Raw genomic sequence first — 72,089 nt, 5'->3', positions numbered from 1 at the left:
TCCCAAACCTGCTAATAGTAGCTAACAGCATTTTGTTATTCTGTCACTGGTATTAAAAAAAAAACAAACCAAAAAACAAAAAACAATGATAACAAAAAAACCCACAAAGCCAAATCAAAAAAAAAAAACCAAAACCAGAAACCAAACCAACACAAAACAACCAAAAAAACCAATCAACCAACCAAAAAACAACACCCCCCCCCCACCCCCTAAAGTTTAGGCGGGGTTGGAGAATCAGTGTGGTCATGGTCCCCATCATTACCTCCCGTACACAAACCATTGGTCTAATCCATTCCTTCCTTTTTATGCCCTGAGAAAAATACACTTCCTGAAATTGCATTGTCTCTCTAGAAAGTTTTCATTTTTAAAAAAAATTAAAACCCAACCAAACAAAAAGCTTTGTTCAGAAAAACAGCCCATACAATTTTTTAAATCACATAGAAAATAAAACAGATGCCCTTTTATAAGTAAGGGCAAAAGATTTTTTTTAATATATTGTTTATTTACTTATTTCTATTCTAGGCATTGCAATTAGTGGAGTAAATTAGCATTTTGAAGCAGTCTGACTGTTTGCCAAGTTAAAGTGATTGATAGAGATGTTCTTCCTCTTTTACCTCTATATGTGTCTCCTCCAATGATCCTGTAAGATCTCTGGCATTTAAATCTATATACATTTAGTAATGCTTCTACAGCTGTGCACTGGATTTACATGATATCATAATGTAAACAGCAAGTTATAGAGAATTCTGAGATTTCCCACAGAAATTTCTGTGATTTTTCCTACTTTTTGTGGCCCAGAAGTAGTAGAAGCATTAATAATCTGTGCTCAGCCACAGATCATTAACAAAATGTAGTTAGTGAGATATTGTGCCCCAAAACACTTACATCCATCAAATGTAATTTGAAATTCTGTAATGTTTATTTCTATACTTGAGAGGAAACATTGGAAATGCTATCTGCATATGATCCATGATTCAAGTCATTCTCATCTGTTATCTGCCAACAAGGCACCCATGAAAGCAGAGGGCAAACTGTCTGAAGCTAGTGTGTGTGTTCCTAGAATAGCTGAAGGTTTCAAGGCCTTCGAAAAGCAGAGGGTGAGTAGCTCCCAAGCTGTTATTTTATTTCTGAAATTCTCTCCACTGCTGAATTTTGACGAGATTTTGCAAAGTATCTTAGTATTTAGTTATCAGAATGCATATCAGAAATAGTCATTATGACTAAACTCCATAAGGTATATTTGATCATTTCCTGTGTTACCAAGATTCCATTTGTGCTGTAGCTTGACTGCAGACAACTTACCATGATATTACATTAACAGTATTATAACACCTAAATGTCCCATTAGTGACTGCAAGCGAAAAAAGAGTATTTTGAGAATAATTATTATAGCTACAAAGACTCAGATTAGGCATACAAAAATATTGCAGAAGTGAATTCATTCATTTGAAGAATGAAGGATTTTTCTTAACACACCATATTTGAAGAACTGACTTTGTCCCTCATTAATAAAAATATATTTCTTCATTCTTAACAATGGGAAAAAGGTAAACTTTGTTCTGCCTTATATTTTATTCAGTGCCCATGTAAAAGAGGAAGGATATTCATGCACAACTAAAATCACTGATATGCAGAATTTTCTTGAAAGCCATCATTTTTTGTCCATTACCACATCATTAGTTCAAGTAGGGTCAAGGCTTACACAGAAGAGATTATGTAATTACTTAGGCAGGGTTTGATACGTCCATTATAATCCACTCTTAATTGATATTTACCCACATTTTTATGCTACTGAACAAATTTTTAAGAAGGACTTGAATTAATAGATGATGGTGGCTTGAAAGCAGATACCGTGGAGGTGTTAATATTCTTCTCAACTGTGAGCATTAGCAACAGGAGCCATTTGAAGGGTGCTGTGTCTTAAAAGGAGATATCTCTTGGAAGATCAGAGAATAACACCACAACCAACTGTGGCCAAGATTCTTCTCAAGCAAAACTGGAAAACAATTTATGTTTGGGAAGTGAAAAAAATACAATCTGAATTATTCATTATATTATTAAAATTATATTATATTAATTAAAAGCACAGGTATTAATTATATATATTGCAAGACAATAAGCTCTTTCTCTTTGGAAGGTAACAGAAAATCTTATTGAGTTGTACTTGGCTAGCTTTTATTATAATACTTTGTTACCTCTTTATGGTATCTAAGGAAAAGCTAAACAAGACAGAAAATGCATAGAGCATCAGAATCTTGAGCCCACTTATTTCAGCTCGTCACTTGTGTATAACAAATTCCAATTAGCTCTGAGTTATCTATGAAGGCATAAGGAACTGACTTATTTTTACATCACCTACAAATTTCATTTTTCCAGCTGAGCTGAAAGATGGACAGACAGATATAGTGAAATGGAGAAATGGCAGGATCACATATCATTTTGAAGGCCTAAGGGTCTTAGAAAGATGTTTCTTTCTTAGAAGCCCTTCAAAATCTGAAATCCTCATGACTATAGAAGCATATAGAAAAAGAAATATCAGGATTCTTTTGGGGTTTTTATCTTTTCTTCAGAATAAAGCTCAAAGCATTGCTAAGGATTTTCTAATTCCTGCTGATTTTGTTTCTCTAAAAATGTATATAGAGTCCTTCTACCTGAGAGATTCATAAATGTTATTAAAAATGAATGGCAAGGCTGATTTAAATTGAAATGTCAGATGGTTGGTTTCCTAGTAGTTAAAAAGTAATGACAACTGCATAAGAAGCAAGATAAATTAAGAAAATAAAAAGGTCTGGGTTAGTTATAATATAAGTAACAAACTATAAGAGTTGAAGTATTATATCTATGAAACATGTATTTACACACATGTATGAATTTAATGAGGTTGTCTAATTCTGCAGCCCATTTTGCTCATTAATCACAGCATACTCTTGCTTTGCCACTCCTGTTCCAGCACCACACATCCAGGGGAGGGATGTTCATTATCCCAGCTCTGCTCCGGCTGCTGCCTTTGCTGGGCTGAGCAGGGGTGCTGAGCACCAACCAGAACTCCCCCGGGCTTCAGATTGCCTCCTCACTGCTCATGGTAAGGGCAGGAATCAGACATCACAGCATCAGATCCTGGCAGGAAGGGTCCCTGTGCAGAGCCCCGAGGGCAGAACAGACCTTCTCCATGTCCCTTCACACTTAGAGAATTTGTGCTAAGGGGAACTAGGTTACCTGTGTCCATCTGTATCTGAATTCTGCATTTTAATGAAGTGATGCAATCTTCTGTACTGATATGTTCTAAGGTGAAATTTGTAACAGCTTGAATCTTTAAAATCTTGGGTACAATGTTTTTTGCTTTTAAAATTAATTAGAGCTGTCACTGCTGTAGAGCCCTCTTTCAGAAGTGAAAACACCTCTACGTAGTATAATTTAAAACCAAGACCCTCAGTGCACCTCCTCCTCACCACCCTCCATTAACCCAAGCGACCCTGCATATGTTCCTTAAGGGCAACTCACATGCAGAATTCTAGAAAAGGGGAAATCTGAGCACAGACTACTCATAGAAAAACTCCTCCAGTATTTGTAGAGGACTAACAGAGAGCAAGGGAGTGGGATTTTGCAGAAAGTCATACTATGAGTCTTCATCAGGTTTCCAAGTTTGAAAGGTGTGAAACACCACATGCTCCAGGACCTGATTTTTCCCTTTGCAAGAGAAACGATTCTGGACACTCCAAAGACCTTAAATGCATGGTGGGAAAAATGTCTTCTAGTTATTTCTATTGTTCCATGGATGACAGTTAATAATTTGCCCCAACATGATTTCTGCAGGTATTTCACATATATCTCACCAGTAATATGTAATTTGTGTACATTTTAAAAGCATTTACAAACTGAAAATGAGATATCTATTAAAAATATTTATGTAAGAATAAAGAGTATATCCTACCACTTCATAAAGCGTACAGTAAGAATAGCCTTTAATAACACAGGTGCACTGTAGGAAGTTGTTTTATACACATGAAGAAAAAGAAAAAAATCTGAGAGATGCTAGCAAATACCTTTATAAACTTACACTTCTATTTCAATTTTTTTCTGAACTAGAACAGGATTAAAGGGCTTGAATTATAAGTGACAATTGCTGAGTTCTGAGTATTAATACAAACTATATAATATTCTACTAGAATCTGAGCTACAATTTCTGCTTATATATCATGTATCACTATCTTAGAAAAATAACCCCATAAATGAGAAGTTTCAATAAAGAAAGACACTACAATATTCCTTTCTATTTAAAATGTAGAATTAAGGCTAAAAGAGCAAAACCCTGAATGACCTCCTAACACCTTTGAAACCAAAAGATCTGTGCCTTACTGAGCTCAGTTTTATGAAGTATTCTGTTGAGACTAATTGAGGATAGAGGAATGAAACAGCTCAGGTCAGCTGTGAGTTGTATGTGAGGCTAGAAAAAAAAATCATCCCTTTATTTTGAAGGATTTTTTCCTTTATTATTTATGAAAATAATGACAATTTTTAGACAACTTCTGGTAATCTAAGGTTTATTCCTCTACGGCAAGTCTAAATGCTTGTTATTGAAGCTGAAGACTTGTAATGCATACATCAGGAGAGAATACATAAATTGCTGTCTGCTCATATTCTCTCTGTTCTCCACCATGAGTTATAAATGACTAATTCTTCCATTTTCCTCATGAGGTCCATGAGGTGAGAGTTCTCCTCTCTAATGGATCATGCTAGACTTTGACATTTTCTTATGAGAGATAGAACTATTTTAATGGGGTCAGGTGTCCAGATCTTTCTCTGATCTTTACTAGCTATAAATAAACATTTTTTTTAATCTTAAGGTCTAACTTCACTTTTTTTTTTGTCATAGAATGAGTTATTTACAACCAGATTAAGTAATATCTTCTATGAAAAAAGAGATACTGTACAATCTGCTAAAATTACTTCGGGGATTTTTTTTTTAATCATTTTCTTAAAAACTTCACTACTATGAAAACTAAAATTTTATGAGTACCTGTTTATCTGTTCCTCCAGGAAAAGTTTAGCTGAAAAGGAATCTGCATTTTTGAAGCCCCAGTGTTTCAGTGCATTTCTCATTACTTTACTGTGTTTTCATTCTTTCATGGAGGTGGGAAACCAGTTGATACCTAACACAAGATACCTTTGTGGTAAATATGTTGGTAAATAATGCTGTAAATCTCCCTCCTCCAGGTCTTGGCTGCATTATGAAGACTGCACAAATTAATATCACACTGTAGACCCTACGAGAATTGCGACTTGCCTCTGCCGGCTGGTATAAAAAATGGAAGGGTAACCTGATACCAGAAAAATATTTTAAAATTAACCAGAGCTTTAAATCTCAACTGATAGAGCTGGACTTCCTCATTTGGACTATGGGAACAGAAGAATGGAGTTATTTCTGTATTTTCAAACCAGAGACAAGAAGGGAAAACATTTTGCATTCTGCAGTTTCCTACAGCTAAACTGTACAATATAATGTACTAAAATATTCTGAAAAACTAAGCAAATAGAGTTGAAATTGCTTATGAATATAATGCAGGTTTGTGGTATTTCAGGCCTGTTATTCACTGTGTATTTGCTGACCTGTTTTTTTCATAGAACTACATATTCAGGTATATAATAGTGGTGACACTCAGACTGCATTCAGGTTACATCAGCATATCCACTGAAAAAGACTTTTAAGGGAAGAAGTACATTATTTCACAGTAAAGATTGTGAATCCTCCTCTTGATACATAAGTATTAATTTAAGACTGTGAACTTGCACTCTCTTCAAGGCCTGCGGTGGATGGCAGACTGTGCAGTGGAACAAATTGTGTAATACCTTCACAGGGCTCCTATCCCTGAGGAGCACTGATAATAGGGATATATATACCTTGCTTTTCAATTAGTGAAACTGAAACAGGATCTTCAGAAAGTGGAGAACAAAAAAAAAACAAAAAAAAAACAGGAAGGAGGAGTGAACAGGGAAATCATAACTGACATCGCTGGGCAGAGAGGTCAGCTCTTAATTGCCTTACTTTATCACTCCAAACAATTGGAAATTGAATGTATATCTTTATTCAACAGAACAGTATATTCATAATATCAATACTCAGAGAACTACAGTATGCACATTACTGATGTCATGGAAGAGACATGAATATTCTATCAGATCAATTCAGACTAATTCCTATATACTGTATTTGGGTGAGCTTGTGAATGACAAAAAACTCAACTGGAAATTTTCTAGCTGATATCTGTATTAGAAAACATCCTAGACAGTGGCAGTTTCCAATTTTCATTTGTAACTGTTCAAACATTATACCTGGTTTACCTAATTGACCCCTTCATTGTTAGCATGAATTTTTATTGTATTGCTTCCTTTTTCAACCACACAGTTTGCTGGAAATGTAAAAAATTGCTTTCTTTCATTGGGGTTATTTCTTGTTATAGCTGAGACTGTACTTTTTAAGGGAAGGTGATCAAAGTTGTCATACAGTAGTTCAAGAAAATCTGGATAATTAAGGGAGAATCTTGTGAAAAGTGACCACCTTGGCTGTTGGTCTGCTCCTGGTCCACCCTTTATGTATGTGGGCTTAGCCATCCTTCACACCAGTTACCCTGGACAGTCTTTGACAAGAAGCCCCACATTCCTCTCTCTCAGTTTTTCCCTGTGAAACAACAAAAAAATAATTTTACCATGACCATCTGCAGAGATAACAGTGCTGAATAAGTGATCTAATTCTTTCATGACTTGCTTGCTATCTCTACTCTTCTTTGTGGAGAACTAAGAGGAACTTAATCCACTAGAATAACAGACTCATATAACTGTGTAAAAGTTTTCTATGGTGTGCTATAAGAACAATTTCCTTTTGAATGCTATATTGATTCTTCAGAGGAAAAAAATTGCATTGGCAGTAAAATGCTTGACTGTACAAGTACCTTATTTTCAGATAGTGATGTAGTGATGGTGCACAAACAAAGTAGATGTTTGGCTGATTTCAAGGAGTTATCAGAAAAACCCTTATTTCCTGTTTTTTCACCATGAACATTAGAAACTGTGCAGCCATGAGGTAAGAAAATGTGAAGAATCTTAGAATGTGAGCAAAAAGAAAGAAAAGCTGTTCTCGTGCCAATTTCACAGGTAGAAAACAGGAAAATACAGTTCTTGTGAGTTGAACACCTGACCCAAAAGATTAAACTCTTCCTTGGCTTTCTCCCTCAGTGACCTCACTTATTTGCTGTAGAAACTGGTCAGAACACTTCCTGCCTCAGTGTCTGTTCTCTGCCAGATTCACCACTTCTATTAGCTAGCTGGTGTTCAGGAAGGGAATTTTGATCTCCAGGGCTCTTTGAAGAACAAAACAAACTGAAACCATGACTGACATCCTGTCACCCAGTGGTAATTCTGTTTGATTTGCAAAATAACTCGATAGAAATTGCCTGTCTCTAGATGTGGGACTTTTTACATAGTGGTGATTTAGTATATGAGTTCTACCTCACTGGTCCAACACCATCTCTTGAAGGGGTAGTTCTGACCTGTCTCACTAAGTAACCAAGTCTGAGTGGAACTTTTTTGGTTGATTTGTCTCCTGACTCTTTTAAAGAAAATCCCTCTTTTACTGAAACACAGGTCTTTTTCTCCATAGATGACTTTTTCTATCACAATGTGTTCATTTAATGTCCCTTAGTATGACACTGACTAGTAATTTTTTCCCTTCTCAGTGTTACTTAAGTGATTTTCAGTTTTCTTCAGCAACAGTTTTATAATTGTTTCTGGCAGGACAGTTATCCATGTATAAAACTTATAAACTCAAAACCTTAAGGTACTATGGATAAAAATGAAGAGATTGTTTCATAATACATATGTAAATTTTTATTCTATTTTGCTAATTTTGAATGTGTTATTGGTTTGTATTTATAACTTTAGTCAACAGTGCTCTATTGAATCTTTCTACAAGAAACTGTATCTGTACTCAAAAAAAAAGGCTCTAAACAACATTGTCATGAGATTTTCTGCCCTAGTCATTCCCTAACAATAAAAGGAGTTTTACCACCTTTGCTGTTTAAACCTAGTTAGCTTGTAAGTGTTTCAGTGTTGTAACTTACAGCTTGTCATAATTAATCTACTTCAGTTTGGAGTTCTTGTTCTCTGATTTTTTTTTCAAGGAGAGAACACATAACCACTTCTCACTTTTGTTTGTGTTTGTAACATATATCAAGAATCCTACTCAAACACTTCTTTTCCTCTTGAGAGGAAACAGACTTAACCTCAACAATATTTCTAACTGCTCCCTTATGCATCACAGCAACCTTCATATCTCTGTGTTCTCAGAAAGGAGGTTGGCATCAGCACTGATTTCCCTTGGTTTATGTTCAGGGGGAAGACTTGTGCTTTTAGCTTTTAATAATTATTGGAAACCTTATGACTATAAAATGTCCCTGTCAGTTAAGAATAGGATGAAAATGTCAAGTCAGAAGCACTTGATAATGCAGTGTTGGTTTCCCAAGCCTGAAAATGGCCTAAAATAATGACTCTGAGATTTTAGCTCTTCCAGTCAGGTCAGCCAGGTTAGGTCAGAACCCTGAAGACAGCAAAACTATTCACATTACCAAGATTACAGCAAAATAGTCTGTCTTGGTATACATCTGAGTAAATGAGAGATATGTTCTTTACCCCAGAAGCCCAGGCTGACAGCATCAGCCTTACGGCTGGGTTAGAGGATGCTGTAATGTAGCCACAGAGACTCTGTCAATATTCATGTCCTTGTATGAAACTTGCTAGTGTACCATGGGAGGAATGTGACTAATTAAATATTTTCATGCTAAAGTATCAATAATTGCTTTTCACCTCCCCTTCTCACCACCTCATGCATTCACTGAAGTGACTGGCTCAACCAGTAGCCTTTTAGATATTTTGAACAACAGTGTTATATGATTACAACTTGGCTACTCACAAACAAAAAATAAATTAAATTTTAAATTTTCTTTTTTCTTTTTTCTTTTCTCCTTTTTTTTTTTTTTTTTATTTTTTTTTTATTTTTTTTTATTTTTTTATTTCTTGTTTCCTTCTTTTTTTTCTGGGCATTAATTTCAAGTTCCCAAAGTTCAGGTTGGGCAAGTGAAGCCTGAAAGCCTGACTAATTCACATCAGTTTCCTGCTGCCACAAGTTGTGGAGCTTCAGATTGGTTGTTCAAGATGTTAGAAGGCTAGGATTGTCATTTCAATTTTTCTGCATTTCATTTTAAATTCTTTTTAATGGTGTGGCTACACTGGCACAGCATAAATAAGAAAACAGGATTTGCATTTAGAATGCTGTAAAATACTGTATTCCTTTGGGTATACTCACAAATATACCCATTCGTATAAATCAAGATAAGAATAGGGAAAGCAATTTGGTTAGGTACTAAATTCAAAATCTTACAAGAATATGGTCTAACAGTCACCAGGAACTTAAGTCAGGTTACTTATGCAGCAATGTCTAGAGTGGAAAATTAAAATGACAGGTTTAAGAGATAAAGACAATCTTGTTCTTATTCAGCTTCAGGGTTCCTGCCAGTTTCTGTTATGAGGTGTAATGTAATATTACATACATATCTACTATAAACAGTGAGACTTTTATAGCTATGTCCAAAGGATACTGTTTGATGGGAAATAAAATAAATTACAACCTTGTAAAAGTTCTTTAATTTATTCTTATAGGCATTTCCTCCGAGAGACATGGAGCAAAAAGTAAAGCCTGTATATTTTACTTAGTGTCTAATCAAGGTAATAAACTATAGTTTTCAATTATGGGAGAGAAAAAATTCTGCCCTTAGCTAAACTAATAAACAGTGTCATTAAAGCTTATGCAATTTTAATTAATGAATATCGAGAGTTTTTAGAGCATTTCATTTCTGGTTAATAGGTCTCAGTGACACACATGAGTGTGGGACTCTCTTCTTCCTGGTTTTTGGATTGCTTTCACCTTTTGATCTCAAAGTTGTTGTAAAAGGTTTCTCTTTGTTTTCCATTTCTTTGTCATCTGGCTCAGTCATTACTTGATTTTCTTAGAACTATGTAAAAATATCACTTGAGGCTACAATAGATGTTTTCAGACTTCCTCTAAAACAACAGAGCCTCCTCCCATCTCCTTCTGATAATGACATCAAAAAAACATTTATGGTTTAGAGATACTTGGCAAGTTACTACATTCCTTTCCTATCAAGTTTTACAGCTTTTATACAGCCAGCATAACCCATTTAATCTCGTACTCATTCTATACATACTTTTTTACTGATATTTTCCTGCATACCCTCTTATAATTAGGAACTAGGCCCCTGAGGGCCCAATTAGCCAACATATGAATGTAATTATAATCCTTGAAATGTTCTTTTCCATGTGTGTCTGTGATATGACTTTGACCATGCATAATGTGAACCTACTCACAAGGAAAGTTAATCCCCTAATCATTTGTAGAGAGAGCTTTTCTCAGATTTATAGGAGGAATACAAATGGTTATAGAATATCATACTCCAGGTAGTGTAGTAAATATGTAATGCTCCTGTGGCAGTGTTCAAGAAATAATCCAAGTTTCAGAGTGTTTTAGTACCTCTCTATTTCCACTGAATTGTAAATTCTGTGACCTTGCTAATGTGTCAATAATATCTGGATTTACTTTACTTCTGGGATTTTAAAACTTTATTTAAATATTTGAGACATTACCTACACATTATTCCAGAGCTTTGCTGAGGCAAGCAATTAAAGAAACTCCCATTCTCAGCCTCTAGAATGTGAGGAAAATAAACCACAAATTTTTGAAACAGTATTTTCTGGAGTCTATTATCTTAACATTATTTTTGTTACAGTCTGAATTGATTTTGACAAATCTCTCAAGCATCTGGATATTTTTCTTTTACTTCCTGGGTAAATTTTTATTTTACTTCCTTGTGCCTGGGTAAAACCTTTATTGAGAAAAAACTTCCCAGATTTTTTAAGAACTGTTACTGAAATGAATAGCAAATATTAACTTTCATAGACAAGTTAAGTATGATACAAAATTAGACATCATCTGGGCCAATACCTACTTATTTTATGCTGGCTTCCCTACTGCATGTCTGCAAGATATAAAACTCCACAAGAAAATAAATCCATTCAAAATTAATATCTAGCACTATGTTGGTGACATCCTTATTGGGTTTGATTTGGTTTAGGAAAAAAAATTCATGCTCCAACTGAGAAGTGAGATAAAGTTTCTTTGGAAAGAGGTTTATTTCCGAATACAAATCTTGTACAAAATACGTGTGGAAAACAAAATAAACAAAACCAGTGAGACTATATTGAAGCTAACAATCTTACACTGACAGCTTAATTGTCAAAATGGTCTTTTTGAGTCTTTTTTTTTTTACTTCATCTCTAAAGACAGTTAATCATAAACTTACAAACAAGTCCTGGGAATATGTGTGTGTTTAAATTGACTCCTCTGAGATGCAGCAGGCTGGCATGATGGGAGAGACTTGGCGTATCAAAACTGCTTATGGTTGGCACCTTCCATTTTCATTAAAAATGAAGCACTACAGCAGATGGGATTCCAAGATATTTTTAAGATTTACGTGCCAGCCCATGGGAGGGCTCCAGTGCAAACAGCTCCCTTACAGGGAGGCAGAGCATCCTAGGTCAGGGGAGGGGACCAGGCAGCCTGTTTGTCACAAATTAGGATCCTTTCATGCATTTGGTGTTGTTAAATTTTGTTCTGCCTGTACAAACAAGTCATTTTAATAGGGGGAGCTTAACGTCTCTCAAGTGCTTGTCCTGCAGCAAGTGTAGAGGTTTTAAAGACATAATAAAATAAAATGAACTGAAATAAGCAACACTCTACAAAAAAAGGCTTTTAGTCATGTGACATCCTGGCTGCAAATGGCATGTTTGGTCTCAGGATTAATTTCTCAGCTTGGCTCTGTGCTGAAGCCACTGAAGAGGATGGGAATATTGCCACTGACTTCAGTTGGTGTTAGAAAAATTAGTCTCCTCAGTAATGAGAACTTCTTTTCAAGCCAGTCTACCAGTACATGTCATAATATATAAACATGGGAAGGACGGAGCCATTTAAGGATAATTTTTGTCTAAAACCACAGTGAAAAGGCACAGTCCTTTATAAATTTCTCTTTATGTTACTATTTAAAGATGTTGTTTCTTTCCTTGCTTTAATTTATACCAGCTGCAGTACTTCTGTATTCAAATACTAAAGCTATTGGGAATCCTTAAAGGGTTTAAAAAGATCAGCAAATTTCACTGTTAATTCTAGAAGTTCTGTTAAGCTTTCACATGAAATATCAGACTGCTGCAACAGGCTGAATCTTCTTGCTGTCTTAAGGGTCTGACAAAAACATCCCTGTGGCACGCCACTGAGTCTCCAAATGTCCTCTTTGCTCATCTCTGATGGTATAAGCCTTCTGCTTTAACTCTTAAAATTTCAAGTTCAGTTGGTCTTTACATAGTGTTTCTGAGAAAATCATTGGCTTTCACTGTATATCTGGATGTAAAACTCAAAAAAAAAAAAAAAAAAGAAAAAAAAAAGAAAAGAAATCTGTCATTTTCTGATCATTCAAGAATATTCTTCGGGACCTCATGGACATAAGACCTTTTTGTGCACATTAGGCTGCATTTTTGAACCTCACAGTTTTGGATTTCTGGCCCTCATTCCACATCTAAACAACATTCCTCTGTCCTGCTGTGAAATCAAAATTATATTTTCCACTCTACTGTCCTAAAAGTCTAAATCCCCCCATGAGTATTTTTCTCAAAGTTTTCAGAGTTGTTTTTCTTTTTCCTCACCAAAACTTCAAGTGTCATTTTTTCTGTTTTTTGGAAAGCAGAGTGTGGAAAGATACCAACCTCTTGCAGACAGGCATGAGACAATTAGCTCTCTTGAGAAGAAAATGTTTAGTTCGAAGATTCTTCCATCTCTTTACTTCTACTGAGCCTTAGCAGCAGATCTGTGCTCACATCTGTGAAGGGTTTAGAGCCTTATCTGTAAGGCCAAATACCTGGTTGCACATGCTTACAGAAATACAGTGGTGTTCTACCTCTGTGTCATTAGTTCATTAATTCTATATAAGTTCCCTAAATTATGAAAATATCAGCTAATGACAGGAGCTTTTGTGCTGCAGGACAAGGTTATTAAGAAATTAATAGAAGACGGTATCTTGCTAGTCATTAGATCTTTATGATATTAGGCCGCCAGTAAATGAGATACTCTATGTCCTAGATTAAACTGCTGATATCTTTTTAGGCTCCAAAGCTGATTTGAAAGACCATTTGTTGATTTTTGTAGCACTTGAAGGTTTTTAGCTACTGGCTGTAGATCAAAAATGTTCGCTTATTTTTTGCCATTCTTTTTAAAATGCTCCTTTATCTTAGATTTACTTTGTTCTCAGGGTGTTTTAGGGTAGCCCTGTTCATTAAACAGAACCATACATGATAAGTGCTATAAAGCATGTGAGGAAAGGAGCTGACAATTTACGAAAGAGTTGTAATCTAAATATGTCTGGGAATCACTTACCAGGAGATAATACCAACAGTCGTGTCCCCAGTTGGCTCTGACAGTGGCCATTTGTGCTGCCAATATCTGTTACATCTGAGCCAATGATGTCAATAAAGCACAGATCCTGCCTTGAGAGGTTTGGGGATTTTTTTAATACATGGCTGCTCCAATTAATTTAAAGAAAAAATAAAACAATGTTTGAAAGCCTAAGGCCCCAAGTTTCTTTAAGCATTGTGATCCAGAACCACTTCCAGTTCTTGCTTGGGACTTTCTCTGTGACACACGTCCTGCTCTGTTTGGTGATCACTCACAATTTTGCTTCTTCCTGTTTGTAAAATTACAGGTTTCATCACTTGGCTGCTAAAGAGCGTGTTTTTGTCTCTGTGGATTCTGCTCACATTATGCAGTTGGACAACCAGCAATAACCGTAGCAGCAATACTTCTATCAAGAACTGAGGAATCAGCAGAAAAAGCAACAGCAAAAACCAGTTATCCATCATAATCATCATCATTAGCAGAAACATGAGATCCAGAATGAATTCCTACAGGACACATTTGTTGTAAATAGCCAGTGCTTTGGACAGGCAGTGTGTTGTTTTTGTAAGGCTTCCACATGCACTCAGAGGAAGTAAAACCAGTCTGTTTTGAGATTTTTTTATTTCAGTGGTGGGGATGTGTGTTGGGATGGGTGGGTGGGTGGGGTGGATGGTGTTGCTGTTGTTTTAAATCAGAATAATAATTTTCATCCTTTTTATTCAAATATCATCAACTCTCCATGGAAAAAGACTGGTACTTAAGCTGGCACTTGTATAATAGCAGTTTTGTGTAAGAAAATACTAATTTTAAGGAATGGAAGGAATTGATTTGTTGACACTGAACTTTAAGTGGCTTACGTAATGAGGGGTAAAAAGTGGGATCCTGAGTGCCTTCAGTCACTGTCTGGGGAAGTTGTTCTGTGTCCTTTGGCTATGAAGAGATCTTCCCCTGTCAGATGCTACTAATAATAGCAGAAGTGTCCCCCTCTGCATTTATGGTGTTCTAGCTATGAATTCAAGGACAAATTTTATGGGTGGAACTGCACCAACAACGTACACAGATTATGATGCAAGAATAAGGCTCAGCATACTAAAATCTAGGGTATGCTAAGACAAAACAAAAGAAAGTGTCAATAGAGCTGAAAAACCTACAACATTGACATTAGGTGGGGAAAATGACATCTTAATTGAGGTTTCAGTTGCTCAAAAGGTGGAACAGTAAGGAAGGAAAAAATCTCTGAAGATTTACTTCTAATCAAGAAACACCTATGTTACTAAGGTTATAGTATAATGAACAAGAAAACAGGTTATTCTGTATGAACTAAGTGAAGGATTCCTCCCTAGACTGCTGGATTGCAACAACCCTCAAAACACAGATGAAACAAACAGCAGCTAGCAGGGAAGAACCTGACTAGAAAACAGAAACCCATGCTGGGATTCACACTCCTGTCACTGGCTCAGCTCCCTGTGCATGACAGTGCAAGTGCTAAAATGAAGCTCTCTGTTCTTTGGAATTTGGCTTTGTCTGACATGGTGTTGCTTTTTTCTTATTTTATGTAGGGGATGGTTTTATATTTGGAGCTGACTTGGATTTAGAATTCTCATCTCTTCTGAAGGACTGCATTTTTGCCTACAGGTTTTATTTCCAGTCTGAAAATTCATAGATGCAGAAAATATACAAATATTTGCTGCTACAAATACAATGTGTAATCTCACAAAGTTTTCTTTGGAGTTTATTGTGGACCTCTTGGTGGTTATAATAAAAAATCGCTGGACTTAATAGCAGACCAAAAGTCTGGTCAACTTCCTTTTCTACTGCTGAGAAAGGGTTTGGAGTACATTAATCCCAGGATGTGCAAGCACAGCATAAGACTTTGTTAAAGCATTAGCATTAACATTCTAATTACTAAGGAATACCTAGGACCAATAAATATTTATTAAACTATGTTTACCCATCTTCAGTGTTCTGTGTTCTCACTGGGCCACAGATTGACCAAGGGGGCCTAGTGAACAAGAGTGTCCCAGGTGTGGATACCATTCTTGGCTCAAAAAGGACAGAATTTTAAGTGCTAGATGTCACATCCCTATAGAGTCATGACATCACTCTTTTCTAGATAAGTCTATTGAAATAAAAGACAAATTACCTTAGAAAGAATGTTCTGGAGGGGTATTTTAAAATTCTAAGAGAAAAACATATCTGATAAATTCTATCAGCTTCTTTAATAATAGCTACTCTTATAATTTAAAATTAAATAATTTAGCAGCCTTCATATAGTGTGATTCACTAAGTATCTTGTGTGATCTTATTTACACAATTTTCAAAGAATGACATTTGAAGAAAACTTCAATCTATTTTAACATATTATACAAACTTAAATATTTGGGGAAAAAACCCAACAGACACAAACAATTGGTCATTCTCAAGCTCTAATATCTGAATATTAGAGAGAATTCAGTTGTTGAAAGTGAAGAGAATAAGGGACATGATATAAGTGTTTTCAGAAATAGTGAAAGATGTAGAGAACAGTGATGAGTTGTGCTTTATTCTCTGGTCAAGTATTTTGCTAGAGTAAGGGGATTTTTCTTGATGTAAGTTCATAGCAAAATTAGAACGGATATTTTCTATATGAGTCAAGAGTAGCTGTCCAAAGTAGCCTCTCTTTAGTTTTATAGAATTTAAAAGTGGTTTAATGGCTGCATGAATTCATATAGCATGGACAGCTGAACTGAAACAAGAAAGTAATATAAACAAATGTCAGTAAAAAATGAACCACTTGTCAAGTTATTTAACTGCTAGTTTATACAGACGTGGATATCATTTAAAGCAACTGTATCTTAGTTATCTAACATGGAGAAAAGTGTCCTTTCACTTTGTTATAATTTGGCCTAGTCATGGTTTCACACAGTACAGCTCTATAAATAGTTTTCATTATCATGTTTTAATATATTCTCTTTCATTTCATGTGTCTGAACTTTCCATCAGCATTGTCTGGTTTTAGAAATATACAGGTAAAAATTGAGGTAAAAGAATCACTGACCCTCTAACATATATTTCATACTCAAATTTTCTTTTTTATGTTCCTTAAATATGTTAACATAATATTGAAACTGAAGTTTGTTGTGAAATTCATCCTTAGTAAATGCAAACTTAAGTAGTACTTGAGAACTGTATTTCTAGTGAGATCTCAACTATGAGCATATAAAAACAGTGATGAGGGGCATCAATCACTTTTAGCATCATAGGAATTTCTTTTCTGCTTGATTTCTTTTCATTTAACTGGCTCAGAAAATAACACCAACTGTTGAAATTGGCACACCATTGAGATCAAAGGCGCCTTTCTCACATTTGTAGGACAAAAAAATCTGAAGCATGGCCCTTTAAAACACAGGGATGGCATACATTAAAAGCTCCTGTTTGCCTTTAACAGTTCTTGAATTATACCATAGAGATGTAAGTGGGCTGAGTGAAATGAAGTGAATTATTATGATCAATCACGTTTCATATGCTAGTGGCCAAGTAACAACAATTGTGGTAGATGAGGTACAGAGGCAGAGGAGCAAACGCTTTTCCTAAGCTGCTTATGATCTAAATGGTTGGGATGGAAATATGGGTGAGGGAAAAGATTTAGCACAAATGAATGTACACAGAGATGGTAAGAAGTGGATACAATTTGCTAAATATTTTTATATGAGAGGAAAGATTTATCAGGAGGAGATCAACTGATTGGAATGTGCAGGAACAGTGAGTGAGCTCTGTAAGGCTGAAGTAGGAGAGGGGAAAATGGAAGATGGAGGCAACATGGCAGGGATCTAAAACACGGGATGGAAAGGAGACTTCTGGCATTTATTTGTATTTGCTTGAGTCCATCCAGCTACATTTTCTCATTCTGGCCTTTGTGTGAAACTGTAGGGAGAAAGTTGTAAAAGATGCAGGGAATGGAGGAGGCATCACCTGGACTCTAGTCAAAAGGGGGGTTTTGGCATGCTGACAGGCACAGGCTGTGGGGAAAAAAGAAGGTCTTACACAAACATTGATATACCTCTAATTTATGCATTTTCTAAGAACACCAGCTCATTAAGTGGTCTGCATACACAAATGGTAAGTGTGGCTCAGCTGTCTCTCCAGAATAATACAGGCACTTTTCACTGGAGAAGCTTAAGTGCTTGCAAAATATATTCCTCAGAAATTGTGGAATTTTTTTTAGCTAAAGCCCAATAACGTCTTATTTCAGAAGCTGAAAAAGAAGCATAAATAATAAATAAAATAGTGATCTATCTATAGGTATTTGACCAGAAAGTAGATTAAAATCTTAAAATACTGCTGAAGTTATCAGGGCAAAAAAGAGTCAAATGTAAGGGCTGAAACCAATCAAAGCTTTCAGTGTCAGGTAGCACTATTTTGTCTGAGCTAATCTATGCACATTGCATTTATCATCTAAACAGCTCTAGCACTACAAACAGTGATGATATTATATAGCCAAAAGAAAGGGAGGGGGGAAATTCTTACAGCTGATCATTTATCTACCTTCTCACTTCTCCTTTTCTTCTTGGAATGCCATTTACATTTAGCTCACGTTTTACAAGAAAGGGAATGCAAAAAGGGGACAAGGATTCAAATTTGGCTTCAGTTTTTCTATCTCCTCCTTTTTTCTCTTTGTTTTCCAGAACACTGTTTTAATTTTAGAAAGAAAGTCTAAATTGACATTTAAACGGTGGCAGGGCAATTCTCATTCTCTGCCTTGTGAAACGGTCTCTGAAATGTACAATTATGCTGTCATCTTTAGCACTCCACATTGGACAGAGTTTAATTATTAATGTGTTTCCCTCAGAGAATGACTCGATCATGTCACAACTCTAGACAAATACAGCTAATGCAAAATCATAAAATATTCACTTGAATACTGCTGAACTGACAGGAAATTAATTCTATGAACACTTTTGATATTACCAGAAAATTAGTTTCAAACGCATAAGACTGAAATAAATGTGTTCATAATTTGCTCAAGGGTAACGCTCATCTTGCAATCAGTTGGTGTCTTTTTATAAATGTTACAAGTATTCAACATGGCTTTATGATAAAGAGGACAGTTAATGTAATGTATTATTTGTAGACAATATTTCCCTTGTAAACAGCAGGGAGTGAAGAATTGCTCTCTCAGAAATATTTAAACTCTAGAAATATTCTGCAATTTATCATTTTGTGGCACCAAAAATACACCTATTTTTGAATAGTCCCAGGAGGGGGCAGGAGTTCAGGAATTTTGTAATAATCACACGATAGTCTTTCATATCTAAATTATTGGGTTGAGTTTTATCAGCCAGATTGGGAGTGACTGAAAATTGTTATCACTCTGAAAGTTGCAACCAACATAGTGAGTGGAAAAGGATGAGGCTCTCCTTACAGGGAAATGTCTTTGCAGCAAATGTCACTATCATAGTGTACTCTCCAGCTGCAGGAATAAACATACACATGAATTGTGACAGTTTGAATGAACAGAAACAGCAAGTTCTGTTGTTGCTACTTGCTGCATATTATTTACTGGAATTTAGAAAGCCTGAAAAATAAAGAAAACCATTTCCAACAAAAGTAATTATGGTGTAAAACACTGACACGCATGAGTGTTACGTTCTTTAACCAGTTCCTATGTATCTGCTCCAAAATGCTTGTTCCTAGGCTGGCTTTGTGTCTGGCTGCTCTTGCTGGCAGCACGTGTGCAGTCACCTGCAGTGGGTTACCAGGAGGAGCAGGCAAATGCCTGAGTGGACCACTTGTCCCTGAACCAGGGACAGAGGCTTTATTCCTGAGGCTACTTGGCAGATAATCCTGAACAAATACAAGGCCGGTTTGTCAAACAGAAAGAAGTATTTGGAATAAATATTATTCAAAATGAATAATTTATCAGCTCTCATGGGCACCTTTGGAAAGTTTCCTCAGAAAGGCCTAGAATTAAATCACCATGAAGATTGAATTGTTTTTCAGGGCTAATGGTGTATTCCTTTTTGCAGTGCTGACCAAAGTTATATAAAATGTGGAGCCACATTAACTGGGAGAGCTGGTGTAATTACTATTGACAGCTCAAGGACCATCAGGATCCAGTCTGTTGTTCTTAAAGAACATGAGGGAACAATATATTCAAGAGCAGCTGATCACAAGGGTATCAAAGATGGTTGTCAAGCCAATCACTCCAGTATTTTGTAGATGGAAGCACAGGGGTTGTTTCTGTGCACTGTTTTGCAGAGCTACAGCAGAGGATGAGACAGAGAACTGACTCCCAATGAAACAGCATTCTGCCAAAAGAAAGCCCAAATATCTGTTTATCCATGTTTTTGGAAGACATTTTAACAGAGAAAAAAGAGGCACCTTCAGTTTTCCAAAGTAGTTCATCTGGGAATTTCCAGATGCATCTACGTACAAGAGAAGATCTTTTTACATTTTACCTGCAACATTTGAAACTGGAAACTAAAAAAAATCCTCAGAACATATTTTAAACTCTGTCTGTATGGCTGCATAATAAATACACCATTAGAATATGCAGTGTCATTAATGAACACCAGTGGATTGCACAGTTTAACTGCTTAAACTTTTTATTAAAAATTAGAGGAAATGAGAGTATTCATTATGCTATAATGCTCCTTCCTATCATGACAAATAGCCCTAGTTCTTAGAATTAAGATATCTGTATAATAAGGAAGGCACAGTACTGAGAGAATTTATAATATGTGGGAAGGAAAATCCAGGAGATTACATGATAATAAAGGAGGAAAGAGACAATACCTTTCTCCGTCCATAATTTGGTTTATCAGGTGTTTTAGCTGAAACTGACATAAAGTTAAATTTAATATCATGCACACATCATGCATAAACTAGAAGTTTACATGCTTAAACACACTCCTAATAAATAGTAACTTCTCTTGAGGTTTGGGGTTTTTTTCTGTTTCCAAATAAGTACTTTTTGTACATGGTATTAGACATGAGCAGTACATGCTGGCACTTTCAGTTAGCAGCTCTCAAACAGGGTATCAAAATATTAGAACTAAGTTTCACAGAAGCAGCAAGTTATTCAACATCAGTCTATGGATGTCAGTGAAGACTGGGTACTTAAGAATATTGAACTAATCACAGACAATTTGTTCTGTGGAACAATTATTTAAGAAGAAAAATAAAAATAAATGAATAAATAAAAACACAAAAAAACACAGACACTCATACTACCCCCCCCGCCCCAAATACTAGAAAACCACCAAACATATCTCTTACTTTTAAAAGGAAAAGAAAGCAAAATCTCTGGTGGCTGATATGCTCTATGTTTGAAGCAAAACTGCTGCAAAATGAGAAAAAGAGATGGCATTGGAGGGTGACTGTACAGGACAACAAGCAATAAAGGAATAAACTGATATTCACTGAGCTAGAAAAGGAGTCTCTTATTCACTTCAGCCACCACTGATTCATTGCCCCAACCTCACAGGTGAGTGTGGATTTCCAGACAAAGGACAGAGACAGAAACAATGCCTTGGGCTTCATGTTCTTGAGGCCTGACATTTAATCTCCAAAACATTCCTCAAATACTTAAATTACTTAATTTTAAGAACTTTTTTTTTTTTAAGAAGTGAGGAAAATTTCCAGTTCAGGATTTCATAAAGCTCTGTGTGGAGACTTTTTTTACACCAGTGAGTATCTAATTTTCAATGAGTAAACTCAATATTATGAAAAATAGGAGTTCAAGAGATTAAATTTGAAAATTATATGCTATATTCAGCAAACACTCTCAGTGATAGAAATACTTGAAGGAACTTTAAGGTATTCTTTTGCTCTCATGTCATCCAAGTTTAGGAAATTAAATGTCTATCACAATTCTCCTTAAAGGAGAGAAGAAATAAGTAATTGTGAAAACTTCCCTCAGATTTAGAACAATACTGTATTGATGTGGAAGTGGGAAAAGAAAAAAAAAAAAAAAACAAGAATCACCAGTTAGGATTGTATTTAGCTGTCTTTAGGGAGATGAAATCCTCAAGTGGGATGAATTTCCACGTTACTACTTGAAGTAGATTCAAGCTGGCTGCTCTCAGTAGAGGCAACATTTCTAATTTCATTTTACTACAAATCTGGAAAACTCATTCTGTCTTTCTCAATGCTTTCAAATTCATAGCACTACTAGTGATGTAAAATTATTTTATATCATAATGCAAATGATTTTTTTATAGTGTGGATATCTTCCTAACAGAAATAGGGATTGTGTCTTGGCCTGAAGAGATAATATGTATGTAACCTGTGCCTCCTGCAAATCTGTCTAAATGAAACTCTCAGGATCTCAGTGCTTGCTTTTGACTGCTTTTTTTCCCCTCCTTAACATTGCTGTGCACATCCACACACCATAACCTGCCCCTCAGCTCTTTTCAGATCTTGTTTTCTTTTAACCTCTTTGGATTTCACTGAGAATAAACTTACTGGAACAAATGAGAGGAAGCTGTGAATCACTGCCAAGCAGAAAAAAAACAAGTTACAGTCTGTGCACTTCAAGTTGCAGTGGCATCTCCAGATAGGTATTAGCTGAGGCTGAGGGAGCTTTGACCATGTCTTCAGTAACTCACTAGTCTGCCCTGTTAAATAGCCTTAAAAGCATCAGCTGGAACACAGTCAGGAAAGTAGAAGTTTGGGAAAATCCTATCCAGTGGTTCTGACAGAGGATGATATATACTGAAAGTAGGGAACAGCACATCATTAGACTACTACCAGAACAAAACATTAAAAATAGCATATTATTAATTGAATTGGGAACTCTGAACAGCTCCTTCTGATCTTTTGGAGAAATTAGCCTGTTTATGAGTTTTTAAACAACTTCATTTAGCAGACTTTCACCATAGGCATCTGCAAACTTCATTTCCCATTGATAAGATCTGCATAAACATCCTTCCAAATTATGCTTTTAATTACTTTCATTTGTTGAGCCTGTGTGCCATAAAATCAGTGCTGGTTGGCTTGCATTAGCATCTCGTGAAGTACTGAGGATGAGGATGGACAGCAGAAATGTTTTGGCCCTTCCATGACTTGGCCAGGGCAGGAGGGAGCAGAGCTCAGGGTGAGGGGCTGTGAGGCTGCACTGCCTCAGAAACACCAGCCTTTCTATCCTTCTCTCTCCCAATAAATCCAAAGCTAAAGCCTAAACTGGCCACTAAACTTAGTATTACACCAAGACTTCTAGAAAAAAAAAAAAGAAAAAAAATAAAGTGTCTTATTGAGAGAGGTTTTAATTCCTTAGCCCATTTCTGTTTCCTTATTTCTCTACTGCCTCCTGTCATCTTTTGGCAATTTGCTCTCTTACAGTAGCATGACTTTGTGGTCTGTTCATCAATTTAGCTACACAGTTTAAAAATCCATGTAGCAAAAATAAAATCTTTACAGATTACTGAGCAGTGGTGCCAGTGTCTGCTGGAGCCCTCTGATGTAAGAACCAGATGGGACTTCAGTGTAATGGTTTCAGCAGAGGGCCAGGGAATATGACATGGGTAGCATTAGTGGAACAGTCATTACAGGGTTTATTTCCATGTAAGTGATATGTCATAACTTTTGGATACTGCCAAAATGTGGGATTTTAATATACCAAAGGAAGTTTTTTATTCCAGAAAAAGAAATTGCTCATTCTAACAATTTTTTATAGGATTTTCACACCTACATGGTTGAATTTGTAGATTTCTGTGGTCATAAAAGTAATATCTATGTGTTTTTATTTTGCAGCATGGCACATGGTCTAATAATGTGCACTTTTTTGTGAAGAATGAAAAAACTTAAGACTTTCTCCAGAAAGGTTCTCCCTGAGCAGCTGAATATTTTTCAGCTAATATAGTGGTTTGGTTTTTACCCTGTTGTTTCTACAAAGTAACTTAAATTGATTACTTGCAAATATAAGGAGAACATTCCCATCCTGATCTTTCATTTTTAATACTGGAGAGAACTATAGCAAAGTGTAATAAAAACAAGGGTCTACATAGAACATTTTCATTATGTATGTACATATTTCTTCTTATAATGGCTGAATCTGAACAAAAAAGACCTGTCTTCAATTGGTGGAAATCTCTACTGCCTTATTATAGGGCCAGCTGGGAATATTTTGACAGAACATTTTATCAGAGATTATAAATGCCAATGTGTCCAAGTAAAATGTTTTACAGAAACCTGACAATTTCGACAATTTTATTTCAGGAAGATAAGACATTCTGTTAAGGTCAGAAAATTTTGTTTTGACACTTTCAAAGTGAAATGTTTGGCAAGCTTTTTTAATGATTTTCATTTGAAAATTTGTTTCGTATTGGAACTCAGCCTTCAAATCAGAGTAAAAAGAGAACAAAAAATTTATTGCATGAAAAGTTTTGAAGGAATCATCATTATGCTCAGTACGATATGTGATGAAAAACACTGGACTTCTAGACAGAATTGCTTCTTGGAGTGTTCCATATCAACTTCAAAATACCTGGATTATTACAGCTGAAGTTTTAATTCTCTTAGAATTTACTTTATACCAACGAGAAAAAATTTCCTGTGTCACTAGGGAGTAGTAAATAGGTAACAGCCAAAAAAAGATACTAATCAAGATTGCTACAAAAAGAGGTGTATGCTTGAGCCCATGAGCAGATCAATATTTTCTGTTGAACTTTAAGAGTAGGAAATTGCCTTTGGATGTCTTGGTGTAAGGAAAATTTGAAAGCGTGGATAATATTGAGCCTGTTTTGACTACAATTTAGACCTTCTTCACCTGTTGGGAAGAAAGACTTGACTTCACTCTTTTGTTAAATCCTGTTTTATGTGAGGCTGGGAGGTTGTGCCCACATCTCATTTCAATGGTGAGTGTTGCCAGTGCTGCCTCACTCGCACAGCAAACAATGGGAACGCCCTGTCCTGCCAGAGCACTGCAGTCACTCTGCTCCAGAAAGCTACAGCAAAAGGAGAAGTTGTTTGAAAAGTTGTCTACAGTTTTCAGAGCTGCATTAGACTCTAATGTTGCATGCATTTAAAATATTTTCCTCTCTGCTCTTCCTGTCCAAAAAGCCTTTGCAATGAATGTGTTGAGAGGGAAATGAGCTGAATATCGCAACAAATGCAGGATGGAGCTGATAAAAGCAGAAAGCATGGTTTGTATTAAAGAATGAAACACTAAATTCCAGTCATGTGTGTTATCTGAAAAGACAGTTTTGGAGGCAGTAAAAATCCAGCACCATGCATTAAAATATGTCTGTGAGATATGATTCTCCCTTTCCCTAGATGAGTCTGCTGATCCCTCCTTCCGTTCTACAGCGTGCCCTTTCGTTTGGAACTATTGAGAGGACAAGGATCACTTTATTGTTTGTTTCAGAATGAGTGGTTTTGTGCTTCCTTTATATAGATTTCCAGACCACAAGTTCTGATCCTGTCACCTTTTACCTCAAGCCTCCCTTTCACTTTTTCACCTTAGCTTGCTTCCTTGCTTTGTTGTTTAGGCCTGTCTTTTCTTTCACTTCTCACAGATCTTCCTTCTCTCTTCCTCATACCACTCCTCCATCTCGTAATGTTTTCCCACCTCTTTTAATGCAAACGTGCCTTGTTTTGACACACTTCTCCCATCTCTCACATTGGTGATGTATGTGTAAAAAACTGTTCTTGATAAGTACCATCTATAATAAAAGCCCATTTATATAAATTACTACTTATCTGAAACCAGTTTTTGGGCAAAACAATGGAAAATGTGTTTCCTGAGTAAACGAAGCAGGAGTTGCCCTATTCTTTTCATAGCTGGCATTAAAAATAGAAAAAGCTCTGATTTGGCTGGAAGACAGGTGTATCACAGGGAAACATCCTAAGTGTCTTTATAACATCCTAAGTCTTAGAGTCTGGCAATTACATTCTTCAGCAAATTGTCCTTACAAATCTGAAAAGAGAAAAGATCCACAATCTAGCTCAAATTTTACTGTAAACTACTCTTTTCCCCTTTCCCACTCAGAAAGGGTTGTATCATCCGTGTAAGTATTTAGGAAGTCTGCATTGTAATTAAATAGACCTCAAAAGAAACTCAGGGTCATTCCTGTTAGAGAAACAAATGTATATGTGCACATTTATGTGTGTATATTGCTGTGAAATTGTATCCTTATGAGGACCTACTCCATACTTCTGATTACCCAACTTTTAATGACCTTATTTTAAAATAAAAGACAATCATATGAATGGTCCCTGTTAACCAGTAAGAAACAAAGAGGCTAGCATATTTGTTAAGAATAGCAAGTTCCATAATTAATTTATAAATCAATGCTTGGAGGTAGCCATTATGCACCTTACTATAAAAATATGCACTGTTCCTTAGACCTGCTGGTCTTCACATTCCTGAAATGATTGAGATTGCAATGAACCATCATTTAACTCTGGTCTTTGGAGAGCTGGGGATGCTGCAGCAAATTAATAGACTGTTTTCCCTATTCATGTATCTGCAGTGAAGTCATTATCTAAAGGCTCAAAATTCCATTCTGTTTAAAATTAGGCAAGCTGGAGCTACTTTGGAAATGAAATTGCAGCAACAGTTTTGAAGCATAGAATCATAGAAGAACCTGGGTTGGAAGGGACCTCGAAGATCTTTTGGTTCCAGCGCCCATGGCACAGGCAGGGACACTTTCCTCTAGAGAAGGTTGCTCCATCTGACCTGGCCTTAAACACTTCCAGGGATGGGTCATCCACGACATCTCACATAGCACAACAGTTTCAGTAATTGGGTGCTTTTTACGCCTCTTTTTTTAACACTAGAGATACCAGGATGGTGTTAATGTCCACTAAGTGTTACTTTCTTTGCATGTTTATGGAACCAGATGGTTGGTGCCTTACGCTGGATTACCTATAGTACCATTTGCTACCCTTGTGGATCCTGTGTGAAAACGACTCTTAACTTCTGGTAATACAACAGGATCACAGCATGAACCCCTGTAGCTGTAAGACATTATTTGAATGGATATTTTTGCTATATTTATAACATAGTTTAAAAACCAGCACTATCTTTCTTTAACTGTCATTATTGGAGAACAGTAGTCATTAGGAAAACTAGTTTACAAAGCATCAGAAAGTCATAACTAATGTTCCAACTTTCAATATATTTTAGGAACACTTTATCTAGGACTACTGTGGTTATCTCAATAAAAAATCTAAATGGATTTGGTGATGACTTCAGCCTCCTCATGGAGGTAGATGTTCAAATCTGTCCTAGACTTAGTCTCTATAAATAACTTACTCTGTCTTCTGAAGGGAGGAAAACCCTGAAGTAATTTAAGAACCCAACCACTTTTCCAGCACAAGCACAATTATGAAAGAAAAAGTAGCTGGGGGAAAGGAAACTGATTAATACACTAGTTCATGGAATAAAATCATTATTGCTAGATAAGAAATAACCAGGTTTTCATTGTTCTGTTTTATCCACTAATTTATGATTACTTCTGACATAATTGGAGAGAATAACAAATTAAATGAAGAAATGGTGCCTAATGAGTGAAGCAAAGGAACGTGAGTCACCTCAGCAAAGAAACGTGAGCTGCAATACCCCAGAACTCTGCTTTGTCCTGCCACCCCTTAATGAACAACCTTCTGAGAATTGTTCAGCTTGTGTCACTTCACAGAGTTGATGGTATCCCTCAGACATTGTAAAGTGAATATTCTGTTATAAAACTCTATACACACAATTTTTTTTCTTATATAATGATAATGCCACTTCTTGTCTGTTAATCCTTCTGATATTAATGAAACTGATTGTTTTCATGTAAAGAAACTCTAAATGGTGTTGTTAATGAGACAGATATATAGCTCTACTCAGAGAAAAAAATGACATAATAACTGTGTTCTGAGCCAGGTAAGTCCCCCAAATAAGCTGGATTATGGTTCATATTATGTTGACAAAGAACTCTATTCAGGTTATTTTTGCACTGAAATAACTGATGATGGAATACATGTAAGAAATGGTTGTGCCAAATTATTGCATAAGGGGGTTATAACTGGAAGAAAAATCTTTGAATGTTTGGATAAAACAAGCTGAGATGGCTATATTTGCTTTGATTAAAGTGTAAAGGAGAGTGATTAGAGAATCACAGTGCATGGCTCTGCAGAGTGGTTGGATGTTTTGAAACTACCATACAGCTTTTTCTATAATTGGGTAGGTTTACTTGCCATCAGCTGGGCTGTTCCTCACTCCTTTTAGTGCAATAAAATTATGTTATTTTTTGGACAAAGACCTGGAGGCATTTTTCGTACTGATATGTACACTATTTGTTTGACATACTCATACAAATGTTGAGAAAATAAAAGTCTATTATAGCTCTATATACTTTTTATCCAAGGAGATTGTACTTTCCCCTGATCAATGGGTGGTGTTTTTAGTGATTCCCAGCACCCATCCTACAAATGCCTCCTGGGGAGGAGGGTGGCAACAGGCAGAACCACCCTGGCTTTGCAGGCAGAGCAGGTGGCTCTGACACAGCTCAGAGAAACAAATACTGCTCAGACTTACCCGGTTAGGGGCACAGTGATTCATCCCTCAGGCCAGAGGTTAGGTAAAAAACACTCTTTGGCTCTGAATAGACTGCAAGATCACACCGTGCAAACCTGGTCTCTGAGTGAATGAGGTCCTTACAACATATTCTAGGTTTAATACAGGTTCAAAGAATATTGCCTTTTGTGTCTGTGTGTGTTTGCTCTGTTCCTTCAGTTCCTGGTGATCTGACAAATTCCTGGCACTGTCCAGAAATTTGCTCACTTCCAATATCTTTAACAATCCTCACTTCCAAGTTTTCTTAGCGATTGCTCTTTTCACTCTTAGCTGTTTCAACATTTATCTTCAATTTCAAATGTCACTTCTCATGCGGATTTTCAGTGGCTAAAATTTCCATATTTTCTCTTTCTGCTGGAAATCAATTGCCATCTTTTAAAATGACAATATCTTTGTGGCATGTGTGTGCTCCTTCTTGATCCACTTTTCCCCTGTATGTGTGGGATCTTTTCTTGTGACAGTCTCAATCCTTCCAAAGACCCTTTCTTTCAAGACCACTTTTGATTTCCTTCTGTAACCTCAATGACTGCCACAGTCTCAATAGAAAACCCTGTTGAGAGGAGTCCACTTGACCAGAGCCCAGGAATAGCAGGTACCTTGCCAGTTTAGCATCTCTGTTGTCAATAGACAAACAATATTTATTCCTTGGAATGAGAATCAGAGTGTGCAACCTCTTACTGATTTACTAGGGTGCAACAAATTCCTATTTTCCTTGAATTGAGCTACCAAGCATCAGACTGAACTATGTTTTCTTACCTTTTTCACTGATCAGCTAAGCAAGGAGAAAACCTTTCGATCAAAAGTGAAAACTAACCCCATTCATTGTCTTCTTTCATATTAAGCCCAAAATCTTTTAAATAATTGGGAACTGGGGAACTGAAACATAAATTCAGATAGGGACATTTATGTTCCAAGTTTGTGTTCCCTTCTTTTGTCTTCCCTCTTTTTATTATATGACTTTCTAGTTCCCCTTGTAGTAAGTCTTGCTGTTGTACATATAAAGTGACTTTAAACAGAACATATTCAATTACTGCATAAAACTTTACAACTTACACATTCCCATTTATATCTAAAATTTATTTCCTTCAGACTGGATGTACTGAACCTCTTGACACGTTTTACAAGGAATATCAGCTTTGGCATTAAATATATCACCTGTGATAGGGTCAAAGATAAATATAAAGAAAATAGGAGAGTATGTCCTATGGACTCAAGGATCTTAAAGCATTAAATGATTCCATGTGAGGAAGAGGAAGTTTGGAAGAAAAGAATGTCCTCTCTGATAAATTATGCCTATTTTTTCATGGCATTGTATGCCTTCTAAGCCAGGAAGGTCATTCCCAAGAAATCAATGTCAAAAAAGCCCCAGTCCAGAGATCCAAAACACAATAAAAATTGCTTGCAAAGACAGAGTTTATTAGGGCATTATATTCCACTATGAGTAAAGGAAGAAGCTAAGTTTCTAGTATTGGTTTCTAGAGGTGCACTTCTCACTCTGCACTGTTCTCATGTTATACCAGATGACTGGGATTCTCATTGAGTTGCCCATTAAAAATTCTATTGGCACTGTAGCCTGGAGTCTGAAAAAAGGAGCTCTTTTGAAGATTGAGTAAGAATTTCATACTAAATGACATATAATATCTTTAGAGGCCTTATTTTATCATATAATGATATTCCATCCAACATCAATCCAGAGTCACCTGTAATGTATTTCAAAGAATGAAACTGAAATGACATTGCAGAGGGGAGCTATAATTTGCTCTTGTAGACAGGGAACTCATGTCTGGTCTGTAGTTGCTGCCTGCTGGGGATTTTTACAGACCAGATTGAAAATAGGGCTACATGGAAAACCAGAAAGATTTGATTTAAAGTCTAACAAGTGATTATTCATAGCGTGCACTTGTCTTCTCAGACAGGCAGAACACAACATGGTCTTGGGTACCCCATGTTGGTTCTACCCATTTCTAGTTCTTTAATTCACTCATCTGAAATAAAAATTTACAAGCAGACATTGATGGATTCTTGTGAATTAGAGAGGTTCTGTTTATCTGGGTATAATCAAATAGGAATGTTATTCTTTTAAATTTGGACTGGAAGACTGAACAGAAATGTTTTAACTTATATTTTAACTTATATTTAACTTATATTTTGATTTACTTAATTTTTTGGACTAAGCAAGATTAACCATGTGTGCAAGGTTTTAATCTTGGTGGGATTGTGTTTGCTTGCAACGTGTTTACATAACACATTTTGAATCTCATCCTGATATACCTGCCACAAATAAAACACTGCTACTATTGTTATAGTGGTGTATTTGTAAAATTCCTTAAAAATTGATAATTCCTGAAAAAAAAACCAGTCCTTTTGTATCCCCTCATTTTGTTATGTTTTTGTTATGGGGTAAACCACTCAGGAATTTACCAGTGCAGTGGGAACACCTGTTAGAAAACAGTTTAACTGCAAGCTTTTCTATTGCTCAGTTCAACTAACAAGCTGCTTTTAAATGGCCTTCAGACAGCAGTGAACAGTAGTGGGTTTTTCAGTTTGTTCTCTTGGGACGTATAGTGGAGAGCTATTCATCAGTTATTAGGATTTCACCCTGTTGCTGCCTGCTGTGAAAGCCAGGGGAACTTAGAGCAATGTATCTTATGGTTTCTCTTTGGAAAAAAAATTCAGTGCAATTACCAGAGACATGCATCCGCAGAGAAGTAAATAATGAACTTGCCATGACATAAATCTCAATTTTAACTCTCAGATTTGTCAGTTTTCAATGTTAATATCTTGGAGGTTTTTACACAGTGCACATCAGAACATTGTAGTTAGACAAGATTATTTAAAACACACTTAATTACAAGACATAAATCCCTAATTTTTTTCTTCTTTTAAAAATCTATTTGTTGAGCATGAAACTTGTCTTAAACTTTTCTGTACTTTTTTACAGTGTTGAATAAACACGCAGAAGACACAAAAGTTGAAGCCAGTAATAAACCATTTATTTACAACAAAATTCTGAAATGTAAACTCTGTTTCTGAACTTTAACGATAACTTAGATAACTTAGACATATATAAGTGTGATTCACGCTTCAAGACTGCTCACCTCACACAGAGTGATGAACTGTCACTATTTCATTCATTCTAAATGCAGTATCCATAAGGGTTTAGAGAGTAGACATCACCATAAATCAATGTTATTGAACTATATTTTCAAACAAAACATTTTACAGACATAGACAGCCCACATTCCATACTGATCATGGAACACTTGCATGAAGGTCAGCTAAAGTCAGCAACAACTTATGGATTCATTTTCTGCAGGAATAAAATGTGCCCATGTATTTTTGTAGTGCATTAAAAGTATCTTAAATCTATGGAAGGTTTCTGTGTACAATTTCTCATAAGAGAAGACCTGTAAAAGAAATAGTATTAAGGAAATGTGTAAGCACTTCAGCTTGTCTCTTCTGATGAAGCTCAGAGTGGACTCAGTCACATGCAGGATTATATCACTGCCTTGAAAAGCACTCAGAAATAGCAGTAAAACTTACTTCACTGTGAACTTTGGTTCATTTAAAAACGTATGAAATATTTTGCTTGGAAACCTAATGAAAATCCAGTTACCTTAGATATGTGGCACTCTACCTGTCAGTAAAGGATTGGAACTTTTCCTCTGTGTGGCCTAATGTAGAAATTTGCCTGACAATAACACAATTGCTTTTATGTTTTTATGTTTAGGATTAAAAATCCTTTTTGATGTACTCAGATACACCTGAGGTCATCCTGGAGCAGTAAGTGTGCATATTTCTATGGCTTGAACTTAAAGACCTACTCTTATGGGGAGGGAAAGTGTTGTTCCTGTCGTTTCAGTCTGCAGAAGATTATACAATGATCAGAGTTTGTAGAACTTTGGGCTTGTATGAGAGAAGCAAGGAAAACCAAGCTTATGTCTTTAAAAAGGGCAAAGATTCACCTGTGTAAAAACTTCACATTTTACAGAGCCATTAATACAGGAAATTTAAAAAATACACTGACCACTCTTTTTTTTTTTTTTTTTTTTTTTTTTTTTTGAGTCCTACCTTAAAGGCAATTCATGAATGATCCTCTTCATATCCATTGAAAGTTTGTTAAAGGAATAAACTAGGATAATATTAAATGACACTGCTAAGGACCAGACCTTGGCAAATCAGTAAATACACTGTTTTAACAATGTTTACTATGTAGTTAATGCATTTTTAAATCTACACTCACAGTCTGGAAACATTGCAGAACACAGAGTCTGCTTTGCTTCTGCTAAACTTTGATCCATCTTTACAGAGTCGACTGCAGATATTTGTGCCAGAACAGCTCTTAGGAGCAACCTTGGGTTATAAAAGCTGCTTCATTGGGAGAATCCTCAGCTGTGTACTTAATTTGGTCTTCCCAGAGCAGAGGTCAAGATCTGTCCTTCACCATTAGGCAAAAAAGAAAGGTCTACTAGTGTGCAACAATTAATAGTAAAACCTCTTGAAAAGCTTTTAGGCCAAACAGACATCTCTGAGCCACAAATCATGAAAAGTCTAATAATATCTTCACTAGCCTTGCATTTTTAACTGAAAATTATTTGCTAGGTTATCTTTTGACATTAAAAAAAAACCAACAAAACTGCATCATTATAATAAAAGAATAATTAATGTAAGATGAAAAAACTCTTCTGTATAATCAAATGCATAAGCTGTAATTTAACAAAAGTTCTCACTAGAACAATACATTATTTCTGCAAAGAATATTGCAGTACACTGGAGGTACAGAAATTTATCATATAGTGGAATTTATATGTTACATAGTGATGAAATCCATCTGTTAGGTGCTCACTTATACCACATAAAGCAATGAAAGCAGCCATCATCAATCACACATTACTCTAATCCTACCTCCATATTCTACTACTCCTGGGTCATTGAAGAAAGGCAATGGTAATGATCAGACCTGTAATTATGGAGCAAAGTAAGTATACTGCATTCCAGTGAGGATAATGATGTTTACTTTTCATCTCAAGATAAATTTGGTGCAATCAAAATGCTAATAATGGAGTGCCAGCCACAGAATTTCTACTGTGGACAACATTGCTACACCCAGGTATTGCAATTATTCTAAAAAATACTAGTCAACATCATTTTCTGAAGTGCTGCTTTTAAGGGAAGTTAGAGACAGGCATCTAAGAACGTATTATTCCTGACACTTATCCTACTCCTGACACTTATGCTACCTAGAGAAGCTATACCAAAAACAAAGGAGCTACACAAGGATAGAAAACACATAGATTTTCTGTGAATCTATCATCATTTTGCATGTTTAAGCCGATGTGTTATATCACTAAACATATCCTAGCAATTTGTAACTACTATATGTATTTTGGTGGGAGAAATTCAAGTAAAAGGATGCAATTTTAGAACAACTTCAAACAAACAAACAAAAAAAACCCCTTTGATGAATCAACATTTTAAGCCCAAGTACTGAAGCAAAAACCTTTCTGGACTAAATTTTAAAAACAAATTTGGAGGATGCAGTGAAGTGAAGGGGAGGAGATAAAACTCAATTTTCATTTTAAATTAAATTTATTTTTACTGCATATATGTGCTTTAGTTTTAACTCCTTTTATTTTTTTTTTTTTTCTTTTTAAATCTGAGCTAGTTAATAACAAAGGTATTGATTTTAATGGAAACCAGTGAGGCTTTAGGTCTTTTTTTAAAGATGTATTTGAACTCTCTTTATGTTTCAGGAGGGGAGGAAAAAGCACCAATTGAATGAAAAATAGTGCCCCTCCTGAAAGTCAATGGCCAGGATCAGGAAGACACATTCAGGACTACCAGGTGAACTTGGTTGTTTTGACTTTCTGCAGTACCTAGGCCGGTGTCCTGTAAGAGCATGCATTTCATTCATGTTCTGTGAAACTCTGCTTCAATCAACAAAAGTAAAAGTTAAAAAAAAAATTAAAACAAATAAGACAAAATTTTCAAACTGGAAAGGCAGATAGGGGAAAGAATTAAAAATTCTTGGCACAGAGAAAGAAGACAGTGTAGAAGTCTGGGGACAATTATTTAAAGCCCTTGTAGCTGGGATTTGGCTGGGAAGGAGCACACAAATACATGCTTTTATTTCCTCTAAAGAAGCTCAGATTGAGATCTCAGTGATGTGTGACAGGACGCAGGCCAAGCAGAGAATTTCACTGAGGTCGTGTCAGATGTGCAGGATGTCTGCAGGGCGTTCTCCAGACCAGACCCACGGTCTGTACAGCAGGACAGCCTCCAGGCAGAGCTCTGCCCCACAGGGGGCTGCTGGAGACTCAGCAAATGTGGCAGCAGGTGGGGAAAAGTCCAAAACAGGCTGGGCTCCACTGCAGGGGTTTCTGACAGAGCCCACAGGTCTGGAAATAGGGCTGGAAGTCATCTGAAAAAAAGGCAGCCTAGTGAGATTCCCCTACTTCCTCTCTGATTCAAGTGGGAAACAGCCCTTAAGCTGATTATTTGTGCTGTAAGTCCTTATCTAGGCCAGGAGCCAAAAATTCAGAGGGTCTGGACATAAGTTACCAGAAAGTGTTGTAACCTTGAGAGAGGTTCAGCCCAAGTTCAGTTCTAAAAATACAGGGATGGTCAATGGGGGGTTATTACTCTATACAAGCAGCCTTTCCCATCATATGGACAGAATCTTCCCTGTTGCATTAGCTTTACATGCATGGAACTGCACTCATTGGAAGGTAATTACTCATGCTTAATATGAGGGTAAATGTGAACACATTCAGGCTTTTAGCCTCAGCATTATGCGGATTTATTGGCAGAATGCCCAATCCCCACAGACCTTTTCCAGCCCCAGCCCCTGCCACCACTGTCAGTACCTCTGCCCAGCACAGGATCTTGTGCTGTGGCTGTATCAAGGCTGACAATGTTGTGAAAAGTTTTGTCTCACCTTTTCTGAAGTTTGCAGCTTTATTACAAACTCCTGTAGTGATACATCCTGCAAAATTCAGCCTTTTCTCATAACTGTTCTGTCAGCCGTGCTGGGGAATGTCTGGTTTTATTTTGTTGGTTCAGAGTGAAAAAGCAGGAGGTAGATTCAAAAGCTAAACTAAAATGCTGCTCTAAGTCTTCAGGTTGTAGAGATTTTTTTGCTCTTGTAATTTCTACATGTTGGCGTTTTATTGCAAAGGCATCACTTAGAGTAGCCAAATCTCTGTTATCCTCTGAAGAGGACAATACTCGCTAGATTGAGCATATCCTCACTGAAGGTGCATAATTCTAAACCAAAGATACCTGCTTCAAGCTTTGTTATTGGAAGACATCCTGTACAATTTGCACTCAGATGTGTTTTCTGTGATATTGCAGTAAAAAATTCAAAGTATATGGAAACTCTGAAACATGTTGAACTTAAACAGCTACTGCAATGGTATATTATACTGAAGAAATTATTTGAAAGCTGTATTTGCTCTGTCAGTCAATTCCAAGTAATTAATTTCTATGTCCAAATGGGATGCACAGCTGCGCTGACATAATGTTCTCTGTTTCCAAACCTGTGCAGATATTACTCCTCTTATTACTTGTACAAGCTTAGTGTTTGCTCCCAAAAAAGATTAAGGCCTCCATGCTGCTTTGGTATAAATTCCAGGTCATGACAGTCAAATCATGGTGGTTGCACCGTGCAGAACTGTTGTGGAGACTGTGAGCTTTGAGAGTTCACAATTTGCACCATCAGCTTTCTTTATGTCACTTTGCAAAACTGAACTGGTTTCAAAACTGTTAGGTGCATTCTCAGTGTGTATTCATACTAGAAACCACTTGCATACGTTCATAAAAGTGTGAATGTTTTGTGTTAAAATAGGCTTTTTTCTCTGGTCTAAACTCCCTGCAGATGCCAACAGTTTAGATTTGGTGAAATTGAAATCTGATCATGTCAGTCTAATGAACCGACCAGGCATCAGCTTTGACAGCTGCCTGGCATCGTACAAGAGGGAAATAAAAGACTTAGGGCAAAACTGTGACCCCAGACAAGTCAATGGCAAAACTCCTCTCACCTTTAATGGGTCCAGGATTTCATCTAGGGCTCCCTGCCTCATATTTCATTCCCAGAGACAAACAGCAAGCAGAGTATAGAAGGGACTACAGACACTAGACTTTCTCCAGTATATAATGAGGCATAAACTGAGTGAAGTCAGAACTTCTGGATCTCAGCAAAGTGTCTGTTTTCAAAGAGGGGGAATGAAGAAAATATAAACACATAACTGGCTGGAAGGAAAAGCCACTCCTGTACATACCAGGAGAAAGTGAGAGATTGCTTAGGTTTTCTTTTCATTTTGTTTTCCTCCAGCTTCCTGAAGTCACTTGACAGCCTGATAGAACTGACTCACCACCATTCATAGGCAAAACACAAAATAATATCATGACTGAAAAATACTGCCTTCAATGAAACTCCCACATGCAGAATTCAGACGGTGACATAAAGGAATTTAAAGCAGGTCTCCTCTCCCCCTGGTGATGATCACTTCATTCCAGGAGGACTCTTTTTAATTACAGGGACTTCAGAGGGCAAAGGTGGGTTTGTAACTTGCTTTGTTTTTATGGTACATATCTATCACAGTGCTACAAAATATTTCCTCCTGGCCCATTAGTCTGTTGAGAGCTTTGGTGCTAAATAACAGTGAGCTACAGATCTGCTTTCCCCTCCAGCTCTCTGAGGCACCTCCTGAACCAGCACCAAGCCCCAGCGCAGAGCAGCCCGGCTGCTGCTGAGCTCAAGGTATTCCAGAGCATCTCTAATCTGGAGCTGTCCTTGTCCTGGTGGCTTCACAGGGCCCCTGCAGTCATCTCTTGTGTGTGTGGGGTGGTTTGCTGGGCACAGCACGGGTGGCAGGAGCAGAGGGTGGGGAGGATGCTGCCTGCCCCAGGCTGCTCTCTGCTTCCTCTGGCCACACACCAGGGTGGCAAGGGAGGGCTGGGGCAGCAGCAGGGGACCCTCCCAAGAGGGAGGTCAAATCTGCATCTCCTGCTGATGATGCCTTTGCTCATTGCTGGTTTTTCCATAAAGACTGAACACCTTTACTCATATCTCCTGAGTTAAAGCTCCCTGACTGAGGACGGACCCATTCCAGGCTCCAGTACCTGGGTCTGTAGTAACCTGATAAAGAGTTCAGCTCTGTTTACACATCAGGTTTTTAAATCAATTTGAATGAAAGAAAATAGATGAGGTAGTACCTTTTGCCTCCTGGTCCCTTCTGGGAGGGGACCTTTCATGGCAGGGTTTTCCCACTCCTGTGGGGTGGGAAAGGATGAAAGGAATGGGGTGGCCGGGAAAGGCAAAACCCACAGTCCCCTGCCCCCAGCTTATTCCTGAAGGGACACCACAAGGAAAACATCTCCTGGCGTGCATGCAGAGGCTGGGCTCAGCCAAACCCTGAAGATGTGGGTGCAGAGACACAGCTGGTCAAATATTTACAGTCTTCCTTCTGCCCGGACACCCTGCCACCCCTCAGCCTCAAAAACACACAGAGAGATCTCCACAGAAATCTACCAGCTTTTGTCTCTCCATTCCAGCCCATCCCAGCCCCACTCAATTAAACAAACACGTGCTATTCCACTGAAAAACTTCTGGAAAAATGCAGGTACAAGTAGTGGTACACTAAGCTGGAAGGTTAAATCTTTCTTCATTCCCCTCATGGAAGAGTAAAATAAGAAGTTACAGAAGAACCTAGACAAATCTGCCAGAAGATGAAATATGGAATTTCTTGACACAGTTTTCCTTGCTGCTTTTTAAGAAATTCCCTATCAGCTCTAGGACAATAGGAGTTCAACCCCGGAGTAAAACAGAAAACACATGATGAGTCTTAACTTTGCCCAGGCTGAGTAACTTTGATTTCAATTGAGTTATTCTCAGTCTAGGCCAGAATATCCAAAGTCAGAACACAGCCCTGAGCAATGAGGCTGTGAAATGGAGAAGGTCATGCCTTTAGGTGTTATTAATCTAAGATCAGCTGGTCTCTGCCCACTCTAATCTGTTGTTTCATTTCACAGTGTTTCATTTTTGGCATAGAAATGGTTAATTCTGAATGAGAGTTTTCATTTCCCTTTATCTGGCCCAGGAACTAAAAAGGAATGTTTTAAAAACTAAACTGGAGAGTTAGTTAAGGCCAGAATTAGGAGGATATTTTCTGTCAGTGCCTCTCTAAGACAGCAGTGTGACTTCTGAGGCACCTATGTTTGCAGACTTTTAAAATATTGGAACATATGGTCTTAGCAGAAGCACAAAAGCCTTTTTTTTAGCTTCATGTCATATCTCATCACATTATGGAGGCCAGTGCTGCATAATGTAATGAGATGCACATTTTAACACACAGAGCTTTTCTTGTGATATCAAACAGGAGAGAGGCTTAGGGAGCAAATTAGGTCATTCACTGCCGAACTAACTGGTCAGCAAACCGATGTAATGACTATTTTCAAGTTTGCTCTTAAATTTGCCACTTTCCTGCCTCCCATTAAATCAGGCAGAAAATAGAGCTGTGTCAAAAATTAGGTACTTCCAAAGAAATTGTTCCCCTTTTTGTTCAATTTTCTTTGGCATTCATCATAAGGAAAGGAAAGGAAAAAAAAAGTCCTTTTACCTAGGATATTTTCACCACTTTGAGCGTAAGTGAAAAGCAGCTTTTGTCAGCAAAGTGCTTTTTGCTGCCTGATGGGTAATGTAATGTGTGAGTCAGTGTGGAAGAGGAGTTGAAGGTCAAAGCTGTAAGAGTACTTGCAGTGTCACTTGGTGTCCTGATCTGAATGTTATGCTTGTCATTCCTGTAGCTCACTGCCAAAGAAGGGAAATCATACCACGGCTGGAAGTTTGCATGATATTGAAGAACAAGTCAAGAAAAATTACTCTTTCAAAATGTGCCAAAAATATGGAAAAGATTAATTTCTTGATTCTGTTTCTCATAGGGTGTGTAGAAGTTTGCACATTTCCCTCTCTGAACACCAGCACCCATTTTCTCCATTTGTAAAATCTTGCAACAAACTTTGAAGGAATGAAATACAGATGAGTTTTGCCACTGACTTGGTGCGGTTGGGATTTATCCAGAAAGAGCTCACAGAGGAAAGAAAAGTTTGCAAGAGAGTAACAAAAAGTTTAAAGCACTTGAAAAATCCTTGTGAGTTCCTTTAACAGACATAGTCATTATGAAAGCATTTTCAGATGAGATTCTCCCTTGGAAAATATTGCTGAAAATACCCTGTTTGTTTTTCAGAAACATTAACCTTTTAAAAATCTCACTTATGCTCTAAAATGAAGTGTGCCTCTGCACACTGACTTTCTTGTTTTCAGCAGAAAGGCTCTGGGGTTTTTTTTAACATCAAAAAGATAGAATGAAAGGTTCCTTTAAAGGACCTTAGCTTATTTACCCTGCACAACTGGACATTAGTAATTTTGCCCAATCTTTTCACTGACTTGTTTTGTAGATTGGCTTAAAAATATTGTTTTTGACATTTAAAGCCTTTAATTGACAAGTTCTCAACAAAGTCTCTTACTGAGCTTCTGGCACTCTGCATACCACTTCCTTCTTTGGGTCAAAAGGGGCAAAACTCTTGTATTTGAAGATCTGCAGAAGCAGAAAGGGCAGTGTTAACATTTCTGCATGTTCAGCTAAAGATCACAGACCAGTCACCTAGATGACTTCTCCCAGCATTGTGTATTTCTGTTTAAGGAGGAATTGCAATCCCTTTTATTTCTGGGGGCTCTGAAAGGACATTATTTAACCTAGTATCTCCAAATCTTTTTGCAATTTTTGATAAATTGCAATAATTATTTTTTTACTTTTCAGAATGTGAAAACCTGTAATCAAAGGAAAACAGCATACATTTACCTCGCCTCCTAGTGTGGTTTCACTTGATTGATTCCACAGCTCCTAAATGCTTTTCCTCAGAAATGGATCCAGCATCACTTTTTCAGGCTTCCTGTCTTGTAGAGTTTTCCTCATCTGGGACCTGCCCTTGTAACTGTCTCAGCATGTGACTAAATCAACGGGATTTCTTGTGTAGAAGCTCTTCATGCTTCTGAATCCAAATAGGCAGAACCCACAAATATTGATAGGGTCCATTTTACAAGTAATTGATGTAAACTATACACTTTAGAGATTTATTTTCAAGTACCTTGTTCAGCAGAAATTTGGATAAATTGTTAAACTCATCAAAGCTTTGATTATGCCTTGATGTTTCAGCCTACTTTGTTATTATCAGTTTATGATTTTGTGTTGTAGTGAGGAGTAAGACCAATACTAGTAAAGCATCATTTTAAGTTACAATGATAGCAAGCAGTCTCAGTCCTGAGATCAGGATTATAAATCATAAGCTGTCTTCCCTCATAGTTAAGAGCATCTTTCACAACTCACTGACAGCAGTGACGAAACATAATTTAAGGACCATAGGAAACAGTGAAGTGAGGTTTATGTGCATCCAATGAAAATGCTCCATAAACTGAAGTTAAACCAGGCTCTGTCTGAATAGGTTGCTTAAGCACCTTTTGTAGATACTCATTTGAGAGGCATCAGTGTGCTTCCTGGCATTCCATCATTCTATCATTATTATTTTTGTTTTATAGATTTTATAATTAAACAAATTACTAGTCCATGCCTCTTGGTCATATGGTAAAGAGGAGTCTACTAATTCTGTGCAGTCTTGCCATGGGGAGCCTGTCTGAAATCCACACACACAAGTATAAACTGTGCAGTTTAAGTTAGGAAAACTCTGATTTCTATGAATGGGCTGAATGATTCATAATGGCTCCATCTATATCAGATACACTCAAGCATGATAGTAGATCTATAGAAAAAAACAGATGGTGTGGATGTCTAAGTTTGGGAAGGGGAGATATTTCATAGTAATTCTTGGCAGTTCCAGTGAGCTGTATGCTTATTAGCAGCCAGAGTGCACAGGGTTTGCTCTTGGAACTTTGTTTCTGGTTTATTTTTCATTTGAAAGGCATCCAGCTTATAAGCTCCAAGACCACTCAGTGATATGACTCAAATCTCAGCAAATGGAAACAAAGTAGGCATTTATAAGAGAAATTGCACTCCTGATATAAATCAGAATTTTAATGTAAATTCACTCTTTTACCATATTTTAGAGATGGTTAATTTAATGAGAAATAAACACAAAACTAGTAAAATAGTAGTAAAACCATATGTCATGTTCAGTACATGCTAATATTTCTGGACTGTTGCTTCCGTCCTGCCTATTAAAAAAAAAAAAAAAAAGGCAAGCTGATTACAGATGATATCAAGTGGTTGTCTTTCAGTTTATTGTGTTCTTGGAGGAATGAAAGCCCTTGACTGCAGCTATGTGCAAAGAATACCTGAGTGGATGAATTATTTATCAAGAACTTTATCAGGGTACCTCAGTTTCATAGGCTTGAACTGTGTAAAAAATTCCTAAGAACATATAGTGGAGTAGAGATGCAGCAGTGCTGCAGGAGAGCAGGTGAAGCTGTCTCCATCATTATTGACTGTGAATCACACTATCTCCCATCCAGGCTTGTCATCCGAGACTTATTGGTCCCTCTTCCCCTGTACAGGTTGGATGTGCAAAACATTTTATGACAGAGTAGTAAGAGCCACATTTACTAAAGCTTGTGGAAAGTTAGGCACAGAGATGTGTGAGCACAAAGCTGAAGACACAGCTCTGTCTCCTGGATAATTCCTGTCTGCCTTGGAATGGCAGCGTGGCAGGGGCCGTGTCCGCAGCAGCAGAACAGACTGCAGGGACCCTGACGTTTGGCAGCCACAGAGAGCACACTGAGTGCAGATGGAGGATGAGACATACCCTGCATTGGATGCAACCCAGCCACCAGCTGACATTAATTGTGGAAAGCCACTGGCGTAAAAAGCTAACAGCACGATTGGAATTGTGGCATCCACAGCTCAGCACAGGCGACAGCCAAAACAGCTGACTGAGAATGATCACTGGTGTCCTGCACTCTGACCCCAGGAGCAGTGCAGCCAAAGAAAGCCTGGCCAGGGATGCCTCAGTTCAGAGTCTGAGCAAGAATAAGCAGGACAAAGATAATGTGGAAATGTGGCTACTCTGATGTTACAGTAATATTTTTTGGGAAAAGTAAAGAAGGATGATACATACATTCTAGTCTGGTGATCCTGAGCCACTCTGCATCTGTGCTCTCCACTGCTTGTACCAGGCACTCAGAAAAAGCAAAGATATCACAAAACCTTACTAAAGGTTTCTGCAAAAGGGGACTAGCTGCTTTGGTGGAAATCTTGTTTCAGCTGGTAATTTCTAAGGGTTATTCAATCTTAATTAAACAGCAAAGTAAGTATTTATTGAAGGTTTCATGTAATTTTTCGGTACACAGTGATGGTTCTATCCAATGTACTGTAATACATATAGACCTCCTTTGCTTCAGAAAATATATGTTCTTTATTTGCCTGGAGATTTATTTTTACAAATAGGTACTGCCTCTGTTTTCCTAAAGCCATATTCCTTCTTACCTGAATCAACCTTATTTAACTCTGATGGAAAAATCTTTGAACACTGTACATTTGTGTGGTGCAGCATGCAACCTGCCCTGTTGTTTCTTCATTCTTTAAGCAGCTGTGACTCTGGCAACAATAAAAAGAATCCACTACTTTTCCAGCCTAATAGTTCCTTCAGGTTTGATAGATTACAATGAATTAATCATACAGGATTTTGCTAACATATTTTATTATGTTGATTGAAAGGATTCACTTGAGATGACAGCTAACATGGCTCAATAGCCAAAAGCTTTTTAGCACAACTATAAGTCTATTCACTGTAGCTGCCATTCTTGAACAACCTAAAGGAAGTGGCTAAAGTGAATAATACATCACTGGTGATGTGTTTCACTCTACAACTATGTAATATGGCAATTAAGCAAACACAGATTCAGAAAAAAAAATCTTTAATTTCGTATTTAACCTCCCCAAACCTATGTGCCAGATTAAAAATTAGTATATGGTATTTAACTTCTTATGCATATACTTTATTTAAATGCTTCATGTGAAGTACCCCTTTGTTCTTCTTGGCTGGAGCAGTACTCTTCAGCTTGTGGTCTGTAGCAAGAATATTAAATTCAGCTTTATGTACTATATTTCATAAGAATGGAGACCAATTATAGCTTGTCAGAGGATTATAACAAGAAGTTTCAGATGTTTATAAAACATGACCTTGGAGAACAGAGTTAACAAACTGGACTGCTCAGCCTAAGGAGGAAAGGACTGAGTGTGACAAGATAACAGTCTCCAGATGCATAGAAATCTGCTGCAAAAAGGCAGGGAACAAGCTGTTGTCCATGTTTGTGAAGGATAGGAAAAGAAATAAGGAGTTTAAATTGCATGAAAGATGATTCAAGTTATGTATTAGGAAGAATTTTTGAACAGTGAGGATAATGAGGGAAATGTTAGATTAGATTGCCTGGAGAGGAATGCCCATCACTGAAAGCCTTTAAGAAACTGTTACACAAATATCTGCCAGAAGTGACATGGGTAGAATTGATCCTACTTTGACACAGAAAGAGATCTGTGTTATGCTTTAAAAATTTCATGTGTTATTAGTCATTACAGCTGTATATACTCTGCAATGTGTTTGCAGCATTTTAGAATATACGTTTCAATACATTAAAACCATGTTGAGCTCAAAATCTCATTCCTAAATGATTATGCAGCAGAATTAGAGCCAGCTGTTTAACCCTTATTTATGTCCCCTGTATGTTTGTACTATGATAGAGTCTTTAATTACCCTGTCACACACTGGCTTATTTCCACAGGCCTCTCTTTCATCAGTCTATTGGATGAATGGTTAAGAAAAGCACATTATTTCTACATATTGTCTACTGTTCAGTGGATGTTTTCATATTTTATTACTGCACACTGTCCAGACTTGCTCTGAAAACAATTTTGCTGTGTTTTTAGGAAGATTTATATGGCTGTCTTCAGAGCAGTGTTTGAGTAATACTTTAACTTACCCCTCCAGCATTGCTCTGACAACTGTACAGTCAGTTGGGTGCTCAGTCTGACACTGATTTTTCAATGTAATTACTATTAAGTAGCAGCACAGATGTTCAAAATAGAATTATAATACAATTTTTTTAAGGTTCAGAAGCTTTGATTCACTAGTTCCCAGTCTCTCAATGGTAATACCACTGATTGCTCTTGGTAAAAACCAGTGTATATGTACTCTTCCTAATGGCGAGCTACTGAAATCAGGTTATTAATAGCAAACGAACTCCAGCATGCAATATAATTTTTCCAATAAGCAGGTTCCCTCAGCAAAGCTAAAACATTTGTATTTACAAAATTTGAACGAAATTAATGCTTTCTAACAATACAAGATGCACATTCTTTAGTTTGAGATGATCTGAGAGCTGAGAATGAGATACATGTTTGGTTACTGAGGTCTCACCTGCACTTGTTACAGCAGACTAGAGGAATCCTGGACTAAATCCCAATTTAGCAAAAGTATATTCCAATGGGTGTAGGCAAGACACAGCCTTCCAACTTTATTCCAGCTCCAACATCACCTGCTGCTGCGATCTCTTATGACAACAGTGGATCTTTTCAAAAAATAGGAATCATAATAAGTGGGGCTGAACTCCACTAGTGGCAGGAAGGAAACAGGAGTGGCAGGATACAGACACTGACCTTTCACTTATAGGGCCTCCTGGTCCTTTGCTATGTTTTTATAAAGCCATCTAGTAAACCTTTAAAACAGAAATATTTGAAGTTTAGTTGTTTTAAGAAACATGGACACTTTATCTGCAGGCAGCACTCTAAGTCTCACTTGTGTTGCACAGTTTTTACAAAGCTGAGTATATGCTTCATTTTTACACAGGACAACTGCTGACTTGATCATTCAATTAGCCTTAAATACACACCCTATGGCTTCTGGAGAGGTAGGCAGAGAAGAAAGGGACTTCAATTAGCTTCAGTGGGTTCAGCTCTTGTGTAACTGAGGTCATGATCCTGAAAAATGTTATCCATGTAGTATACATGTAAAAATTCAGCTGAGTTGTTCAAAGGTCTCCTATGGTTGCCTGCACGCTCATTGCTTTTTCAGAGCATATCTGTGTATGGTTTTCCTTACCTAGAATTATTTTATTTATGTAAGGTACTCTGTGAATTTACATGACCTTTTTTTTTAACATATATTAGTTAATTTTATGTGTTCTAGACCTGCCTGATTTTTATATTTAATGATCTTTCATGAAACAAATTCTCAAACCTTTAGCCTAATAGATACACCTGATTTATTAAATGATGTATGTGCTGACTGCAATATGGAAAAAATATGTATGCAGTCAAACACTATGGGTTTGCAACACTAAAATTGCAACCAATTTCCTTGTGTGTAATTTAAAGAAAATGTAGCAAATAAAAATGAATAATAGGCCAATTTTAGGGTGTTTTATATCTGTAAACATATGACGTACAGGTAATCTGATGTGTCATTAATTCAGTATTTATGAATGTAAAAACCATGCTTTTGACTTTATGTGTATATATAAGATATATTTTTGTTTGTTCTGAGTCATATTTGTAGTACTTTTTCACATCCAGACAGCAGGAGGTCTTGTACTTTTTCTGGCCCAGAAAAATATAATTAATTTGAAAATATTTTCCTCAAAAAGACTTCAATTTAGGATTAAACCTTCTTACTTGATGCAATCTTTTCTTGCTCAGAGTTTGGCTGTCCTCTCAGTGGAGGAAATACTAATACAGGAGCTGAGGCAGTTTTCCAGCATTCCCAACAGATGAACATGACCTACCAGTAGTTATGAGGTGTTCGAGAGGTCAAGGAATCTGTACCTTGAGACATGGATGGATGGTTTTCTTTGCCTCTTTCTACCATTTGATATGCTATATATTTCTTCCTTTTCATGTAGCACACACTGCAGACATTCCAGAGTGGTATGGTACAACTTGGCTAGGTTATGATGAAATTCAGGAGAACAACTTTAGCAGAGTAATGAGCTGAATTTTCCGCTGTTTATTCACAATCAAACAAAGGTTTGTTTTCTGTTTGAGCAGCTGCAAAGAGAAGAATCATTCTGATAGAAATATTTTTGAGCTCTCAGATGCTAGCAAGTAACCAATCATTTTTCATATCAAGTGGATAAAATCTGTAACCTTTTAGTTACCGCAGGAATTCAGTGGTATTGTTTGTGGTTAAAATGTTTATTTAGTTGACAACAGTGATCACAAGAGAAAATTCCTAGCCACAAAGTCATAAAAACAGTATTTTGGAAGTAGCTTCTTTTCTGCTGCAGAACCACTTCACTAATTCAAGTGTGTGTTCATTAGAAATGCCATGGGTTAGAGAAAGAATAGGAGAAAATAAGAAAATATAAATTTATCAATACCAGCATGTGGAAACCAAAACTTTAAGTGGAAAGTGAAATGAAGGTGCCAGGCTGCAAGCTCCTAAGGGAAGGATGCAAGCAATTAGAAACCAGTGAATAACACAGCATAAATGTAAGACAGAAAATGTGGGTCATGGGAATCATTAGGAAAAAAATCTAAAAAGAAAAAGAGAGTCCTGTTGATTTCTTGTATTTATTATTCTATTCATGTTCTGTTATCTCATAAAATGGTTGAAAAACCTTTCTGTTTTTAGAATGTAAGTGAAGTGTGATGGAGATAGAAAACCAGAAACACATGATATACATTAACCATCATAAAACAAGAGTCTTATTTTCATCAAAAAGTAACAAATCACAGCTTTGAGTACACATCATAAGTACCTCATCCTCCCACTATTTTCTTATTTTTAGATATTGTCAGTGATAAAAAGATGTCCAGATGTAATGCCAGACTTCTTAGAAACATCTTTATTTTTTGAGTTGGAGTGTTCTTTCGTTGCAAGAATTGAATCAAAGTAAAATCCTTACAAATATTTTGCATTAGATTCTGAAAACTATCTAGCACTCTTCTAAGTCTGGTCCCACTGGAATAAATAACAGAATTTTACAGTTTCTCCAGAAACTTAGTTAAACTGTCCTAAGGGATGCCAAAAAATCTCACTTTTTATTTATGAGAAAAATAGAACAGAATGTATGCTCTGTAAACCTGTGCAGGTCAATGTGAACTATTAATAATCAATGAGTAGTGGCTCCACATTTTGAACCAAGATCTATGAATAATCAGATACCACAGTTAAAAATGGATGTAGTTAGGTCAACGCTTGTGAAATATCATCTCTGGTATCATGGCAATAGAGGAGGCTTTTGTTCTAACAGTTCCAAGCCTTTCCATGTCCAGTTTTGCTTATGGCCATATGTCTTGAGAGACTTTTAAAGCAAGGTGGGGTGGTCATTGCCATGTTGCAGGTTCCAAGGCTGCAATTTTCTTGCTGGCCTTTTATTTTAGGGGCATATGGGTTCTGCTTTTGGCTGGGTTTTCTGTAGCCATTTCCATTTCCTTATACTTAATACTTTCTCCTTTCTGAAGCTTAATGTCATGTTATTGCACAGTCCCTCCCACAAGGATCTGAATGTAATTGTGTTTTGGGCACTATTATTTAGTGGCTCAGTTATGGTTCTTGAAATAACTCTCTGTGTGTTACTTAGGGCCATAACCTCTCCCCTTGTGGGCTCTAGAACAAGCTGTTCCAAGAAACAATTACTTAAAATGTCAAGAAATTGCTTCCTAAACCTTGTCCCAATATGACATATGACCAGTTTATACTCTGACAGTCAAAGTCCCCCATTACTACTGTTTTATTAGATTTAGTTGCCTCTATGTTCTTAGCATTGCACACACAGTGTGGTTTTCCTTATCTGGAAGTGAGTAGTTACAAGTACAGGTGCTGTCTGCACAGAGAGCAGCACAAAATTGTTCATCATTTAATTCTATAATGTCTCTTTTTTTAAGGATGAAACAGAACATGAGCTGTATCTAGCTTTTTTCACAGACCTTCTGAACAGATGTGTACTTTAATTTCTGTGGATATACAAACCAAATTATGAAACATACTTGTGTGTCAATGACTAATTTTAGGTGATTTTAATGCATTAATTATAGTTTAAGCCTTTTGTTTTCCTGGGGCTAATGTACTCCGTTGAGCCTTGCCAAACTAAAGATAGAGACTACAGTCTGATATTACAGATTTATAAATGCCAATATGAGTTCTTTCCAAAGAAAACACACTTCTGCTCCTTCAATTTTCTGCTTCTGCAACTTGAATAAAGAAGAAAAGAGCTATTATGTCCATATTAGAGTTATTAAGATTGAAGTTTCACAGTCATAGGATTACAGTTCCCTTTCACCACATTAAAATTACAGTTTAGGTCCCAACTTAATTGTTTAGCTCATTGAAATGTCTCACTAGGTTAACCAGTCACAGTACAAGCCAATGGCAGATTTGGGAAGACTACCAAGTTGTTAAATTGCCTCATTGCAGAACTTCTGGCTCCACAGGAGGCAGATTTCTGCTGTGATCATCCAAGTGTTGGACTCGTGTTCCTTGGAGTATCTGAACTGAGTGCTTGTGACCAGAGCTGCTCCTCAGACTAACTTTCAGTCATCACCTCAGCTATTGAAATGACTGAATTTCACATCTTTAAATGTCTAACTTCATCTCTTAATGCACCTTTCCATCCAGGGCAGCTCCAGGTTCCCTTTGGCACATCTCTGCTTTGGCACTCCCTTCTCAGTGGCTGAACCCTGACCCAACGTTTCAGCTCTATGCCGCACTTAAACCCTCTCTGTAACAACAGCAGTGCTGGCTTCTCTGAATCAGCACTACACCCAGTTACTCTGACATTATCAAAATACTCGTTAAACAAGGGTTTTAAAGGATCTGTGGAAATTTATAACACAGGTTCTTTAAAACAAAACCCTCAAACCTTTATTTTGTGCAAAAGTTCTGCCAAGAATGAGGACATAACTCCCCACAGGAAACATTCCCAGTCTCTACTGATGTTAACTGCTTGATTTAAAATAGTTAATTCTCAGAAAAACAGTGGAATGTGTCCATTGTATGCAGTGAAATGTATTTTTGAATATAAGAGGAAAAATTAGTTTTCTTTTGTTGGAAATAAAATTGTATATTACATGAATGAAAAAATTGTTGCTATTACTTCTTTGTAATAATTAAAAACTATTTATTTCCCTTAGTACTATGAAATAAAATTAAAGTTAGTCTTACTTTTTTATTACTAGGACTCAGAAAACCCACATTTCTCAAGTATAAACCAAGTGTTACATTAATAAGCACAGAAATTATCCAAGGAATCTAATGTCAATCTTTTCAGTACCTTATAATTCATCAAAAGGAAATACCTGGCTTCTTGAAATATGAAAAAATCACTTGTGGTTTTCTCTTATACTCATTTTCCATATTCTGAGATTGCATACTTCATTTCTCATACATTTATGACTCCTCTCCACAACCAGTTGTGTTTTCTCTGGCTAGCTCCTGCACTAAAGGATTATTTAGTTTGTATTTTACTTGGTGGGCCACAAATCCTAATTGTCACATGCCATGCAATTGAGTTTCTATGCATAAAACAAGGTGTTTTCAATACATACCAGTAATTAGCCTACATACTGCGATTCAAGGATCACATTTTAAAGTTCTTTGCTTTAGCTTCAAAAAAACCCGTGTGTTCTACCCCGTGCTGGTGTGATTGCACTGACAGGAGCAATCAGGACTCTTGCCCTGTCACAGGAATAGAGAAGAGCCAGTCCTGTCTGTGTCTGAGTACCAAAATGCAGGGGTTATTTTGGAGGCAACAGGCAGAGTTGAGGTGTGGTGTTCTCCGTGGGTGATGATCCCACAAAAAGAATGAAGTGCCATGTAGTTAATTTATGACTGATTTAATTGAGCTGTTCTTTGTTAGAGCTCAAATTAACGAGTCCCAGTAGCCCAGTATGATTCAGTGTGAGAATAAAGGAAATCAGGAATTCTCAAGAGTAGTGAACTGGGGGAAAACTCAGGTTTACAAGCAACTTTTCTGAAGACCTGCACTATATGCACCATGGCAGAAATGATCATACATGATCTATTATGATGTAATCTGGCCATTTTAAGGCCATTGAGGCTCAACCTGCCTCTTTGAGGGATTACTTTTGTAACAGAGAAAGTCTTAACTTCATTAAACTGTAAATGCTGTACTATTTCTCTTGCTCCTTTTCTTCTTGTGTTCAGTACTATTCAATAATCTCCTAGGGTTTAGAATAAATTTCTCTTTAACATTTGTACTTGGAAATGAAGACTCTTGAGTATTGTTGACCTACAAGGAACAGCAATCACCAGTCTCTGAAGGTTTCCTTGGAGGTTCAGGGCCACATGCAAAGCAAACTGTAAGAACCAGAGATACAACAGTTTTGCTAAATTTAAATTAGTGTTAAATTATAATTATCTTAAAAAGCTTTGGTGGGACTGAGTTGACTTGATGTAGATGTAAGGGCATATCTGGCTCTCCTGGGAGGTGCTGATGTCTGTGAGCACTATGAACTCCAGCTGCTGTGTCCTAAGAACAGGTACCAACACCTCCCATAATTATTGACTCACGTGACCACAGCTTTATAGCACTGCCATGGCATTGGAACAACATTTTAGAGGGAGGGCTTTGAGAAGGTTTAAGAAAAATGAAAAAATTACTTTGTGATATGCTGAAGCATTTTACATCACTGCTGAAATGCCGGGAGATGGAGGAAAGTGGGAAGCAAAGTCCAAGTGGTCCGAGTGGCCTTCTTTGTGCTCACAGTAAATCTGTCTCTAGAGTAAGTCAGATTTTTCAGCTGTATATCTCTGATAAATCTAACAGTTTATCCTGGTTGAATATACAACTTTAGATAACAATGTGTAACCAAAATCTATCTGCCTTCCTCTCGCACACACACACAAACACACGGGCAAAACATTAAAATTTTCTTCAGAAAAAAAGGAATTCCCACATAAATCATGATTATTATCAGGCATAAAACATGCAGAGAAGACAAAATAAATAACCATTTTATCAAACATATTTCTTCTATTGAAATAAAGAAAATAAGTAAAATTGAATGTGTTTTAAATTTGTGAAGAATTTGGGATCAAAGAAAAAGAAACAGAAATTCCTCTTCTTTTTTTCCAGAAGTTTTCCATATTTTGACAAGACAAATGGCAGAAAATATCCTGGAAGAATGCCTCAGAAAAGTTCCATAAATGTTTGTTATAAAAATAATGATAATGATAAAGGTAAGTTTCTTTGTTTGATATGTACTGACAGGATGCTCCCAGAGAACCAATGTTGGCTGTGTTTACTCCTTTTGTGTTTACTTTTTGCAAATGCTGTGTTGGATTATTATTGTCACGGGAATGTTTGTTGAAATGTTGATTTTAAAGAGGATGTTAGAGGACATTCTCAAATTGTCAATTCTGAACTCATAAATATTACAGACATTCCAGAAGTTTGATTTGCTTGTGAATTCTGTTTAACTTCTTAAGGAAAAAAAAAAAGTTTTATTTAGTCATAATTAACACAAGTAAAAATGACAGATTTTGCTAACAATTAACTGCTTGAATGTAATCTACCAAGAAAAATATTTTCTTAATAGTCCTGTAGTGTTTCTTATCAACCAATGGGAATGTGAGAGAGTTACTGTAAGAATTTCACTACTTGTGTTTTGTGGTTCCTATTGGCACCCCTCTGCAGGGTATATGATTCTGTTGCAGTTTTAACTAGAAAGCAATTAATTTCATAAATTACTCAGCATTTGAGTTTGTTTGGTTTAGGGGCTTTTTATTTTGCTTAAGCTGCTCATAAACAGAAAACCTTACTAAGCAAGGTCTTCATGGGAATTTCAAAGTTACAGACCTGGACAGGCAGACATAATCATGGGGAGCAACTCTAAAGACTGCTGTGGAAAATAGATAGAATTGTTCCTTTCTCACCCAAACCTGGGATATAAAACCAACCAACCAACCAACCAGCCAAAAAACTGAAGAGCTAAGTAGATGAAAACTTTCAAAGAAAAGAAAAAAACGGAAAAAGCAGAGACAAAAAGATACATAAATTGTTTTTCATTTATATATTGTGATTTTTATGATGTTTATTGAAATATGTTTAAAAAAAAAAGTAAAGCCTAAAAGACTAAACAAAATAACCTGCCCAAAAATATGAGCAAGAACATTTATCAGGAAACAGATGGTGTCTTACACACAGAATTAAACATCTCTGAAAACATACCAATCCATTTATCTTGATGAATTCATCCTCTAGCAGATATCTCAAATAACAGCAGCAATTTACCTGCAGGTCTGGAAAACACATTTCCACGAGGATGCATGATGTAGAAATCAGTTCTGGATTTCAGTTTTTTACATGCTGAGCAAGAATATTATGGTAAGTTTTCTCTTCTCCTGATCTAATCTTTGGTCAGAAAAACTTTCTCTTATAATCCTGAGGCTAAAGGGCTCCAAACTTAATTCCAGACTACAATTTAAGCAACTGTACAACTCTCTTAAGTACTACTATTTGCATTATCTTCCTCCGAATCATCTGGAACTACAACCTGGGTCCTGCACATGCCTCTGTTACAAAAAATCTTTAAGAAATCGAACTATCAGGCTTTCTGCCTCTTTTTGTATCCCTGAATACATTTAATAACAAAGTTTTAGTAATGGTCAGTGATAAACATTTAAAAAGTTATTTTGAGCACAGTGAAAATTAATTGTTTACCATATGCATATGCAGAAACTTCTGTGGTACCACCACTGAGAAATGATTAGTCAGGATGACCTTTTCAAAGATTTCTCAAAGACATAGACAACTCCTCTTGACCAGAAAATTTTGAAAAATGGCAGAGCGTTATAGAAACTGACAATTTTAACATATTCATTCAAGGAATTCACTGCAGCATTGTAAACTTTAAACATTAGTGTCAAACAACATCTCTGACTTGGCTTTTGCGGCATTTACAACTGCATTGATTTACAACTGCTTTTAGATTAGAATCCTTCTGGAGACTTTCTATAGGAACTTTTATTACCACTGAGCTTACCTGAGTCATTAACAATATTCTTGTAGCACTGAAAGGCTCCCTTAAATAGATACATATCCACCTATAGGTTCATATTTAGCCCTCTGAGATTAGAAGGTAATGGTCATGGAAATATGACTAGAAAACCTTGATACAATAAGGAAAAATATTTCCTAAGGTATCACAGAATCAGTCTTTGTTGCATGCTGGATTTACAGCATTTATAAAACACTGGATCCAGTGTTAGTTTCTCGGGATAATTTAGTTTCTCCCAGTCAATACATGCAGTCATTTCCGTAGGAAGAGCCCACAGCACAATGTAAACACAGGGAAAGGTCCAAACAAGTCACCTTCCTAAGCACTGACACCAGCTAATGAATTAAGCTGGTGAAAACTTGGTCTCACATTTTAAAGATATGGTAATTCGGGTTTCTCACAGGATAATCTGGTCTGTTGTCAGAATCAGTGATGTTGCTTCCCCGTCATCAGATTACTGATATGGCAAGGCTCACTTTTCCCCAGGCACTCAGAAAATGGGAAAGAGCTGTGAGAGCTAGAATGTAGGTGGGAACTCTGGGGATTTGTAATGCATTATTATAAATTGCTTTGCTATTTATGTAGATTTAAATAATAAAATATACCCATAAGCCTTCTTATCAGCCACATTAAATATGTTTTCAGAGAAAGGACTAAGCCAACCTGCATTTAAAATTCCTCTCTCCCTTTGCATCCTGTCAGTGCTGTGGGATTTACCTGTCCCCACACATTCTTTGCAAACCCAGTGTGTGCACAGCCCCCAAAGAGGCTCTCAAGGGAGAGTGTCTGCTGTAGGAGCTGGGGACATTACTCTGGACAGGGCAAGGCTCCTCAGCTGTCCCTGCTTTATTATGAGCAATTAATCTCGAGTGTCTTTTCTGACTATCACTGAGACAGGGATGGGAGAAGAGGCAACACATCAGGCAGAGGGCCCCAGGATATTTTTCAATGTACTATCACCTGAAACTCTAGCCTAAGACCAGTGAGCAAGCTATGCAGACCCTTTTAAGACAATATGCTGGGTGTGTGAGAGGAGCATAAGGAGAAAGGAGAGGCACTTTTGGGACATAATGACCAATTCTTTAATTGCCTTTGTGAGGTGTTGCATTTAAGCTAATGACCTAATGAAACTGTGAAATGAAGTGTTTGCTCAGAAACCCTGTCTTTACATGTCTTTCATACATGTGAGACACTGTCCACAGGGTGGATCTTCATTGCTGGCTAGGTAGAAGAGTTTAAAAAAGTGTTTTCTGGTATAGTACACAATGTCGGTGTGAATAAACTCTATAATAAATTCCAGAAGATTTCTACTGTCTTCTGCAATTAAGTTGAAACATCATGTCAGAAAGGCAAAAAAGAACAAAAAAATGGGGCCTTAAAGACAATGATAAAATGCCTGGGAATTCGTATTGAATCAGTTGAATAAAAAATGTCTTTATCGTATTTTTTTTTAAATGTGGCTGGGATAACATAAATACTGAATAACATTGTCTGTCTGCTTGCCAAAGTAAGTTATTTTAAAAAAATGATTTATGATCCTCTTAACCACTCCTTCCTTTCTGAGCTGTTCCTCACATTTACCTGGGATGTGCCCTAGCAGTTTATTTTACAGCATCTCTCTTAAGCAGAAAAGACATAAGAAAGAAACCTCTCTATCTCTCATGTGCAAAATTTTGCTTTGGAAAGGAGCCTTAAGAAGTTTTTAAAAGGTCAATTAATCAATCAGGGAAAAGTAAAAATGTTATTTGACTGGGAAGCCTGGCCACACCACTCAGATAATGAATGATGAATACTGAGCCTAGGAGTGAATGCTTACAATCAACAGCCCATGACTAATCGATAGGCTGACATTTTCACACAGTTGCAGAAGGTGATCAAATTTCATAAATATCCAATTGTTGTTGGAAAAAAGAAAAAAGAAAAGAGGATGAAAATTTCCCAGTGACCTGCTGACTGGTGGCTGTGGGCCCAGGGCTGCTGCCCAGGGCTGTGCAGGCCCACTTTGGCTGATGAGGGCAGCTGGGGTTTTGGGAGGATGGCACCCAACCCTGCCACCCCTCTGCCCAGGGTGAGCTGTGTATTCCCTCACATGCACAAATCTACACCCCATCACACGAGTGACGAGCGGATTGGTATCTCAGAAGGCAAATTATTCATGTTTAATGTGTCTGGAGAGGTCATTTCTGAGTCACTACTGAGCAAAGTTACAAAAGACAGAGGGGTAAATAATTAAGAGAGCAGTTAACAGGGACTAGGATCTCTTGATGACCTGGGCTATGTAGAAAAACTGTAGCTAAGGTAATGAAAAAGCTGCTCAGCAAGAACAAAGGATGAAAAACACAGTGTGTGCTGGAAAGCATATGTTCTAAAAAGAACTAACATGAAATTCTAAAGCAATGCTCTGGCAAAAGGAATCAATATTGCCTGTGATTAAACAGGAGCATGAAAACAGGAAGATGGTTTTTATCCATGTAGCCAGTCTGACACAAGAAGGCAGGCAAGCTTAATTCCACAACAGGATGTTTAAAATCTGGAAAACATGAAGAACAAAAAAGTCCCTGAAATTATTCAAATCTTTGAGTAAATGCCAGGTGTGTTTAGTTTATCGAAAACAATTTTGAAGGCTGATTTGATTGCAGCATACATGTATGTACTTTCCAGGGTGAAATAAGCTCTTTTGAGTTAGAAGAGTAAAGACAGAACTAGAGGTGGAAATCTAATGCCACAAAAATTCAGATTAGAAATTGCAGATATTTTATTCTTCAAAAACGTCTTTTTTTTTTTTAATTTGACTTGTTGGCAATTATTCACTGGAAATGGATAACAAAGAGAGGGGTTTATCCTCCAGTTTCTGTTGTCTTCATATAAGGATGTTTTTCTGAGGATTTAACAACATAAAACTGGTTTTTAGAAGTCACACTGTGGGGTACAAAATGTAAACTTGATAATCTTGCTAGTTACCTCTGACTTTGTGAGGCGTTGATGACAAATATTAAGTTTTAGCCCTGATGTTTCTTGCCACATTCCAGGTTTTGTCCTAATTTGAAAATTCAGGTAGCAATCAGTAAATCAGACATATCTGAGCCCTTAATTGATGACTTTACTTTGAAAGCAGCTATATCCTGATGTACTGTTACATCTGCAGATTTCTATAAACACTTCTGTTTGCTTCACCATCATGGCCAGGCTTCTGCTTAGAGGTGGTTTCACACAGGGCTCTCCCTTGCCCTTCTCTTTCATGTGGCACCAGCTTCAATCTTAAAATCAGGTGGCAGTGCTGACACGAGTCTACCTGAGCTATACCACGTGTCATTAAATCTGAGGTGTGAAAAAACTTTTTCACTCTAAAAAAATTAATTAAAATTGTGACCAGTGAGGCTGGTGCAGCCTTTCCAAACTCAAAAAAAGGAAAAGGAGTGTGAAGGTGTCTGGGTAACACCTCCTTTGTTTTGTTTTAATTTGCTTTTTAATTCAGCCCAAAGATGATCACAATGAGCAAGATTTTTGAAGGTGTTTCTAGTGCTGGGAGTATGTGAACAAAAAGTCAGTGGCTCCAGGTTTGGAGTGATGCTTTCCCAGGGGAAATGTCAATGAACTCAGGCCATAACAGACCCAGCATGCATTGTTTTCTTTGGTTTGGTTTGGTTGTTTTATAAACCAGGGCTGAAACTGTCTGAAAACATTCTCAGCCAATATATAAAGAAAGAAGTTACTGATGATTAACTACATAAGTTCTTTTATTTCCCTCCTGACATGGTTTGGGTACCTTGGAGGTGGTTAGTTTGGTCTAAATTAAATTGATCTTGTTCTGATCAATGACCAAAATACATTACTTAGAAATTAAATATTTTGCATAAATATTACTGCTATTATTGTAGAGAAGAAAAAATATTTTTAAAAAGTTAAGTTTATTATTTGAAGAGGTGAGCTTTAGGCAAATAAAAATCTGAATATTTTAATCTAAAATCTTTATTGTTTTGGATTTTTTTCATAATCTTTCATTAACATTTCTCTGAGTTTTTAGACAATTAAGAAGGATTAGAATTTTTTTAATGCTTTTTTCCTGTTGAAATATTTGTTGAGTATGTAGTAATACTGTACTCATTGTCCAGTTTTTCAACGATTATATTATTTGTGGAAAAGAAGTTGGAGGAACAGCTTCCAATTTCAAAACTCTATCAGAATCACTATGATTAAAAAATAAACAAACAAAAACGATCTGTTAGTAGCATCATTTCAGTGATCAGTGTGGCAATCTCATAGAAAGAGCTATATACTTGCATTTTTTCAGGGTATCTATCTCATCTCATCTCATCTCATCTCATCTCATCTCATCTCATCTCATCTCATCTCATCTCATCTCATCTCATCTCACCTCATCATCTCATCTCAATTTTATTGAAAAATAATTATTGATTTAATATTTAAAATTTTCTTTTGCATTTTACAGTTGTATACTTTTGTCTTTTTAATCCCTGACTAGTTTTTAAAGTCCAATTTCAGTACTAGATTTGTTTGGAAAATGTGTATGAAGAGAAGTTCATTTCAGAAATACCATCTGAAGCTCACCTTATAACATAATTCAGAGAAACACAGTAAGGGTTAAGGATTAATTATTAGAAATTTAAAAATTTTGGTCTTAAGTAGCTATCCTGAGATAAGTGAGATAGCTATTAAAAGATCAAACAGAAAGTGTGTAGAAAAAAAATTACAAACAAAAGGAACGAATAAAATCCCAGAATCATCTAGAGTTTACAAGAAGAACAATTTTCTAGAAATATTTCATTATCTGGGGTGCCTTTGTGAAGTATTGATACACAGCATTAAATGATTGGTTAGAGCTGAGGGCTTCTACCAGTAAATAAATATAACTCTGCATTCCCGACAGCTGCCATGAGAATACAGCATTTACCTCCCTTTCCACATTTCCTACCCTTTTCAGATTTTTTCTTTTTTTTTTTTTTTGTTTTATATACATATGGGAATTCCTCCCAAAACAGTAGCATCTCTGTATAAAATGAAAGAAGAAAAAAAATCCCAGAAGCTTCACCTTTGTCTGCTGGAAGGTCATACTCATTTTTTCCTTTGTAGCAGAAGAAAATGAAATCAACCTGGTAAATATCTATAGGCAGCCATCAGAAAGAAAAGTGGCTCCTCTGTTCTAAGAGGAAAGGGAAGTAAATTCAAGTCTGACAAAACTGTCACTAGCCAGAACCTGCCAGTCCTGCTTATTTTTAAATCAAGCAGCCAGGGGTAATGAGGTGATGTGAGCCTCAGGAAACGAAATCAAACAGCAGAGGTTAGCTCTTAGGAAACATTCTCAGTTAGCCTGGTGGTCTATAAGGGTGCAGAAAAGCAGACCTTTGTGTTTTCAAGACCTTGAAAAGTTTATCTCTTACCACGGGTAAAACCCTTTGTCAGCTCCCACTGCAGTGGGTGGAAGGGTTCATGCTGTTTACAGTGGGACGCAGCCTGCCCATGGCAAGTGCAAATATCCTGGATGGGTTTTTCAGATACAGTCTCTAGGGATGTACCTGTTATCACATTCAAATTGATGAATGTCCCCAAATTTTTTTTGGTGGTTTTTTTTCCTATCTTTTTACTGAAGAAAAAAAATGTCTCTAATGTCTTTAACTTTGTGCCTCCCTATTTAGAAGCTGTGTTTTTCTTGAAATGTGGACACACATGGACTATCTTCTATCTGTGAATATACTGTAAATCTCATCAGCACTAGGTTGTTTCTTTTTCTCATATAAAAGTGGTCTTTTGTCATAAATGTTTATGGAAATTATTAGTTAATAATGATATAAAATCTCTGTTGATAAGATTTCCAGTAAAAAATCTGCATAAATGTTATAGTATATTTAGGACATTTTCAAAACAAGTTGTAGAACTAATAAAAACATTTAAAAAGTAACTTTGAGGTAAGAAAAGTCAGTCTGCTTCATTGCTGTAGAAGAAAACAATGTGACATTAAATCAGTATCTGCCCAAGTCTAATGCTCAACCATGTTGTACAGACATTGCACACATTTATTAATCCAGGGATATTTGCTTCCCTGGGCTCTCCTGCATCCACCCCAGTGCCTCTGGAGGGATGTTCCTCGTGGGACCCGTCCCACTGGGCAAAGGCTCACCTGGCTCTGTGTCCAGCTGACCATGCCGTGGTTATCAGATCTATTTTCTATTTCCATGGCGTGTTTGCTGTGGTTACTCTTCTGATTTGAACTGAATTGCACTAGACAGAGCAGCAAAAGCCTCCAAGGGGTTGTCTAGACACCTGAAGCAGTAACTGGAAGGCAAGGGCACATGAGCTTTTATTTACTGAAAGACACTCTTTAAAGGCTTTTGAGAAATGCAGTTTTAAAAACCCTGAGAGGTAATTCCTGAAAGCAAGACAGCTTGGAGGCTTAATTCTGCTCCTGCTTGTACACAGAGGAACTCTGAATTAAATGGTCTTATTCTTGTGAAAAAGAAAGGTTTAAGAGTATAACCAAGGAAAAGTTATATGAGAACAAGAGGAGTATTTTTTTTAAAATTCTGGGTTAATTTTAAATTACACATGAAGAATTTGGGAACTTCTTTCAAGATCTGAGATTGTTTAATCCTTTGTTTATATTTTTATTTTACAATTAATTAGTTTGTAGTTAAATAGAGTGTTGTCTCATAAGCACTGAAATGTAGCCTATCTTTTCCTGAAGCAGAATCATCTGATATTAAAGAGATAAGAGCTTTAAAAACTGCAATAAAATCAGAGTAGTTGCTTCATATTTAGTACTTTTTACTCTTGGTGAAAGGTTCTCTTTGAACTGATTTTGCTTTGGTGTTTGTGCTTAAGAAAAAAAAAAGCTTCTTATCAAAATGGGTTAAAATCTTTGTGTTAAAATCACAGCCATCACAAAATTAATTATGAAGGAGAGCTGAGCATTGTCTTCATACTCAGGGGTGAGTAAAGCAGAACAATAACTTTTTTTACTCAATGAAAATCTCATCAGAAGGCTTTCAAGTGTTTCAATACATCCAGAAGGAATCAGTAACACAGAGACAGACCAGGCTTTACTTTTTGCCTTCCACAGGATTTCTCTTCCTTGACAGCACCCCAAGACATAAAATACCAACCCTCAACCACTCATGTTGCCCCCAAAGCATGGTTTATATTTGGCCATATAATCAAATAGAGCAGATGCAGCATGAATGCTTGATTACTTTGGAATGGTTGATTACTTTGGAAACTTTCATACTGATCTTACACCAGATCCTTCAAAACAAGTAAACAGTTTAATAATTTCATTAGTTTCTGGAAATTGGTGGGTTATTATGATTTAAGTACTTTAGACTTAAACTTAGCTGCTGAAGTGTAATAGGATGCTCAACCACGATTAGTAAGTAATAATGAAAATGCCATTTTTCAGTCAGTGCAAGAAAAAGACGTGCTAAATAACGTATCAAGCAGGAGAAAGTGAAAAGGAACAGATAATACCAGACAAAATGAAACTTCTGGCACCAGAGTTTAGTATTCATACCCTGCAAAGATGTCAGCAGCTGGAACAAGAAAGACTGGTCATATTTCAGAATGTGAGTAAGGTTGTTCAGGTGAATAAGGCTTGATTCAAAATCTTCCAGATGACAAAGATGACTTTTGCACTCCCTGGAAATAACAACAGCTTTGTGGGGAATAGTAAGATGCTGAAGGAGGAGTGGGAATTGAGGAACTTATTCCAGTTTTATTAATACCAGTAATAAAATATCCAACATATTTTACTTGGTGAAATTAGTCCTGTCTGACATTAATGGGGCCAGCTCAAGACTTGCTATTACCTAAAAGAGAATAAATAAGCCAGGCTGTGAAAAGTATGGTAACACAGGAGAGAATTTCAGTGGATCCCTCAAACAATGAAGTCATAATCAGTGTGTGCAGCAAAGGGAGTTTCCTCCAGCTGTGCAGGCTGAAAACTCTTTTTGAGGATTTCAACCCTCATCCTGGCTAGACAATCTTAATGATGAATGAAAAAATTTACTTTTATGCAGAAGAACATAGAAAGTTCAAAGAAAGAACAGAATAAAGGGACACCCACTAAGTAATACAGGTTAGAAATAATTTCTGTGTAGCCTATTGGACTTAATGAGGCAAGGAAGATCAGATTCAAAGAAAAAATCCTGGGTTTTTTTCCTAATTTATGATGGGAACTTAGGAGGAGATTACCTTTACCTTGTGATGATTCCATTTACCAGAGCAAGAAACAACTGAACTGTTCATGCTTGCACACATACACAGACTAAAATTTGTATGTGCATTGCTCTTACTCATGGGATTTTCACACCCACAAATCTCAGTTACAACATGTCTGGAGGAAACTGAGTCCTTATAGATGAAATTGAAAAGAGGCAGCTAAATGAGGTGTCCAAGCCACTCAGAAGACAGTGAAGTCAGATGAAACAAAAGTTTGGGTAATGGAGGACAAAGTTTAGACATATAAGTAGCTGATGTAATTGCTTCCAGAAGATGAATCAGACCAAGATGCTCTCTTCCTTTGAAATCTGTGTTTGCAAAGAGGCTTTCAGAACTGGATATCCAAATCATGTTAACTGCTTGAGACATTGAAACTATAACTCTTTATTTCCCTCTCACATGCAGAATTCTCCATCATTTACCCCTAAGTTTCCTCACTCTCTGTTACCTATTTTACAGATTTTACAGGTTTCACAAAATATTCTGAGTTGGAGGGGACCCTCAAGGATCATCAAGTCCAACTCAAATGGCCATAGAGAGATCACAGTCACAGCCTTGGGCTTATTAGCACAAAGCTGTAACCAACTGAGCTAATTGCTGCTCCCCAGTTATGTCCTCATTCTTAGTTTGGGCATGCACAATACATATGGGGTGTGCTTTGTTCAGAACCCTGCTTTGGAGGGGTGAATTCCCAGTTTTAATCAAGCAATCTCAACTCAGAAGGTTTACATGGATTTTCACTTGAACTGGGGGCCAAAGCAGCTTGCTAGTGGGGAGAAATATCAGTTCTTTAAAATTATTTGTCTAAATCTTAATGATATTTTTCTGATTGGAATTATACAAAAGTTGCTTTGAATTTTTATTACATGGTGCCGCTCAGGACTCAGTGGAATTTCTTGGTTTAAGGTCATGAGGAGATGTCACCATCTGATATTTTCTCATCTGGGCTACTGAAGAATTTATTTTGTATTCACATAGATCCTTATGGCCTTGATCCAGGGAACCTTCATGCATAAGGAAGTATTTCATGTTTAACCCACAAATATGCAGAACCAATTTATATAATTGAGATTACTTCACCTCTCTGCTTTCAAAGTAATTTATTTCTTTTACCGATTGTACCTTAAAATTACTTAAACGTTTACATTTTAATGATTTCTCTTATCTATGGTCTTCTCTGCAGCATTCATCAGCAGCTTCGAGCCTCATTTTTCCCCACAGCACACTTGTAAGTTGTGGTAGAATACTTATTTATTCTGATTCTTTTTTTTATGAGCATAGTCTCAAATGAGGGTAAGGAGGGAACAGGTGACCTTCCCAAGGCCATATGAAGAGGTTTATATCGACCAGCCAGGAAAGCATCTAAAATTCCCACTTCACTGCTTTATCAGAGCACTACCCTTCAATCCCTCAGAAAGTTCTTTTGCAATTTATTAGAGCTGCTGTCTTGAAGAAGACAATTTGTTTAACTCACAGCTCACTTTTTCACTCAGGGCTTTATTTATGTGCATCATATAGTAACAGTAAAGATAATAATAATGCATGCTGTGTGATGAACAAGAACACTCAGAGACCTGATGCCAAGGCAAGGCAAGGGTTAAGCTAGTTGCTCAAGAGCTCCACATAAAGAATCCAGTATTTTAATGGTCCCAACTAGGATTAGAAGTTGACACATCATTAAGAGGAATAGGGGATACAGTTTGCACCTTTACTGTTACTTCTGTGCTGTGTGGCTTGCAGGATCCTTCTGCTGTTCCTGGAGGACAGGCTTAAAGAATACAAGGGTGCATCATTAATTTATGCAGGGGAGGCTCTTTGTCAAAGAAATTACTAGTGACTGTATTTTTAATGAAGTTCTGGTTCTGCAGAAAACCTTTTGACAGTGTGAAGACCAAAACACTGAGGGATTAATGATATTTTTTGTACACACTCCTTTTCCCTGTTACTTTTCCTGTCATAAGAGAAACATTGCTCATAATACCTATTTTAGCCATGTGCAGTTCTGTAAATGTGCACACAGTGAGATCTTCCTATGTAAGGATGAAACCCAGATGTTTCCCTCATGGTGTCATATTTGCATTCAATATTAAAATGAGTGAAGATCTAAAGCCCACCTAGAGGCAGAATCACAGTTGTATTTTCAATAATAAAACCAAGTGCAAGTGTGCTTGATTCTTTTTCCTTTATGTCGAGCATTAAGCATTTTAAAAAAACCCACATTTTTTACAGTTAAATGATTTTTCTTGGATCTAACATGTGTTTGTCCAAGGAGGTTGGTAACAATTAAGTTGATCCAAATTAAGCTGATGCAGGGAGGCAGTAAATGGTTTGATAATCTGCCAGTATAAAATGGTGTAGTTGCAGGCACTCCTGGGTACCAACAAAATGTGTCATCTCACTGTCTCTGTTTTAGTTTGCTCCAAGCCATACAGGCTTGAGATAAAGTAGGTACAGAGAGCTCCAGGTGAGTCATGATCACTCTAAGGGCATAAAAAGTTTAGAATAACCTGTAACTGCTTTAGCACTCACATATACAAATCTGTGCACACATATGTAGGCACATTCTGGCCCTTTCCATCACAGTAGTTGTGTTTTACACATTGACATTACTGAAGTGAAATAACTCGTGGGAATAGGGAAAATATTTTCTAAATAATTATTTATACTTCCTCTGTTTTGACATTCTCCTAAAATTTTAATTGCCTTTTCAGTGGAATTATAGATGCTCACTTTAAATGCAGAGGCCTTTTCACTATCAGTGCCCTCATATTTACTGAAACAGAACTGAGTCTGGAGCAACACATTATACCAGAAACCCAGTATTTAGGAGCCCACAGCATCCTTTTTCATCCAAAAGATAAAATTCCCACAGATGCAGTAAACTCTGTAGCATACTCAAAGACCAATGGGATACGGTCTGAAGTGATTAACACCAACTTCTGGACAAGGTTGTGGAAGGGATTACCAATTTTAGAGACCCAACTTTCAAAAAATGTCTGCTAAAAGATTGATTTTCAGAAGAGGAAAAGTATCATCTTCCTTGGATGGACCCCTTTAAATAATCTCCTATCTTTTACCCTTCAATGAACAGTCTTTAATTACCAGTTACTTTTTGAAATCATATCCAGAATTTAGTAAGGCTTTTATCCATACAATACATACTTTATTTTCTTTTCTGATTTCTTAAAAATTCATTTCTTTTTCCTTCTTTTTGAATATGTCACACTTTGAATCACATTCTTCTCCACAGATAAAAATATATAGGCAATATTTTAATCCAGACATAAATCCTAAACATCTAACACATTTTCAGTGTACAGGGCTTGGTGCCTACCATACACTGATGTTCATGCAGCATGAAAGTTCAGTAAGCACTGAACCAGACCAGTCGATTTTCAAACCAGATGCAGGGTTGATTTTTTCCTAAGTAATTTAAGTGCTGCTTTTTTTTGTTTGTTTTGGTTTGGTTTGGTTTGGTTTGGGTTGGGTTGGGTTTTTTTGTTTTGTTTAGGTGATATAGATGAAATGTTTTGTGATTTTTTTTCAATGAGGAATCACAGAACATGCTGAGTTGGGAGGAACCCACACTTAGCCCTGTGTAGGACATACCCACGAGTCACACCCTGTGCCTGAGAGTATTGTCCTGAATGATTTAACAGCGTACATGAAAGTGATTGGATTGTTTCTGAATCACCCTAAGTGTGTATTTAAGGGGAAAAAAAAAATCAACACAAAAAACCCCACCATAATACATAATATATTCATTCCATGTCATTAGGAATTTTGGAACAACTAATTACTGCTGGTATCCAAATTTATTGAAACACGATTAAATAAATGTCAGATATAAGGATAAATCTTCTAGGGAAGACCTGTGCTTTTATATCAGTTTGTACACATCCTGTGTTTGCCATGAAACCTGTTTGAACAAATAAGTGATAAAAGACTAAGCGAGTCAATGAAAAAAGCTCCCCTAAGTACCAGGCTGTGAATTGGATGCTATTCCATCTCTCCATGGGTAAACTGTTGCCTGCTCTGCTGTAACCAAGTTCACTCTTAAGTAAATACTGTCTCCTTTAAAAGAACAAGTTTAATAAAGGTCTAGATTTTCTGTATGTTAAGGAAACATATTTTAAAGCTGCTTTTATTGTTCCACAGCAAAGCCAAAAGGCATTCAACTGTCTGGTATTTGCATTATTTTTTTTTTTTTTCATCTGGTAAAACACTGTATGAATGGAATAGGGAAAATCAAACTGATTATGCCTGAGCTCCTGATTATAAAATCTCTGCCCCCAAAGATATTTTAACTAGCTAGACTCCATTGATCTACAGCAAAGCTTTGTCAACTGAAGCTTTTTTCTTAAATTGATTCTCCATCTTGTCTTCTCATTCTTTCGACAGCACACAGCAGGAAGCTCTGTCTACATACAGAAAACAGGATCTTGCTGTAGGCATGGGTATAAAACAAAAAGACAGTGATTAAAGAAAAAAACATACTGCTGTTATTATTTGATCTTAAAATTATTGATCTTGTCGATCAGTTACAGACAGAGAGCTCCCATTTAAATCCGTAATAACTATTAATGCTGCCACAAAACGCTGACCACTTGAAAAGCAGGAGAAATCTATATGATAGTGTAATGTGATGTTTATTTGGCTCTATAGCTATTTGTAGTGTGTGAGAGCAAGTACATCTCACTCGACAAAGATCTTATCTCTAAAATTTCTTTTAAAGTTAGCATCACATAAGAATATGAAGTTCAGAGAACAGACTTACATTTTAAAGACTTTTTTGTGAACTAAAACCTTTTATTCTTTGATTGCCAAGAGCAATATTATTTTTATCAGGCGTATATTAATAACAACATTTTTTCTTTTAACTGACCCAGACTCAAGCGTTGAATCAGGATACACTTCAAAACACACTGAGCTAAGCCAGCATCATGCTATCTTTGTCCTTCATGAGAAATTGTTTTTATTCTGTCTCAGGAGTTTGAATTCCTATTGTCACTGTACCAATAGTGCCTCTAAACATATTTATGTGTAAATATAGTTAAATGTTAGTTGAAAAGAAAAAAGAAAAAAGCCAAATCTTATTTCCAAATTAAATGCACTTCAGTTCCTGGTTATATTAAAAGAAAAAAACATTTTTACCATTTGGAACTGAACAAAACCCCAAAGATCTTGAGTCTGTGTCCATACATGCTTCAACTTTAAATCTTACATGGTTAAAGCTTAATGTAAAGTAAGATCAGTGTTTTCAAGGGCAACAGTTGTTACACACTAGGTCCCAAATTGAACCAACTTACAAATATTTAGCAAAAATATTCATGTAATTTATAGTGTTATTATTCTTCTTCTATCTCCATCAAGAGAGGAAAGCATTCACTAATAATTTGATAATAGCTCTGGGACAGAAAAAAGATAAAAATGTAGACAGCTAAACTTAGTCTGCAATTAGTAAAAATATATAGGATGGTTCATTTACATAACAGGCAAGTAGGAATGAATGTATTTTTGAGCTGCCCAAAGCATTTTTGGAAAGCCTATGCCCATCTTGAATACATGTGCAAATTAAATTATATGAAATGCATTTAAAATATACTTCATTGATTTTTTAATTTATCATAAGCCTCTAATTCATATTTTTGGTGCCAGTCTAGAGGCTCATGTGGTTTTGAAACCAATAGAGGCTCCTGTTGAAGGGTTTTTCTTTGTTTGAATTACTTTATTGGTTGAATGGGAGGATTAAATATAAACGAAGAAGTCATGATGATGATGTAATAAAACGCACATTGGTTGTTATTTCACTTTGAAATCTGTTATTTAAGCACATTTCCTATTTCTGTTAGAAGACAATGAAATGTTATGGAACAGCTATCTGGACATGACTATTTGAAATATTTGTCTTTCTTTTAATCTATACAGCACTGAAGTAAAAAACAAAATAAAGTAAAAACAGAAGTAAAGATTTCATACAGAAATTCCTGTGAATAACTTACATTTTCTTATTATAGATACAATAAAACTCTCTCAATTTCTTATTCACAGTTGGATAGAAAATGTAATAACTTCCTTTCCCTAGTTTTTATCATTACATGTGAGACTTGCTTCACATTAAAAAATAAAAACCACAAGCATGCTTTTTCATGCTTTTATACTATGTATTAAGTCCTGAGTTTTCAGTGTATGAAAAGACATGTGAAAATCTAGAATAATAAAAAATGGTTAAATAACATATTAATTAAAAAAAAGAATAAAAGAGTACACATCATATTATGCCATGGAACCTAAAAATGCTTATTTTCCTGCAGTGGTAAAACTAAATGTGAAAACTTTTCCTCTTGCTCTCAAAGAGAAATACTCTTCCCTAATCAGGAACCTTTCAATGCTGGAACCAATTTCATAGCAGTACAGACAAATGTATGAAAATTTCTTTCACATTCTTGTCAGTTAAATTATTTATCAAGTGCTTTCTTTGTGCTTTTCTTTTAAGGCAGTAGGACTTTACCCTTCACTCCTGCAGTATTCTCCAAGCAATTGAAATAACTCTTCTTTTGAATTACTGTTTATTGGCATAGAAGTGTTCCTCTGCTCTTCTCCAGGACTTTGAAGTGTGTCAGGAATTAATGTCAGGGTCTGGCAAAAAGGAGCTCTGCTGGGTGGAAGAGAAGGGCTCTGCCTCTCCTGAAAGTGGAAAAGTGTGCACGTCTGTGTGCTGCTCCAGTGCTGGGACTTCTTCCCTGCCACCCTATTCCCAGGAGAAAGTTGCTAGTGCAGTTATGGTGAGATATTGTATGAGATACAAAATGCCCAAAGGAAACTTGTACCTTCCTCCTGGCTGCTCTGGAACACTCAGAGGGAAGAAAAGACTTCCCTTTGGAGCCAGGGCTGCTTCTGGAGGGGAGGCTTGGAACTCAGACTGGGGAGTCAAGGTCTTGATGGGGCTTGTAGTCTTCCACACAAGGAAAATTGTTCTTATTTCCAATGTTGAGACCTTTATGCTTCCACTGCTCTAGAGAATTGCAGAGGTGCCTGAACGCTGGTTATGGCTGTCTCCAGAGAGACTGCATACCAGGAAATGCAGAATGTGAGAAGGGTGCAAAATCACCTCTCCCTTCCCATTTCCATCCAGGTGAAATGCTGATTAATTCCTGACTAATCTCACTGGCAAGAATACAAAACTAAATATTATTCCTTTCTCTGAAATTTTTGCATCACACTATACCCTACTCCAACCATTTTAGCGTGTATTTATTTTCAGTATAATATACTCCATTAGGTTGTCTTCATGGAGACTAGCTAAGCCTGATTCTGATGTGACGCAGACTTAATTTTGGTCTCTGATGAGCAAGCTTGTATCATTATTTATCTTGTCAAGTCCTCTGTTGTTTGTGCACATACTTGTGCATCTGGGATGGAGTGTGAGCATCCTGGCATAGCACATCACAGTAAAACTATTTAATACCTTGCAATATGATTGTAATGTAAAAAAAAATTATCAGTACTGCAAAGCAAGAGAGCTGTAAGTATAGGTTTCTAACTAAGCAGCTTTTTTTAATCCTTGTTTATATAGTCACATCAGGAGCACAAAAAACTGAGGATTGTTTTGTACAGATACACCAAAGGAAATGTACAGTTTGAAAAGAATTTAGGAGGCCATGAGACTCCTCTCCTACTTATGCAGGATTTTTGTAAGGGTCAAACTACAGGGTCTGACTGCAGTGAGCTTTGGGCAAGAGGAAGGCCTGGGTACGTCCCTGGGTACAAATCAGTTCCCTAGAGAGGGGCAAGATGAACCTCTGTCCTCATGCCACATACCAGGGAGGCTGGGAGAGTTTCAGAGCTAAGCTTGATCACTTGTCTGCCTCCTTTACCAACTTATACCCATTTATGGTCAGCAAAAGGCACTCAGCAGCAAACACAGCAAACACACCATTCTCTATTTGTCCGTTGTGTAGAAGACAAAAGGTGGGATTGGGCTTCCAGGAATATTCTGACCACATTTAAAGCTCCCATTCCATCAACCTGCTCTGAAATTTCCTTTGCTTGAAAATGGAGGAAGGCTTTTCGTCTCTTATAACTATAGCACCATTAACGTCCAAATTTTGTTTCTTAAAGTCGTTGGTAAGTCCACATTCACAAGTCTTCATACTCTGCCTTCGAAAGAGCCAGCCAACCATAATTTGATCCCCAGATAAAACCCCGGAATGCTGCTAATTACTTCTATTGAAAATTAGTACAGCTGAGACACAGCCCAGTGATCCAGAATCACGTCCTCTGCGACTACTGTCAGAACTTGATTTCCATCACCAGCTCTCTTGGCTCTCTAGAAGATGCTGGCTGCCCTCTAGTGACAAAGGGATTTCTGCTGATGCACTACCGTAGATGCAAACATGTTAATAAATACTGTCTTGTAGATCAATATGGAACAAGAGGTGTGGATCGAAGAAAGGCAAAGAATCTTAAGGTTATTAGCAAGAGCACTGGGCTTGGAGGTATTAGAAAAAGAATTCCAGGTGGAACAGACATGCAACCCTCAGTCACAGTAATTTTTGAAGATAAATTATTTTTTGATGAGAAGCTCCTGAATCTTTAGATTTTCTTACATTTCTGTTATCAGTTGAAGAATCTATGATTATTAAAAAAAGACCAGAATAAGGGTTCTGCATTGCAGAAAAGTTCACTCTGCTAAAAATATCCATCTAACTTCCATTGTCTCACTGACATGAAATGTATGCTTTGCAGTTCTTCTTTGTATATATATATGTGTGTGCATTTATGTGTGAATCTGCAAGTGGTAACAGAGATGTTTTCATAATTTTCTAAGTAAAATCACAGATTGATTTTTAGGGACACTTATAGAATTCATTTTTAGAATAGTAAAGACGATATCAAACACTAGAAACATTATCTGAAATCAAGACTGAAACCAAATACATTGGGAATGAATAAAAACTCTATTGAATGTTTACATCAGTGAGTTATCTCATGCTATGAGACTGCACATGCAATGTATTGATTTGATTCAGAACAAATACATTATTAAAGAATATTCTATGTAAATACTCTGGAAACTAGAATGTCGTCTACTTGAATCACAGGGGGGGAAATTACCACGTTTCTACATGATGATGCATCTCATAGTAAAAGAGTTGAGGTTAAAACAGAAGTTTTCTTTTCTGTCTGCTGTTAGAACGTAAATGTATATTTCTGAAGTGCTGTGCATCTCATTTCATTGCATTTCTAGACTTCCTTTACTTTTAAAATTTTGATTTCAGTTCTGATCTTCTAGGATCTGAAACCTGTCCTCTTTAACTGATGCTCTAAACTCTCTTGTACTGAGAGAATCCCATCACATCACCTACCTTACCCTCACTTATTCAGCCTAAACCGTTACCTCCTTCCCGTTCAGTCTCGCTCCCCTGTGCCATGATGCTTGTTAATCTGCTAAGAGAAGTGACATTGTGGGAGGTTTAAAATCTGAAAAGCTTTTCATCCCGAATTTGCTCAAACCTCATACCAATCCTGAAGGCCAAATCTGCAATTCAGGTTGGCATCTCATATCACAAACAGGAATAAGTGTTGTTTAGGAAAGCCATTAAGCACATGCTTAATTCAGATTGTAATGTCATATTGCCTTTTATAATGAAGATAATCATTTTCTATTCAAATTATATAACATGACATAGTGACTCTGGCACTTTAGCTGTCCTCGGGAAATTAGAGGAAAAACATTTATTTCCTTGTTTACAAAACCACTATATGCTGAAGGGGTCCGTTGACTTCAATGGGATTTAAATATTGAAAATGTCTTTCCAAATTATAGGTGTTTCCTGAAGTAGGACTTGAGAGAAGATGAACAAAAACCTTTTCCCTCTGTTCTGGTGTATGTATATTTTTCAATACTCCCATGACAGTTTAAGGCTAACTTCAGATGTGCTGTTACTGAAAAGTTTAGCTTCAGTACAAGGGGGAAAAAAAGGGAAGTGAGTATTTACATTTGGAAAAATAATAATTTTGAATGATCTGATTTTGTTCATAGGGAGAATATAGAATCTTACAGTCATAGAATATCTTGAGTTGGAAGGGACTCACAGGGATTGTAGAATCATATTTCTCAGGTTGGAAGGGACCCACAAGGATCATCGAGTTCAATTCCTGGCCCTGCATAGGAGAATCACACCATGTGCCTGGAAGCATTGTCCAAATTCTCCTTGAACTCTGTCAGCCTTGGTGCCATGACCACTTCCCTGGGGAGCCTTTTCCAGAGCCCAGCCATCCTCTGGGTGAAGAACCTTTTTCTCCTATCCAACCCAAATCTTCCCTGACACAACTCCAGGCCACTCCTCAAGTCTTGTCACTGGTCACCACAGAGAAGAGATCAGTGGTCTCTGCTGAGAAGAGATCAGTGCCCTTCCTAATCCTCTCAACATCTCACTGCCATGACTTTATTTTGTCCCGGTTTCAGCTGGGATAGAACTAATTCTCCTGCTAGCAGCTCATACTGTAGTTTGGATTTAGGATGAGAATGGTGTTGATAACAGAGGGATGATTTAGTCGTTGCTGAGTAGTGTTTACTAAGGATTTTTCAGCCCTTCTGACCACCCCACCAGCAAGTAGGCTGGGGGCTCTGAGAGGCTGGGAAGGGACACAGCTGACTCAGCTGACCAAAGCTGTTTTCCATACCATATAACACACACTCAGTTTATAAATCAGAGGCAAAGCT

The sequence above is a fragment of the Prinia subflava genome, chromosome 10, assembly GCF_021018805.1.
Source record: "Prinia subflava isolate CZ2003 ecotype Zambia chromosome 10, Cam_Psub_1.2, whole genome shotgun sequence".
Taxonomy (NCBI): Eukaryota; Metazoa; Chordata; class Aves; order Passeriformes; family Cisticolidae; genus Prinia; species Prinia subflava.
The sequence above is the reverse complement of the archived record's forward strand: the minus strand, read 5'-3'. Positions refer to the sequence as shown.